Source organism: Lipotes vexillifer, unplaced genomic scaffold (assembly GCF_000442215.2).
Source record: "Lipotes vexillifer unplaced genomic scaffold, Lipotes_vexillifer_v1.1 scaffold8, whole genome shotgun sequence".
Classification (NCBI taxonomy): Eukaryota; Metazoa; Chordata; class Mammalia; order Artiodactyla; family Lipotidae; genus Lipotes; species Lipotes vexillifer.
Genome location: NW_006781519.1, coordinates 4,900,538 through 4,972,626, shown reverse-complemented (window position 1 = coordinate 4,972,626; position 72,089 = coordinate 4,900,538).

The window sequence follows — 72,089 nt, the reverse complement described above, 5'->3', positions numbered from 1 at the left end:
CACTTACTCCACGTAGTTAGTGTCAGAACTGAAATGTAGTCTATGCCACTGGGGATGAAAGAGAACAATGCAGTAATGGTGAATAAATGACATATACATTTATCAAAGCCCATATAATTTTACACCTGTTTATGAAGAGTAATCAGTAAGGAATGCAAATTTTAAAATTATAGAGGAGGTCAGGATATCCCATGATGAAATGCAGAATATGGCAAAATAACCTAACTTTATTATACATAGATGGTACCACCACATTAAGGGGAATGGAGGAAAATGTGCTGACCTATATAACCATGGAAATGAGTGGAAACTATAATGTTTAAGGAAAAAAAGTGTACATAAGCACTGTACTGTAGTTGACAAAATGGCTTCACTCAGGGATATGGGTTAACAGTTGTGATGCTGCTATAAATGTATTCTGGAAATAACAATTAATTAAATGGATAGCAACTGGTGGGAACCAAATTTCTCCTTGTTAGAGTGGATTTATAGATAACCAAGAGGTGGAGACTATAATGATCCATGTGGTAATAGAGTTGGAAACATCAGTATGAACTCATGTGTAACTTAATATAGATACAGATGATTATATACAGAAATATATATATATATATGTGTGTGTGTGTGTGTGTGTGTGTGTGTATGAACAGGTTAGCTTACACACATATATATTCTTTTGCTTTTGCAGCTGAAGGAGCCTAGAAGAAGTGATACTCCAATAGCAAAGATCATGCTTAGTGCCAAGATCTTGGTTTCTAATATCATTCTCCAATAAAAGGACCAAGGATCCTTGGAGAATTGGCTGATTCTATGACTGGAGAAGGAAAAATACAAGATGAGTCTGGAGCATCTTGCAGGGCCAAAAAGTAAAGATGAGCTTAATAGGAAAAAAAGAAACACATTAATGGGAACATACCAAAGGGACAGACAAGCTAATTGAAAGAGTTTTCAATCACCAATGATGGAACAAGTTGAATAACACAACAAAGTATTATTAGATTGTAACTTAAGGTATAAAAGAAGTCTCCATGATTCCAAACTAATATAAATAAATGATTGAATAAATTAATAAATGGAGGAGATGAGACAAATCTTCCACACAGATAAATTCTAAATAAAGTATTCTGATGATCCACCCTAAATGAGGAGAATATATCTACTTACTCCTTAAAAGTGGGCTATGCATAATGACTTCTTTCTGAAGAATACAGTATGGAAGGGGATAGAGACTAAAGTGGAGAAAACTAACAAATACTACTTCAGCCAGATGATCAAGATCAACATCAACAGTCATAAACTATGTTGATAGTATCTACCTTTGATACAATATGTGATAACAATGACATTTTATCTCTGTTATCTCCCTCCCAAACACATTATTCCAATGTAATCATAAGGAAAACATCAGACAAATTCCAATTGAGGGAAAGCCTATAAAATGTATGATCAGTACTCTTAAAATTGTCAATGTTATCAAAACAAGAAACATCTGGAAATAATCACAGCTAAAAGAAGCCTAAGGAGAGATGATAATTAAGTGTAATTGGTATCCTAGATGGGATCCTGGAAGTAAAGAAAAAGGATATTAGGAAAAAGATGAAGAAATCTAAATAAAGTAATAATGTATCAACAGAGATTCATTAATTGTGATAAATAAGATGTTAATAATGAGGGAAAATGAATTTGGAGAATATGGATCCTCTCTGCATTACTTTCACAAATTTCTTGTAAATCTAAACTTTGCTAAAATACGTTTATTTAAAAAATATTTAACAAAGAATTTAATGGAGGGCATCATGGTTTTAAAAAATAAAAAAAAAACAGAGAATTCTGTAGGAAAATATATAGATATAGATATCTAAATATATAGATATGAAAATATATTTTTAATAAAACCAAGGAAATGATGGAATGATAAATATGAAGTTATGAAAGTGTTTATCTCTTTTGCAGGAATCAAAGAGATGTTAAGGGAGGCTTATAGCTAGATGAAAGATATTATTAGTATTTTACATCTCATGTTTGTAGTGAATTCACAGTTTTTCATTTTATCAAAACTAAATATGTACAGAGGTAGATGATACATACATACATATGTGCATACATACATATATACATAGATGTGAAATAAAAGAAAATCATACCACAGATCAATGATGAGAGAGCCGCATGAACAAGAAGCTATGATTAATTCTGCACAACTTACATCAATCAATAAATAAGTACAGTGAGATATTAGCCATGCATTGGATCTCCAGGGCAAAGGCTTATCTGTAAAGTGTACTATTTCTTAGGACTTGTCATGGACTATGGTAAAAAATAAATTGAGGAGAAAAAAGTATGATTGAAATATTGGAAGCATGAAAATATTAGGAAATGAAGAGACAAGTTTCAAAAGTGTGAGTGGAAGCAATGTAGGTTTTCCAGGTATGTATGGCGTCTAAGAATTTCTGATAAATTTGGGGCTATTAGTAAAAGGGTACTATAATAAAGAGAGATAAATTTGGAGTTACTAACAACCAGGTGGGAGGCAGTATAGAAGTAATTCTGGGAACTGAATTTGAGGGCATTTAATAGCTAGAGATCCTCGAGGAAAAAGGAGAACAGCAGTTGGATAATGCAAAAAAAAAAATTAACTCAATCATCACAACAGAATTTCTCCAAAAGAAAAAGCTTTTGTTTTTGCTGCTGTTGAAGAAAGTTAAGCCAGAGGAGCCAAATAACAGCTGGGTTGCTGTGTGAAAACACTGAATCAAGTGAGAGTCATAGCTCTCCTGAGATGGATCCAGGAATTTATGAGCCTGAAAATTAAAAAGAAAAACAAAAACATAATTTTAACCTTTCTATTCTCCCCACTCCTCCTTATCTTTTTGCCTAAATTGATGAATGTTGAGCAGTGGGGAGAGGGTTACCCTGATTAGTTCCTAAAAAGGAAGCCTAAGAGTCCTTAAGTGCCTGTGATACCACTGATCCAAAGTTGGATAAAGAAGGATGGAAGGATCAAAGTCTGTGAAAAAGATCTGAGATTTAAATATTATAATTTTGAACTCAATTCACTGGAAGCATGCCTTAAAATTTATTACTGCAGTAAAATCTGGAAATAATTCCATTTCAAGTCCTCTGTAATATACATCAGATCATAATGTTAGGTAGTTAGTCAGACATTAGCAGAAAGGAAGTGACAGTGGTAAAAAGACAAAGGGGTGTAGTCAAGTTACACCCCAACCATCTGGGGACCTTCCCCTTACCTCACCCAGAACGGGAGAAACTATGGTCAGGTGGTGTGCAACTATTCCTGATAAAGAGGGAGCAGGAGGGAACTTCCCTAGGCTGTGCATACCCAGACTAGACAGATGTATAACCTATAGTAAACCCAAACTCATTATACCATCATTATAATAAAATCTGCCTGCAGTTTTACTAAACATAGCCCCTCCCCCAACCGTGGGCATTTCTTAGCGAATCAAGGGTAAGAGCATGCACAATAATGAACTTGTTACATAACTCGGTACTGTCAATCAAATAACGATCCCATCACTCACCCTGCCTCCTCGCAGAACACTCCTTATAAATACCCTTAAACCTGTACAGGAGCACTTGTTTCACTTCTCAGAAACAGCCCGCTCTCCCTCTGAGAGTGTGTCTATGCTTTAATAAACTTTGCTTTGCATTTAAGCCCGAAGTAGTAGTCTGCGATTCTTTGCTTGTTATCACAAGGACTGAGATTGCTGGTCTGGGTCATCCGTTGCCCTCCTCCGTTGAAGCTATTTGACACAACGAAAGCCAACCCGGTAATATCTTTGGTGCTGTGACTCAGATAGATAAAGGTATGCTTTAGCCACCCACCTTGCAGCTTCCTCCTGCTTTCGACCATTGCATGACAATTACCCACCTGGCTTTATCGCCTCTGTCTTACATGCCTCTGCTCCTTGCTTAATAGGCCTGAGAAAGGGCTGCTGTGTGTGTGCCGGTGCTAACCTGAGACACCCAAATGATGTTCCCCGGAGATCTATACCCATTATTTTCCTATCCACACCTCTCCTCTCTGGCCTTTCACTTGTGTCCTTCGCCACTGCTGGCAGTGACATTGGACAAACTGCCAACTTCAGACTCTGTTAAATATTTACACCTCTCTTGTCAAACCACCCTCCTTGACAAGCTTCCTTGAATTATGGCTATTGAGAAGCCTTCAAACCTCTCTCCAGCTCAACTTACTTGGATCTCCTAATCATTTTTTCAATCACTGGCTAGAACCGAGATCAACTGTGGGACTCTGGGAGGTTTTTCCACTTTCTTTTCTGGGCCCTTCTTTCCTCTTTTGAGACACAAAGGAGTTTTCTTCTGTTGACAGATCAGTCTGGCAGCCACCCAAAAAACCCAATCTGTTGTATTTATGAGGCCTCTCAGCAGTTGCATGTGCCCCAACCTTGAGGAGAGGCCCCTTTTTGGCCAGACCAGTCTTATTTGAGATCCCCTCATTTTTCTCTTGTGGTCTTAAACATCGGTTTTGCATAGTCCCTACGGGGAACCAACTCTTCCTCCACTTGGCCACCCAGAACAATTCCCATCACTACCCAGACCTTGCTAACTTCCAGCCTGTCAGGAATATCCAGGGACTTGCCTTTACGGTCCTGATCACCCACATAGGAGCCCTAGCCCACTGTCAATGGCAAAGGAGGAATAACCATGTTATTATGAGATTGAGGAGCCAGAGATTGCAAACAAACTTCTCATTAAGGTGTGGGAATTTCTACTGGTGACAGCCTCAACACTGTGTATTCCTTCCACCAGATAAATTGCTCATCCAGGTGAGAGAATCTCTATAGGTGGCACAACCATTGGCACATGGTCTGTTACTCTCCCTGAATGTTGTGTGTCCTCACTGCCAGTAAGGCAGGGGAATCTCTATTGGTGACACTGCCTTTGGGGCCAGAGGGAACAGGCAATAGTCCTGGAGGTCTATGGCCAGGGCCCTCCACTGGTACCAGGAAGAGGGGACACCCTCTTCTGCAGGCGGTCAGGGATATTAGGATGCTGAGACTCCCCTGACCTCAGTGTTGTGTATTCTTTCTTTACAGATCGGTAACCAAACCTCTGGACTCCCACCACCTGACACTCCCTTAGACTGCATCCTCAATACCTGGTTGGCCTTTGACCCTGACACCATAAAGAAAAAGAATAATCTTTATCTGCAACATCACTTGGCCCCAGTATAAGCTGGGGGACCAAGAAGAGTGGCTCTTAAATGGTAGCATTAACTATAATACCATCCTTCAACTATCTATTCTGTAAACGACAAGGAAAATGGAAAGAGATTCCCTATGTTCAAGCCTTTTTATCTCACAGAGAGAGGGAAGACCTCTTAAAGACTTGTAAAATTGACTCTGCTGTGCTGGCCCTGATGGGACAGTCCTCATCCTCTCCTAGAGAGGATCCATCTAAGCGGGGCAATGCCAAAAGGGAACCTGAGCCAGATAAGAGCCAAAAGGAGAAAATCTTTAAAGCTGGGGATAGCACTAAAACCATCCCATCCTCCATCTGTACCCTTTTGTTACTGACAGCCCCCTTACTGTTTTACCCGGGAGATCTGACTCTCACAAGGCCTCCATCTAAAATTTGCCCTTTGGTGGAGGCAATGGGCAAATTCGGACCAAAACTTATTCAGAAGCCTTTCACTCTTCTAGAGTTGGAACAGACCAAAGAGGAACTAGGTAAATGTTCTTGTGATCCTACCACTACATTGACAACGTCCAGCACTTAATCTTGGCTTTTGATTTATTCTGGAATGATGTCATGATAATCTTGGGGCAAATTCTATCAGATACTGAGAAGGAAAAAGTCCTGAAGGAGGCCCACAACTTTGCGGACAGACTCCACTTATCCAGCTCAAAATACCCTGTGGGGGAAACCGCCATTTGCCATATGGGCCCTCATTGCGATTACAATTACCCCAATGAGCAATGGGAAAAGGAACATATTATAATCTGTATAAAAGCTGGACTCAAAGCAAGCAGAAGGAAACCCATTTAATTACTCAAAGGTTTTGGCCATCAGCCAGGAACACAGTGAAGACCCTACATCCTTCCTGGAAAGACTCAAGGAGGCAATAATTAAATATACCAACCTAGACCTGGACTCCCTTGAAGGAAAAAACATTTTAAAAGATAGGTTCCATAAAAAAAAAATAAAAAAAATAGGTTCCTTATCCAGTCCATACTGGACATCAAGAGGAAACTCCGAAAGCTTACACAGGAGTCCAATATTAATCTAGATGAGCTACAGCCACCACTGCCTTTTATAACCTGGACCAGGAGGAGGATGCCAAGACTCGGGAGAGGGAAAAGAGGACAGAAAATAGGCAGACCCAATTATTGGCAGCCCTATGGGAACAACCCCCATCCAGAGAAACCCTGATCCATCCCAACAGAAGCCAAGATTGATGCTGGGTCTGCAGAAAGCCTGGCCGCTTGGTGAGGGGATGCCCAAACAAGGGCAAGTCTCCTAAGATGCCCTGTCCAAAATGCCAAAAATGTGGCCATTGTGGAGCCAACTGCCCCCTGGGCCAAAGGGCCCAGGGGCCAGTGTCAGCCCTTCGGATGGCCCTGGATTTATAAGACCCTCTGCTCCAGATGGCTGCCTTGTTTAACGTCAGTATTAAGGGACTGGAGCCGAGGGTGAACCTGGATGTGGCAGGTCGAACCATGTCTTTCTTATTGGATAAGGGGCTGCCTATTCTGTCCTAGTTTTCTTCTCTGGACCCTTCTCCTCCAACTCTTGTCAGGTTATAGGAGTCTCAGGTAAACTTACTACTAGTCCTTTTACTGTCCCTTTGTGTTGTTACTGTGAAGGATATACCTTCTCTCATTCCTTCCAGGTCATACCTGAATGCCCCTTTCTGCTATTAGGTAGGGACATCATGAACAAGCTGGGAACCAGACTGGTACTTGGGGGAACCACCCCGGTAACGCCCCTCTAGTTTTTGGTCTTAGAGACACAGCCCCCTCTGAGTACTGTCACACCAGCCTTAGCTGAGTTAACAGTAGACCCCCAGGTCTGGCCAGATGGAATGCTGGGAAGAGCTATAACCATCTCCCAGTGCTTAAAGGATCCAACCTCTTTTCCCAATCAGAAACAATATCCAATTCATCCAGAAGCCCGAAGGGGACTGCAGCCTCTCATATCCAAATTTTTACAACACTGGCTACTTATTTCCTACAGTTCTCCCTGCAACACCACTAACTTACCTGTTAAGAAGTCAAACGGAGAATATAGACTGGTCCAAGACTTAAGAGCTATCAATGAGGCAGTTGTCCCACTCCATCCAGTAGTCCCCAACCCGTACAACTTGTTGGAGACTATCTCAGGCACAGCCTTCTGGTTTATTGCATTAGACCTAAAAGATACCTTCTTTTCCATACCTCTGGACCCCCGGTCCTACTACCTCTTTGCTTTTGAGTGGCATGAGGAAGGGAATAGAGGACAACAACTCACCTGGACCATCCTACCCCAAGGATTCTGAGACAGTCCCCACCTTTTTGGCCAGGCCCTGTCCAAGGACCTCCAAGATCTACACCTGGAGGAAAGGACTGTCATCCAGTATGTGGATGACCTTCTTATTTGTTCCCCAGACCACAAGAGAGCCTTAACTCATGTTATGCAACCCCTCAGTTTTTTTTTTTGCCAAACGAGGCTATAAAGTCTCTAAGTCCAAGGTCCAATTGGCACAGCAGGAAGTCAAATATCTGAGAGTAATCCTCTCCCCAGGGGAATGAAGTATCTCCCCTGATAGAATACAAGGGATTTTAGATCTGCCAGAACCAACTACCCTAAAACAGCCTTTTTAGGCCCCACAGTGTATTGCAGACTATGGATTCCTAACTATAGACTAAAAGCACAACCTGTTTATGAGGCCCTGAAAGGGAAATCTGACTCTAAACCTCTGCTCTGGGGCCCTAGAAACCCAAGCTTTCCAACAGCTAAAGACATTACTATCTCAGGACACAGCCTTGGGAATCCCAAGAACTGATTGACCTTTCCAACTATTTGTGGAAGGAAAACAAAGGGTGGTTTTAAGAGTCTTAACTTAGGAACTTCTCCCTGTCTGGAGACCTGTAAGATATCTGTCAGAGACTGGACCCAGTGGTCACTGGATGGCCCAGTTGTCTTAGGGTAGTTGCTGCTTTGGCCTTATTGGAGGAAGAAGCCTCCAAGCTTATGTTGGGTCAACCCCTGACTGTATATACCTCCCATCAGGTTACCTTTCTTTTGGAAGGGAAAGACCATTTCTGGCTCACAGATAACAAGATCCTCAAATATCAGACATGACTGTTGGAGAATCCAGACCTATGTGCCATGGTCTGCTCCTGTTTAAATACAGCTACCCTGCTGCCCCTACCTGAAGAAAGTCTACCAGTTCACCAATGTGAAGATATATGTCATTCCTTGTTGCCCCAACCATATCTAACTGATATTCCACTACAAAACCCTGAGGAGGTTTGGTTCACTGATGGAAGTAGTTTTATTTCTGAAGGATGTAGAAGGGCAGGGTATGTGATGGTCTCCTTGACACAGGTTATTGAGGCCTGGACTCTTCCCCCAAGGATCTCAGCCCAATTGGCAGAAATAATTGCTTTAACCCAAGGCTTATCCCTGAGTGAAAATAAGGCCTTTAATGTATATACTGACGCTAAATATGCTTTTTTGGTTCTGCATGCTCATACTGCTATCTGGAAGGAACTTGGCTACCTGCTGGCCAGAAACAGCCCAACTGAGTATGGACCTCAAATTCTCTCCCTCTTGGAGGCAGTCCTCAAGCCTTCCCAGGTAACAGTGATTCATTGCAGAAGTCACCAGAAGTGTGACGATGAAATACCAAAAGGAAATCGGCTAGCCAATCAGGCTGCCCAACAGGCAGCACTTCAACCCTTTGTGATAGAGGGAACCTTAGTTCATTCACTTAGTTCTCTCCCTTCCCCATCTTACCTGCCTGAGGAGATCAAATAAATCATGGGTAGCACCTTTACCCAGACAGATGGTACCAGAGAGAGGGCTTAACTCACCTGCCCCAATCGATCCAATGGAAAATTATTAAATCTTTGCATGAGACCTGTCACCTAGGGAGAGATGCCTTATACCAGTTGGTTTCTCCTATCTTCTCTGGGAAGGGACTTTACAATGTAGTTAATAAGGTAACCTCATCATGCCCTACTTGTCTGACTAACAATCCTTAGGGAACTAAGCCACCCCCGTTGGTCCTTCTGGGCCAGAGACATGGAACATATCCAGGGGAAGTCTATAAATAGACTTTACAATAGTTTCTCCCTACCAAGGATATTAGTACATTTTGGTGTTTGTGGACACCTTTACCGGCCAGGTGGAAGCTTTCCCCACTAGGACAGAAAAAGCTTCAGAGGTAGACCAAAATCTTTTAACTGAAATCATCCCTAGATTTGGCCTCCCATCGTCTCTTCAGAGTAATAATGGTCCTGCCTTTGTTTCCCACATTACTCAGCAGATATCCAAGGTTCTAGATATTGAGTTCTAGATATTCGTTCTTCCTGGAGATCCCAGTCCTCAGGAAAGGTAGAAAGAGCCACTGACACTTAAAGAATACCTTCAGAAAAATAACCCAAGAGACTTCCCTCAGTTGGAAGGAAGCCTTCCCTATTGCTCTTTTAAGGATCAGAACAGAGTCCCAAAGGCCTTAACCTTAGCCCTTATGAAACGCTCTATGGTAGGCCTTCCTTATGAGGGGACCCACCTTGGGTTGGTTAAATGATTCCTTTTGTAACTATACCCTCAACTTTAATCAGACTAGCCTGGGGTGGGATCTCTGGTCAGAAGAGAATGAATGCAATGTACATGAAGGTAATTTCACTTTGTATTGGGCAAACTCAAGGAAGACTGCAACTAAAAATATATATTAATGAGGACCATATCCCCATAAACAGCTCAGCCCTGGGAACTGAATATGTAGGGATTGGTGTGACAACTGGACACCTACTTAACCTAACCTCCCTGCAAGCTCCTTCTCCAAAATATAATATAATACAGTTAATATTCGGAAATTTGTTATGTCAATAACCCCATCACACTCATAATCAGTCAGAACCTGGATTCTCCCCTCTGTGTATAGACGATTACTTCCTCGGTGTTTGGCCTTCTGAATATAATCCTAATCCATGGGACCCTAGCTTTTTTCTGAAGGAAAACTACAAATAAGTCAAGGCCTGGCTTTTGGGACCCACAACGGCGGTATCCTTGAGGGGCACTGGATTTTCATTTCTATGTGGTACCCGGTATATCTAGATCTTCCCACACTTCAGAGGGGCACCTGCATGATCGTTGCTGCTGTCCTGGAGGCAATCATTATGACTACAAAATATTTCATTTCCTCAGGAAGTCATTCCTCAAAGAAGACTTGAAACTTGTCCAAAAGAGACAAAAACTGATTGGGAGGGACATGCTCATGATAACCCAATTCTTGATTGGCCTGAAGTGATCCACAGTGTCTTTAAAGGAATTTTTTGTTTGTTGGTATAACCCTCTTAGAGAGGTGCATTCTCAATCTTACCATAATGGTCCAGGAATCCTGGAAGGCTATGGTAGCTGCCATTGAGGAACAAGTCAGTCCTAGATTTTCCGGCTGAGGTGGTTTTACAAAATAGGAGGGACCTTGATGTTATAACAGCTGAGGCTGGGGGTATCTGTGTCCTGCTAAATGAAATGTGCTGTTTCTATTTTAATACCTCTAGCCAGGTTGAAGAAAACCTTCTTGTTTTAAAGAAAAACATCAAACTTATAGAAGATCTAAAAGAGAGAGCAGGACAGGGCCTTAGCTGGCTTTCTATCCTCCTCCCCTCTATGGAGACCCAGAAATGGACATGGTTATTGCTCTTGTTGGGACCATTAGTCCTGATAGCCTTTGTTTTGTTGTTAGACCCTTTTATCATTAACCTGCTTGTTTGACTCGTTTCAGAATGCATACAGGCTGTTCGATTCCAAATGGTTCTGTGAGGTGGCTACCAGCCCATTCAGCCTGGCCCTGAGACTGAGATATACATGAGACCCCTTGATGGTCATCACTCCTGCCCACCTCCGAGCTGAAAGAGATCAAGAGGAAGGGCCCAATAAAATCTCCACCCCTTACCAGAAGGAAGCAGCCAGAGCAGTCATCACTCATGTCCCAAAGAATTGGGTGCCACATCCTTAACAGGGGTGTGTTAGGTAGTCAGTCAGACATTAGCAGCAAGGTGACAGTGGCAAAAAGACAAGAGGGGAATAATCAAGTCACACCCCAAGCATGAGGGGACCCTCCCCTGACATTAGTAGCGAGAAGTTGACAGTGGTGAAAAGACAAGTGGGGAGTAGTCAAGTTATACCCCAACCATCTGGGGACCCTCCCCTGACCCCACCTAGAATGGGCAAAACTATAGTTAGGTGGTGAACAACTTTTCCTGATAAAGAGGGAGCACAGTAACACAAGGGAACTTCCCCAGGATGTGCACACTCAGACCAGACAGGTGTATAATCTATAGTAAACCAAAACTTATTATACCATCATTATAATAAAACCTGCACATGGTTTTGCACACCTTCCTGGGTGGGCATTTCTTAGTGAATCAAGGGTAAGGGCATGTGCAATAATGAACTTGTTACATAACTCAGGACTGTCAATCAAATAATGATCCCTTGTCACCCCACCTCCTCTCAGAATGCTCCTTATAAACACCCTTAAGCCTGTACAGGAGTGCTGGTTTCACTTCACAGAAACAGCCCGTTCTCCCTGGGAGAGTGTAACTATGCTTTAATAAACTTTTCTTTGTGCTTAAACCCCAAGTGATAGGCTGCGATTCTTTGCTTGCTATCACAAGGACTGAGATTGCTTGTCTGGGTCTTCTACTGACCTCTTCATTTGAAGTTATTTAACGCAATTCATGCCAACCTGGTAACAATAATTATAGCAAAAGAGTAAAAGAAAGAAGAGTAACCTTTCTAGCAAAAGACTAGAAAGGATAAAAAGGTGCAGAGAGCTAATTCTGCATATTGAGTCAAAATTATAATTTTATCTCTAAGTGCTAGATACATAATAGTAGCTTACTAAATATTCATTAAATCATTCAATCTTTGGAGTTTTAGTCACAGAGCTAAACAAAGAAAGAATTGTTTGCTCTTATATTTGCTCTACATTTAAGAATAAGAGTTTTGTTTTTTTTTGTTGTTGCTGTTGTTGATATATATATATATTTTTACTTCTCACTCCTGTCCCTTCCCGCAGCTTCTACCTACTAAGGCAGACAATTTAACACGAGAGCCCACATCCTAATTACTAGTTTAAATGATCATATCTCCTTCGGCAGAATACCCATAACTTCTTTTAACTAGAATGTCTATGTTATAACTTCAGATTGGCAGTTTAATTGCCTAAATTAACCCTTATTAATTTAAAGTGTGGATGTGCCCTAAACATAACAGTTGTCTCTTTATTCAGAACAGATACTCTTCATTAAATTGAGGTACTTTTAGACAAAACTTGCTGATGTAGCTATTAAGTATGACTAAGAAATTCCTCAAATTTTTACATAGGAAATTCCACATATGGAAGTAAAAGAAATTCCCCTTCAATCCCCCCTTCTTGTCACTTGCCTATAGTCAATACTGCACAGACTTTAGAATTGTTTATTTTGTCATAATTTATTAAAGATGGTTACATCATGGTATTTGCTGGAAGAAGTGTTCTTTTTAAAATCCTATTATGCCCTAGGCTCTTGGGCCACCTAGAAGCCATGAGTCAGAGAGACTTCCCGTCTGTGCTTTGACTAAGGAAGCCCTAAGAGAAATTCAGAGGGATGACTAAATCTAGATTTAGTGGCTATACATGCAGACAGAAGTTGGCTTGTAAGTTTTATATTAGGACAGAAGGCTGAGACGTGCTTACTTAAAATCTGCCATATTTTAATCTTCAGAAGCTCTGAAGAGTTAAAAAATTTGACAGCAGTTCTATAATCTTTAGCATGGACCCAAGACCTAGAAGTGCTCTCCAAAGTCGCCTTTCCTTTTGGCTTTTTCTAGACAAACTATAAATTTAGCATGGAAGGATCATGGCAAAAAGGTGCCAATTGGTCTAACAAAATCATATGTCATGTTTCACGGTAGCTCTGGTTTCAAGAATGTACAGATAATTTTCCTCTGAAGGAAAAATGAAAAAATTTCCTTGTCTCTGCTTCCCTCAAAGGAAAGGCATAACCTATGTAAACTGACAGATTCAGAAAACAGGAATAATAAACAACATACTTCTTTTTCAATAACCTCATTAGTTTTTCTTAGTTGGCCATTGTATTAATTTAATATAACAGTTTAATGAACTATCAAAAATGCAATAGCTTAAAACAAGACCTGTTTTGCGCACAGTTCAGTAAGTCAGAATTTCAGACACAACATATCTTTGTTCTTTGCTCAGGGTCTCACAAGGCTGAAATCAAGATGTTGGCAGAGATGTAATCCTTACTTGAATTTTGGAGAAAAATCTGTCTCTAGTATCATTCAGGTTGTTGGTGGAATTGTTTCCTGTGGCCGTAGAACTGAAGTCCCCATTTGGTTGCTGGCTGTTGGCTAGAGGAAGACTCTCAGTTCCTAGAGACTACTCTCAGGTTCCTGTATGTGGGCCCTCCACCTTCAAAGGCAGCAATGATGTGTTGAATCTTCATGCTTTCCATCTCTCTGGCTTTTATTTCTGCTACCAGCTAGAGAAAACTTATTTTTTTCCTTTTAAAGGGCTCATGTGATTAGATTAGGTCTTTAGATTAACTCAAAGTCAATAATTAGTAAACGTAGTTGCATCTGCAAATGTCCTTTGCCATGTAAATTAATGTAATCATGAGCATGTTATCACATTCACAGTCCAGGAGATTTGAGTGGAGGTTGTTAGGAAGTCATTTTGGATTTCTGCTTACCACAACCATCTACATTAGTTCTGGATGACTGCCATTAGAAAAGATTTACTTGTTGCATAGCTAATTGTAATCACTTCTTCATTTGTCAAGCAATATATACTGTCAAAAATGAAACACTGTTTGGCACACATTCTTAGAGTTTTTTTTTTTTTTTTTAATATCCAGAGTGTGGTGAATAATTTTCAAAGCTCTTTTTGTCTGACAAACAAACTGTACACATATCACATCCAAATACTATCTCTGCTCTAATTTTAGCTTCTTAACTCCTTTATTGCTTTACACACTGTACTATGATATTTAAAATGAGTTACTGATAATCTATTTTAGTGAAAAATCTGTTTAAAAGGAAGTAAAAATGCAGACATATTTTTTTTTGTAAAACTATCATCAGTAGTATGATAAAATTTATGTATAAATATTTTGATTTTTTAATTTAATTTAATTTAATTTTTTATACAGCAGGTTCTTATTAGTTATCTATTATATATATATATAATTAGTGTATATATGTAAAGCCCAATCTCCCAATTCATCCCACCACCACAAACGCCCCACCACTTTACCCCCTTGGTGTCCATACATTTGTTCTCTACATCTGTGTCTCTATTTCTGCCCTGCAAACTGTTCCATCTGTAACATTTTTCTAGGTTCCCCATATATGCGTTAATATACGATACTTGTTTTTCTCTTTCTGACTTACTTCACTCTGTATGACAGTCTCTAGATCCATCCATGTCTCTACAAATGACCCAATTTCATTCCATTTATGGCTGAGTAATATTCCATCATATATATATATATATATATATATATCACATCTTCTTTATCCATTTGTCTCTCAATGGGCATTTAGGTTGCTTCCATGACCTGGCTATTGTAAATAGTGCTGCAATGAATATTGGGGTGCATGTGTCTTTTTGAATTATGGTTTTCTCTGGGTATATGTCCAGTACTGGGATTTTGGGGTCATATGCTAATTCTATTTTTAGTTTTCTAAGGAAACTCCATACTGTTCTCCATAGTGGCTGTATCAATTTACGTTCCCACCAAGAGTGCAAGAGGGTTCCCTTTTCTCCACACCCTCTCCAGCATTTGTTGTTTGTAGATTTTCTGATGATGCCCCTTCTAACTGGTGTGAGGTGATACCTCATTGTAGTTTTGATTTGCATTTCTCTAACAATTAGTGATGTTGAGCAGCTTTTCATGTGTTTCTTGGCCTTCTGTATGTCTTCTTTGGAGTAATGTCTATTTAAGTCTTCTGTTCATTTTTTGATTTTTTTTTTTTTAATATTGAGCTGTGTGAGCTGTTTATATATTTTGGAGATTAATTCTTTGTCTGTTGATTCATTTGCAAATATTTTCTCCTATTCTGAGTGTTGTCTTTTCATCTTGTTTGTAGTTTCCTTTGCTTTGCAAAAGCTTTTAAGTTTCATTAGGTCCCATTTGCTTATTTTTTGTTTTTATTTTCATTACTCTAGGAGGTGGATCAAAAAAGATCTTGTTGAGATTTATGTCAAAGAGTGTTCTTCCTATGTTTTCCTCTAAGAGTTTTATAGTGTTTGGTCTTATATTTAGGTCTTTAATCCATTTTTAGTTTGTGTGTGTGTGTGTGTGTGTGTGTATGGTGTTAGGGAGTGTTCTAATTTCATTCTTCTGTATATAGCCGTCCACTTTTCCTAGCACCACTTATTGAAGAGACTGTCTTTTCTCCATTGTATATTCTTGCCTCCTTTCTCATAGATTAGTTGACCATAGGTGAATATTTTAATTTTAATGTATTTAGTTCATAAGAATGTTAGTACATGTGTGAAATGTACTTTTGTGTTTTTTGAGTTGAAAAAATTAATGCAAAATCTTTCCAATATAAATTCTTTCTTGAAGATGTCAGTCATAAAATTGGAAGATACATTGTTAGTTCTACAGTATCCATTGACTGTTGTTCCTGGCCTTTCCAACACCACCAAAATGAAAGACATACAATTAGCTCTAGGTTAACCAAATAAAATTTTGTGACCTACAGAATTTACAGTGGTGAAAAATAATAATAGTGAAAGTACTATGAATTTGTACTTTGTACACAAACTGAAAGTACTATGAATCACCAAGAAAATGTGCCCATGTATATTTGGGACAAACTTTTGCTAAAAATTATTCATTGTTTATATGGAATTCAAATTTAACTGTGTCCTGTATTTTACCTGGCAACCTTAAATGAAAAGACTCAGCAAAAATATGTTAGCAATGTCACATATTATCTTTCCTCCTTAATTTTATTCTACTCCAAACATATACCTTGAAACCTGCAAAGTTTTATAATGGTGCAAATAGGTGAGTTCATGAGAATATCAATCATTGCAATTGTAGTTTTAATTTCCTGCAAAACAGAAAATATACTGAATGGAAAAAGTAATTGTGAAGTACAGAATTTAGAGAGAATGGTCTCCTTTATGTTCAGTAAACAGTGCAACCTAAAACACCTACAAACTATAACGGGAATATTTGATTCAATCAATTTACAGTATTTGGTTATTTTATATTTAAAAAAAATATATTTAGTAAAATGGTGAACTTTTCCTGCAAAACTCACATTACTCATCATAGCCCCAAACTATACTGTGAATAATGTTAATCCCTTTCCATATTTATTATCCCTTCAACCAGCTTGAAATATCTTGAAGATGAAGGTATATTAAACATCCTTGCATTTCTCCATACTCAATCTTCAAATGTCAGGGCCAGTCTATATAGTCTGGCAACAGAGCCTGAGCTATTAACCACTGCTATATAATATCTCATATAACAATGGTGGACCACAATTTCAACCCAATTTGATCTTACTATTACATGTATCTCTGTTCTTAAATTAGCTGAACCAGTTTGGGGATGGCTGGTTGTGCCATTGCATCTATTTAAAGCAGTGTATGGTAGAACATGAACCATTGCCTACTAGGATATTATGCTTAACTTTAAATATTTTTAAGGGCCATTGTGATTCTTTTTAATGGTACTTTGAATAGTTTTGCTTTGCTGTTTATTGTTTGTTTACTATGTCATTTCTGAAAAAGTAATATTTTGGAGAACTTAGACACAGTCATGAGAATCTGAAGCTGAAGAGCTATACTAGTTTGATACTAACTATAGCTTTAGCTTGAACTATGATACTGACACATTTTTCCTCCTGTTTGAATTAAATGAGTCATTTGAATAGTTTAGTTCTTTGCGTAGTTTTTAAAAAGACCATTTCACAAGAAAAAAATAATATTTAAATTTAGTGGGTAAGTATGTATTCCCTTTGAGAGCATTTTCAATAGGGTTTTATGACATAAAAAGTAATTACATAAAACTATTAACAAATTATTGAATAGGAAGTACAGTATATTTCCCAAAAGGAATAATTCCTTTGAGCCCTATTTTATTCTACGGAATTCCTTGTGAGATCTATGTTTCACAGAAAACTAAGTTTTGTTGCATGGCTTCAACATACCATGATAAATATCTTTTTTAAAATGAAATTTCAACCAGATTCTTAAAACAGTAAATGTTTTGCTATCTCTTACTCTATTACTCAGCATTTCTAATGATTATTCTGAAGAAGTATAAAAGCCCCAAAACTTCCTAACTCAAATAATAAATATAAATATGCATTCTTAGTGTATATTTTTGTAAGTTTTATTTTAAATATTTCAGAATGGTTGTATATACTCACTTCTTCATTTCTTGTCCTAAAATTATCTCTTAAACCCACTCCAATCCACCTCTTAATCCAACCACTTCACTGAAATTGCTCTTGTGAAGACTACCAATCATCTTAACATTGCTAATACCAGTGGCTCAGTCCTCATCCTACCAAATTATTAGCAGCATTTAACACAATTGTTATACTTTCCTTATTTGGTTTCCAAGACACAACTCACTCTTCATGTTCCTCTTACCCGATTGTTGCTCCACAGAATTCCATGCTGATATTTGTACTCTTCAGTGCCATAATGCTCAGTCTGTGGACTCCTTTCATTCTTTATATGCATTAATATCCTCAGAAATGTTATCTAGCATCATGCATTTATATAACGTCTGTATACTGACAATGCCCAAATTTTTATATTCATATTCACTACTGACTTATTTTGTAGACTCTTTTACACTCAAATATTGTTTATTTTCCACTTAATTTTGCATAAATAGAAGCTTCATGAGGACAAGGTTCTCTGTTTTGTTTTCTAATACATCCAAACTCTTGACTAGAAGAATACCTAGAATAGAGTAGTGGCTTGATAAATAGTTGATAATGGAAGAATGAATGAATGAACAATTGTATGTACATACATATCTGTATACATACACATATATGAGGGAAGAGAGAGGGAGAGAAGCATCCCAAAAATATTTGATTAGAACACCTAATTTCTTTGTCATGTACACAATTTTCTCTTGAGTGTGATGTCATCAAGATGATGACATAGGTAGTTCCCAACTTCAATCCCTCTCACAAGAACACCAATTAGCAACCATCCATAGACAAGACACCATTGTGAAAATCCCAGAACTCAGGAATGAGGCTGAAGCACCTCCTGGACCACAAAGACTGAGAAAAAACACATTATAAAGGTAAGAGGAGTGACTATATTTTGACCACAGTATCCCTTCCCTAGGCTGGCACAGCACTGCACCAAGAGGGAACCCCTCGTCCTATGGTTTCTCTAGTGGGAAAGAAACCCAAGGTGGAAATCCAGCTCCATTAGAGTTAAAGAACATTTCCCAGGAAGCCCACTCAAGTCACACCACACAGGGACCATAGGAGGAATCTGGGGACTCAACCACTGGGAATCAAATTGAGATGGAGAATGGGGGTGGAGCTTACAGCAATCAGAGCACAGATCTTGACAGACAACATTTCTGCTTGCAATGGCACCCCAACAGAGATGTCAGGAAGTGGTTCTGGCATCTGCAGAGTCAAGTCTGTGGTCCCAATTGGCCAGGTAACCTGGTTGACAGTTCAGCCTGAGATTTGGGTCCCAAGCCAAAGAGCTGTACTAAGCATGGAGTCCATTTTATGGCCCAGCCTAGGGAGGAAAGCAAAATTGCAGCCTCACTCAACTGTTGAATATAGTCTCCAGTTCTGCTCAAAAAAGAAGATAAACCAGGGAACCAGGGAAGCTATAGAACCCATCCTACAGTCCTTCCTGGGCAGGGTGCTAAACCAGTAATGCTACCCAAATATTAAGTACAGCCTTTGGGCATGCATAATGAGGAAACTCAAACAGTGATATGGGGTAGCCTCAGAGCCCACCTATGGTACTACCCAGGAATTGAGCCCAGCCTACAGCCCAGCCTGACTCCAGAGCACAGTCTGTAGTCCCACCAAATAGCAGGATACAACTGGAAGCCACTTCTGACCAGACAGCCGGCCCAGTGAATTTTCATATCAGTGGAGTAAAGCCAGCAGCCAATCTGATCATGAAGCCCAGACTGCAAGCTTTCCCAACTTTGGGGTACAGCCTGTAGCACCACCCAATAGCAGAACACAGCCTAAAGCCATATCTGATGTGAAGCTCTGCCTGTGGCCCCTTCTGAATATAGAATCTAGCCAGTGGCACCATCTGTTCAGGGTGCATAGATTGAACTTCATAGAACCATGAGCAACTGTGAAGCACAACCTATATCACTGCCTAATCCTGGACTGTGCAAGTGGCACCACCCTGCCAGGAAAAATATCTTGTGATATCGCCTGACCAGAGGTGATTGTAGAGCCCAGCTAGTGACCCCACCAGACCATGAGCATAACCAGCAACCCCACACAATCAGGGAACACACTCAGTGACTCCAATTTAATCTGGAGCCCAACCTGCAGGATTGCTCAATGTGGAGCACAGCCAATGGCACTGCCCCTGACCTTAGAGCCCATGCAGTGATCTCATGCAATGAAAGACCATAATAGAAAGACTTCCCTGTTTTTGGACTCTACTAGAAGATTTATCCAGTACCCCAAGCTGTGATGACAGGTAAAGGTCTTTCCCTGCCAAAGTAAACCTGTCAAGTTTGGAAGAGAAGACTGCTTTCTAAAATGCCCATATACCAATGCAAAAAATGAAGGATCATGAAAAATTAGGTACACATGAAACCACCAGAGAAAACTAACAAATTTCCAATAACTGAACCTAAAGAAATTGAGATCTATGAATTTTTGGCAAATAATTCAAAATAATCCTCTTAAAGTAGTTTAGTGAACTATAAGAACACACATACAGCTAAACAAAATTATAAAAACAATGTATTAAAAATGAGAAATTCAACAAAGAAATAAAAATCATCCAGGAAAATCACAAACAAATATAAATCCTAGAGTGTAAGTATATAGTAACTTAATTGGAGAATTCAATAGAGAGCATCAATAACAGATTTGACCAAGAAGAAGACAGAATTTGTGAACTAGAAGATCAGTCATTTGAAATTATTCAGTCTGAGAAGCAAAAAGAAAAAAGAAAAACAAAAGAATGGAGAGTGAAGAAAGCCTATGAGAATGATGAAATACCATCAAAAGAAACAAAATATGTATTATAGGAATCCAAGAAGGAGAAGAGAAAGAAATGGGAAAAAAAAGTCTTTTAAAGCAATAATAGTTGAAATTTCCCAAACTTAAGGAGAGAAATGTACATCCAGATTCATGAGGTCTGTTTTGGGGTTGAACCCAAAAATGGCTACACCAAGACACAAAGTTAAATTGTCATATATAAAAGACAAAGAGAGATTTTTGAAAGCAGCAAGAGGAAAATGACTCATTACATACAAAGGAGCTCCCATTAAACTATAAAAGGATTTCTGAACAGAACATTGCAGGGTAGGAGAGAATGAGATGACAATATTAAAAATAGTGGGGAAAAAAGACTATCAACCAATAATATTATACCCAGCAAGGCTGCCCTTCAGAAATGAAGGAGAGAGAAAAACTTTCCCAAACAAACAAAAGCTGGAGAGTTCATTACCACTAGAACTGCTTCCTAAGAAATGCTAACAGGCATTTCAAGCTGAAATAAAAGGATGTCAGGGTTTCCCTGTTGGCACAGTGGTTGAGAGTCCACCTGCTGATGCAGGGGACGTGGGTTTGTGCCCCGGTCTGGGAGGATCCCACATGCCACAGAGCAGCTGGGCCTGTGAGCCATGGCCACTTAACCTGTGCACCCGGAGACTGTGCTCCGCAACGGGAGAGGCCACAACAGTGAGAGACCCACATACAGCAAAATAAACAAATAAATAAAATAAGAAGGATGGCAATCACATTCTTATAAACATATGAATATGTAAAACTCACTTGTAACGGCTCATATATAGTCAAAATCATATTCAATAAAACTGTAATGTTAGTGTGTAATTCACTTATAGCCCTAGCTTGAGTTAAAAATAACCTTATTAAAAATAATCCTAATTACAACTTTTTATTTGGTATACATTTTTTAAAAGATGTAAATACAACTCAATAGCAAAAAACAAATAAACAAATGAAACCCATACAACCTGATTAAAACATGGGCAGATCTGAATAGATATTTTTCCAAAAGAGATCTACAGATGGTCAATAGATACATGAAAAGATGCTCTATGTCGTTAATCATCAGAGTAATATAAATGAAACCCACAATGAGATATTACTTTACACCCATTAGAATAGCTATTACTAAAAGTCTAGAAATAATAAGTGTTGGTGAGGAAGTGGAGAAACGGGAACACTTGTGGACTGTTGATGGGAATGTAAATTGATGCATCCATTGTGGAAAACAATATGGATGTTCCTAAAAAAATTAAAAATAGAACTATCATATGATCAAGCAATTCCACTTCTGATTATTTAACTGAAGAAAATAAAAACACTAGCTCAATAAGATATATGGACCTCTATGTTTATTGAAGCATTATTTACAATAGCCAAAGTATGAAACAAGTGTCCATTAATGGATGAATGGATAAAGAAGTGTGGAATATTATTCAGCCATAAACAAAGAAAGAAATCTTACTATTTGTGATAACATGGATGGACCTTGAGGGTGTTATGCTAAGTGAAATAAGTCAGACAGAGAACCAATACTATATGATCTCTCTTATATGTGATATATAAAACAATAATAAAACACAGAACAAAAACAAGCTCATAGATACAGAGGACAAATTGATGGTTGCCAGAGGCAGGGAATTTAGAGGTGGGAGAAATGGGTGAAAGATCAAAGTTTAAAAAAAAATACTTAAAATTATTTAGTGACAAATTTAACAAAGTATGTGCAATATATGTGTATGGAAAGTACAAACTATTGTTGAGAAAAATTAAATAAGATCTAAATAAATAGAGAGATATATAGTGTTCATGAATTGGAAGGTACAGTATTGAGAAAGAACAAAATTTTATGTACTGTCTAACCAGTGGGGATTTTACCTTTTTTTTTTCTCTTTAATTACTCAGCCTGGAGGGAGAACCTGGTAATGGTCATTGCTACAGGTAAAGAAAACACCAGAAGTCCTGTAGTTTAGTCTTGAGGATAAAACTTGGGATCTTGTGGTAGTGATGGTGTGGCAGCAACTTGACCACAAGCACTAAAAACTCTGAGGGAATAAAATTTTTCTAACTGGAAGAGCTGTGATTCCAAGAGAGTAATGAAAATATCCATTGTTTGGCTCTGAACACAACTGTCATTGCAGAAATTATCTGGCAGAGCAGGAAAAATAAAGCCCCACTTTTCAAGCTACAGGATTAAAAAGGGAAGCTACTTTTTAAAAAATTAATTTATTTTATTTTTGGCTGCATTGGGTCTTTGTTACTGCTTGCAGGCTCTTCTCTGGTTGTGGCGAGCAGGGGTTACTCTTCATTGCAATGCACAGGCTTCTCATTGTGGTGGCTTCTCTTGTTGTGGAGCATGGGCTCTAAACAAGCAGGCTTCAGTAGTTGTGGCTTGGGGTCTCTAAAGCACAGGCTCAGTAGTTGTGGTGCACAGGTATAGTTGCTCCACAGCATGTGGGATCTTCCTGGATCAGGGTTCAAACCTGTGTCCCCTCCATTGGCAGGCAGATTCTTAACCACTGTGCCACAAGGGAAGCCCAGGGAAGCCACTCCTGAGAAAACTCCAAAGTAGTGGGGAGATCAAGGAGAGGGAGGAGCTCAGGAAAATAACCCTATAAAGTTGTTTATGAACCTCTCTCACTCCCAAGCTGTCCTTGCATGGATTTGATCTGAAACATTATGCAAAAAGAGTTTGAGAAGTGAGCTAAGAAATAGACCACAGCCCAGATGTGCCGCTAGGTGGAGCACATGGAGGACAGATCTGAAAAGCACTGCAGTGGCTCTGAAAACAAAACTGACATTAAAACCACACCAATGGAAAGTTAGATTGAACTTTCTGCATGAAGCCAACTAGGCCAATTGCCTACTAAAATAAAAATATTACATTGTCTCTAAGATTTAAGACAATATTCAAAACTTCCAGAATACAATAAAAAATACTTGGCATACAAATAATGAAGGAAAAATCTCAACTTATAGGAAAAAGACAATCGACAGATGCCAATGTCAGTATGGCATAGATGTTGGAATTACTTAAATTATTTATTAGATATTATAAAAATCTTTCAACAAGTAAGGATGAACACTTGTGAAATGAATGGAAAGGCAGAATGATTCAGCAAAGAAATAAAAGATATAAAGAAGAACTAAAGAGAAATTTTCAAACTGAAAAATACAATTACAAAAAACAAACTTACCCTGGATAGGCTCAATACCAGAATAGAGGTGACAAAGGAAAGAATTAGTGAACTTAAAGATAGATAAATACAAATTATTCAATTTGAATAACAACAAGAAGAAAAGATCAAAAAATAAATAAATAAATAACCAGAGCCTCAGAGACCTGTGGGACAATAATAAAGGGCACTATTTGTGTCACTGAAGACTCAGAAGGAGAGGAGAAAGAGGTGAATGCAGAAAAATATCTGAAGAAATAATGGTTGAAGACTTCTCAAATTTGGTAAATGTTATAAACCTACAGATTCAAGAAGCTCAGTGAACCCCAACAGGATGAACTCAAACATCATAAAACAACTTCTGAAAACTAAAAACAGAGAAAAAAAGGTTGAAATCTCTCAGAAAAAAAGCAATGGATTATTTAGAAGGGAATAATGATCCAAATGACTGTGAATTTCTCATCAAAAACCATGGAGGCCAGAATGAAGTGGACCATCTTGTAACTAGAATTTATAAAGCTCTCATACAACTCAATGATAAGAAGACAATCCAAAAAAAAAAAAAAGAAGGAAACAAAAGAGATTTGAATATATGCTTCCAGAAAAGCAAAAATCACAGGAAAATATGCTTGACATGAAAAGATATTGTTAATGCAAATTAAAACTATAACGAGATACTACAACATACCATTTGTAATGGCTGGTATTAAAAAAAGACTGACAATATCAAGTGTTAGCAATGATGAGGAGGAACTTGAACTCTCATACATTGCTTTTGAAACTGTGAAATGGTACAACCACTTTGGGAAACAGATTTACAGTTTCTTAAAATGTTAACCATACACTTAATTCTTAGTATTACTGTAATATAACAACTTAAATCTACTTTCTAAGACAAGGGTTGGTAAAATATGGTTTATGAGCCAAATCTGGCCCATAGCTGATTTTAGTATGGTCCATGAGCTAAAAAATAGTTCTTAAATTTTTAAAAGGTTATTAAAAAAGCAATGAAGAATATGCTTATAGACTATATGTAACCTGCAGGGCCTATTGTATTTACTATGTGGTCCTTTATAGAAAATATTTTTCAACCTTGTTGAAAGTCAGTGGCTTTCAAACGTTTGAGATCATAATAAACAGTAATACATTATATGTCTATCCCAATACCTCCATCTGTCTTTCTATTTATATACATATAAAAAATTACATTAATTTTTGTTGGATACACTTTTTTGAAAGATGTAAATTGTCATATCAATAGCTTAAAAGATGTGGGGGAGAGACAAAAGTGTAAAGTTTTTGTATGCTATCTAAAATAAGCTGTTATCAGCTTAAAATAGGATTAAATAATTATTAGATATTTTATGTACACCTCATTTTAAACACAAAGGAAAAACCTGTAGTAGATACACAAAAGATTATGATAAAGGATTCAAAGCATATGGTCACAAAGAGTCATCAAATCAAAAAGTCAGCAGCACAGAAAGCAAGAACAATGAATCTACAATACAGTCAGAAAAAAAAATTAGCAAAATGTCAATAGTAAGTGCTTACTTATCAACAATTACTTTATGTGCAAATTGATAGAATTATCCTATCAAAAGATGAGGCATGTCTGAATAGACAAAAAAATAATATCCAATATATGCTGCTTATAAGAGAATCACTTTAGCTCTAAGGAAAGGCATAGACTGAGAGTGAAAGGATGGAAGAATATATTTCAAGCAAATGATAACCCAAAGAAAGCAAGAGTAGCTATCCTTCATTCAGAAAAAAATATAGTTTAAGCCAAAAATGGTAACAAAAGATACATAAGGTCATTAAACACTAATAAAGAGGTTAATTCATCAACAATTTATAACAATCTTAAATATATACACACCCAACATCTATCTAAACATATGTTTGAAGTGAGTAATAGGCAACAAGACAATAATACTTGAGGGCTTTAATACCCCAAACTCAAGAGTAAATATATCCAAATGGAGAATCAATAATGAAATGAGGAATTTGAACAACACTGTAGACCAAATAGACCATACAGCTGTATACAGTATATTCCATCAAATAACATCACAGTACATATTCTTCCTAATCCAACATGAAAAATTTTCTGGGATATATTATACTTTAGCCATGAAACAAGACTCAACAAATTCAAGAATATGCAAATTATGCCAAATTTTTTTTTTTTTTCAGAACACAAATTTATAAAACTAGAAATCAATAACAGGAGGAAAGCTGGACACATCACAAATACATCAAAATTAAATGTCACACTCTTGAAAAACTGATGGATCAAAGAAGAAATCAATGGGAAAAAATACGTTGAAGCAAACAAAAATGGAAACACAATATAACAAAATTTATGGGATGCAACAAAAGCAGTTCTAAGAGGAAAGTTTGTAGTGATAAATTCATATTTAAGAAAACAGAGAGATCTTAAGTAAACAACCCAGCTTTACATATGAAGGAAATTGGAAAAGAAGAACAAACTAAACCCAAAGCTAGAAGAAAGAGGGAAATAATAAAGCTTAGAACAGAAATACATGAAATAGAGAATAAGAAAACAATGGAAAAATTAACAAAGCTAAGAGTTTTTGGGGTATTTTTTAAGGTAAAGTGGCAAAACTTTAGTGAGACTAACAAAGAAAGGAGAGAGACAACCCAGAGAAATAAACTTGTACAGGAAAGAGGAGACATTACAACTGAACCACAGAAAGAAAAAGCATCATAATAGACTACTATGAACAATTATACACCAACAAATTGATACATTCCTAGAAAAATACAATCTATCAAGACCAAATCATGAAGAAATAGAAAATCGGAACAGACCAATTACAAGTAAGGAGATTGAATAAGTAATATAAAGTCTCCCAACAAGTCCAGGAACCAACAGTTTCACTGGTAAATTCTGCCAAACATTTACATAAGAATTAACACCATTCCTTCTCAAACTCTTCCAAAAAATAAAAGAGGAAGGAACATCTCCAAACTCATTTTGTGAGACCAACATTACCCTGATACCAAAGCCAGGTAAGGACACTATAAGAAAAGAAAAAGAAAACTACCAGCCAAGACCCTTGATGAATATAGATGCAAAAATTCTCAATAAATTACTAGAAAATACAAAAATCAGTTTTGTTTCTGTAAACTAAAAAAGAATCTGAAAAAAATATTTAAATCTCACTCACAATAGCATTAAAAATACTTGAATAATTAGGAATAAGTTTAACCAAGGAGGTGAAAGATTTGTATACTGAAAACTAAGACATTAACAAAAGAAACTGATGAAAATAAGTAAATTAACAGGCATCTTACGTTAATGGATTGGAAGAATTAATATTGTTAAAATGCCCATACTAACCAAAGCCATGTACAGATTCAATGCAATCCCTATCAAAATACCAAGGGCATTTTTTACAAAAGTAGAGAAAACAATCCTAGAATTTCTATGGAATCATAAAAGAACTGAAGAGCCAAAACAATCCAGAGAATGAATATCAAAGATGGAGGCATCATACTTTCTGATTTCAAAGTATATTACAAAGTTATAGTAATCAAAATAGTATGGTATTTGCATAAAAACAGACATGTAGGGCTTCCCTGGTGGTGCAGTGGTTGACAGTCCGCCTGCCAATGCAGGGGACACGGGTTCATGCCCCAGTCTGGGAAGATCCCACATGCCATGGAGCAGCTAGGCTCATGAGCCATGGCCGCTGAGACTGCGCATCCTGAGCCTGTGCTCCGCAATAGGAGAGGCCACAACAGTGAGAGGCCCGTGAACCCCCAAAAAACCAGACATGTAGTCCAGTGAAACAGAACTGAAAGCCCAGAAATAAAACCATGCATATAAGGTCAGAAAGGGAACCCAGAATACTCAAAGGGGAAAATATATTTTCTTCAATTAAAGGTACTGCAACTACTGTATATTTACATGCAGAATAATCAAATGGGATCCATATCTTACACCATTCACAAAAAATAACTCAAAATGGGTTAAAGACTTAAATGAAGACCTAAAACCATAAAAGTCCTAGAAGAAAACATAGAGAAAAAACACCTTGAGATGGATCTTGGCATTCATTCTATGGATAAGACACCGAACACACAAGCAACAAAAGAAAAAATGAACAAGTAGTTCTACATCAAACTAAAGAGCTTTTTCATAGTAAAACAAATGATCAAGAAAATGAAAAGGCAACCTATAGAATGGGAGAAAAAATTATAAATCATGTATCAGACAAAGGTTAATATGGAAAATAGATAAGGAAATCATATAATTCAATAGCAAAACCCCAAATAATCTGAATAAAATATGGGCAAAGAACCTGAATACAAATTTTTCCAAATAAGATAGTCTAGTGGTCAAAAGGTATATTAAAAGGTTCTGAACATCTCTAATCATCAAGGAAATTAATATGAGACATCACCTCACACCTGTTAGAATGGCTACTATAAATAGATTAGAAGTAATAAGTGAGGTGAGGATTTGGAGTTAAGAAAACCCTGTACACTGTTGGTGGGAATGCAAATTGGTACAGCCACTGTGCAAAACAGTATGGAAATTCCTTATAACATTAAAAATAGAACTACCTTATGATCCAGCAATTCCACTTATGGGTATATATCTGAAGGAAATGAAATCACTATCTCAGAGAGATATCTGTGCTCCAATGTTCAGTGTAGCATTATTCACAATAGTCAATACATGGAAACAATGTGTCTATTGATGTACTGATGGATGAATAGACACAACACACACACACACACACACACACACACCACTGGAATACTATTCAGCTATTAAAGAAAAAGGAAATACTGCCACTTGTGGCAATTGGATAAACCTTGAGATCATTATGCTTAGTAAAATAAGTCAGATAGAGAAATATAAATGCTGTAGGATATCATTCTTATGTGGAGTATAAAAAATCTAACTTATAGAACCAGAGAGCAGATTGGTGGTTGCCAGGGTGGGAGCCAGGGATTGTGGGAGAAATGTGTGAAGCTGGTCAAAGGGTAGAAACTTCCAGTTATATGATGAATAAATTTGGAGGATGTAATGTACACCATGGTGACTATAGTTTACAATACAATATTGTATATTTGAAAGCTGCTAAGAGAGATCTTAGAAACTTCTCACCAAAATAACAATAATACTAATATTAATAATAACTGTAACTATGTGAGGTGATGGATGTCTTAACTAACCTTACTGTGGTAAACATTTCACAATATGTACATATATTACTTTGTACATTGTACATCATTACTTTGTATATGTTAAACTTACACAATGTTATATATCAATTATATCATAATATAGTTGGTAATAAAACCAATTTACTTTTCAACAATATCTTGTTCTTTTCAACATTTAGGTATCCTCCAAAAGAATATGAAATTATAGATTTTTTAAGTATAAAAGAACCTCTGCATTTGAAAAATATATGAATCAGTTATGTAAAATTCTGATAAAATTAACAGTACAAGTTTCATATGTATTTTTTAAGGTACATTTAATTGTGTAAAAGATTCACTCAAATTTTGAAGAAGAGATAATCTTATCTTAATGATTGCTCTGATAACATTCTTTTCCTACTAGAAACAGAGATTTTAGGAGCTGAATGAGAAAAAGAAATCTATGTAAGAGCCTTCTGGTGGTCTATGTAGAAAGGAAGAGAAAGAAGCTTCTTATAGCTGGTGCCTTTCAGAATTTAAGTAGAGTCCTGTTTTTGAACACTGAATTTGACTCCCTGTTGTCAGCATTAAAAATACATACAGAATACAAATAGCATTGCATTCTTTAAAGTGCAGAGGGTGAAGGGCTCTTGTTAGTTGGAGTTCTTCCAGAAGACAATTCTATCTCAAACAGAGTTTGGTTCTTATGAGAGGTTAACTTCTCAGCATGAATATGACACTACAGAGCTAATCATCAGTTTTCCTCTCTCCTGAAGGAGCTTTCATCCACAGCTGAACTTTTTTCTTTTTCTTTCAAACTACATTCAGTTGTAGTCCCTGCAGGAAAGGCAGATCCCTGTTGATTGTCCTAGCTCAAGGAAAAGAGTTTAATCTTTACTTATAACATTTGTTAAGTACCCATAGGAAGCAGAGGGGTCAAGGTTTAGCTAAGACCTGGGGCCTATCCAAGGTATATAGAAATAAGGCAAACTTTGCATCCTTGAGAAACTTATATTCTAAAGTATGGATCCAATGCTCTTTGAAATTGCAACTATTGGGAATTAAAAACTCAGAGAAACAGCATCTGAGAAATGAATTCATGGCATTGCATTAAATTGGTCTACTGATTAGAATCCTAGTACCATAGGCACTTACATGGAAGCATACTAAGCCCAGGTTGCAGCAATTCTGAGTTTGTATTCTTCCAGTCTTGCAAAGGAGTGGTTCTCAGCCTTGACTACACATTAGTATCATCAGGGGAGCTTTAAAAATTGTTAATAGACTTTAGTTTCACAAATCAAAATCTCTGGGACTCAGGTATAAGTGGTTTTTCTTTCTTTAAACTCACCAATGTGCATCCAAGTTAGAGAACAAGTATTATAAATAATAACTGCCTCATAGATTGGAACCACATTATACAGTTTAGACAATATATAACAGGTGACTCAGTCACGTCGGTAGTCAAATAATTATAATCATAACAATTTCTTGAACAGTAATTAGTTCATGACCTCTTTGGTTACTTTATGAATGAGTTTATAATTGATCACCTGAGAGATTCATAAAACTCAGCCATAACAACAAAGTAGATCCAGTCACCAAATTCAAAATTTGTGAAAGAACCTTACAAACCTTCTTAAAGAAAGAGTAATATGTCTTTCTCTAGGCATGCTAAAAAGTACTAGGGTGAGAAGAGTGATTTCATTTCTGTTCTCAAATACTTTAAGTGATCTTTCATCCATCAATAGACCATCTGTATCTGAACTTCCAGGCATGTTTATTAAACATAAAGATTCTTTAGACCTACTGAATTAGAATCTCTGGGATAGGCCAAAATTTTCTATTTTTCATAGTCTGCCAGATAATTCTAATTTACACTAAAATGATAGGCTTAGTTTATTCACAACAATAACAAAACAAGTAAATAGGGGAAATTCAAAATCCCTAAAGCCTGCTCTAATAAAAATCACACAAAATCAGTCATTTTAGGAGGTCCAAAACAAATTTTAAACGATTAACTCCAAAAGGAATAATGCCACTTGAGCTGGCCTTTTTCCTAGAAATTTACAGGGGAAAATAAGTAACAAAGATTCAATACTTAAAGTAACTTCACTGTGAATTTTCATTTCTATCAGTAAGAATAGAGTTGTACATAAATGCCAATTTTAATGGAACTAATAACGACTTCAATATACAGTTTTCTTTGAAAATTTTTGGCATTGGAATAGTTGGAAAAAGTAAATTATGCAAATTTCAGTAGGGTTGAAAGCACTTTATATCTGTTCCTGCCAATTAAGTGCAAATCCAATAGGATTGCCTGACATTTTTAAAAAGCATATTTCAAATAATAAATGGATCAGTACAAGAAGGGAAATTATACTAGTTAACATATATGAATCCAATACAGGTGAACCTAAATATATAAAGTAAATACTAACAGATATAAAGGGAGAAACTGACAATAATATAATAGTAGTAGGGAAATTTAATACCCCATTCTGAGGACCTCAGACTTTTGATTGGATTATTTAACCCATTTACGTTTTTTAATTGAGGAAAATTTCCCATAAAATTCACCACTTTAAAATCTACAATTCAGGGACTTCCCTGGTTGTCTAGTGGTTAAGAATCCACCTTCCAATGCAGAGGATGTGGATTCAATTCCTGGTTGGGGAAGTAAGATCTCACACACCATAGGGCAACTAAGCCCACATGCTCTAGAGCCTGTGCACCACAACTAGAGAACCCACACACTGCAACTACTGAGCCCATGCACTCTGGAGCCCGTGTGTCACAACTGGAGAGAAGCCCACATGCTGCAAGGAGGATCCCGTGTGCTGCAACTAAGACCCGACACAGCCAAAATTTATAAATAAATAAATTAATTAATTAAATAAATAAATAAATAAATAAATAAAATTTAGGCCTAGAATTCCCTGGCAGTCCAGTGGTTAGGGCTCCATGCTTCCACTGAAGGGGCCACAGGTTCGATCCCTGGTGGGGGAACTACTAAGATCCTGCAAGCCATGCTGTGTGGCCAAAAAGTATATATATTTATAAAATAAAATCTACAATTCAGTGGCTTTAGGTACATTTACAATGTTGTGCAATCATTACTACTATCTAGTTCCAGACTATTTTCATTACTCCAAAAGGAAACCTCATTCCCATTAAGGAGTCATTCCTCATTCTCTACTCCCCTCAGCCACTGGCAACCACTAATGTGCTTTCTAAGAATCCATATTTGTTGCTATTAGTCTGTTGAAAATACAGGGATGCAAAATTAGATAGTTCCTTTTCCCTCAGAGGACTTGCTTGTGTATCTATAAGAATCAAAAGGATTCTATAGCCATTTGGTCAATTCAATCCATTTATAGTTTTCCGAGCTTAATAAGTGTCAGTTTTTGAGCTTCTCTTCTTTGATATGAGGTTAAGGGCTAGTCTCTGCCTGCAGTGCTGATGTGTGTGATCTTTGTTAGTTCATATTTCAGATATGGAGTATTTTTCCTCTTCTTCAGCCTCTATCCCACAAGTCCAACAACATTTCAAAACCTATTTTAATGCATAATTTATTTTTTTTGGAAGGTAGCCATCTAAAATATCTAGCTCACTATATTTTAGGGAAACAAAAGTCCTCCCACTTTAATATTTATTAATCTGATACTTTTCTCTATCTCTTTAGTTATCATCTTAGTCTGAGCTATCATAACCTCTTGACTGGAAGACATATCAATAAACCTCTAAATAGGTTACATTGGGCTTTTCTGGTGGTGCAGTGGTCAAGAATCTGCCTGCCAATGCAGAGGACATTGGTTCGCTCCCTGGTCCGGGAAGATCACACATGCCGTAGAGCAAGTAACTGCACCACAACTACTAAGCCTGTGCTCTAGAGCCTGTGAGCCACAACTACCGAGCCTGAGCACCACATCTACTGAAGCCCACGAGCCTGGAGCCCGTGCTCTGCAACAAAAGCCACTGCAATGAGAAACTTGTGCACAGCAATGAAGAGTAGCCCCACTCGCCACAACTAGAGAAAGCCCACGCACAGCAACGAAGACCCAAGGCAGCCAACAATAAAATAAATTAATTAAAAAAAAAAGAAATTTGTACAATTTAAAATAAATAAATAAATAGGTTACATCTCATACATTCTTGTGCCTTTTAAATGAACAATTCATACTGTAGGCAAAGTGATCTTTTCAAAATGTAAACCTTAAAATGTCATCCCATTCTGTTGTTTTTTACCAGACTTAGAATTTAGCTAACTTTTATAATGTTCCCAGACTACTTCTGTAGCCTAAGTTTGTAACTTTTTGCTTTATTTGTAGTCTTCTTTCATTTTCTCATACATGTCCCTTTCCTTTCTGTGTTTGCTAATCTATCTAGCTGGGATGACCTTTCCTTTCCATCTTTGTCAAATTAATGCTGACACATTCTTCAGGTGTCAGCTAACTTTCACTTTTGTATGAAAACCTTTATTGACAACTTGGGATTATGTCCCCTATTATTTAATCTCACAGGACAAATTATTTTCCCTTTACAACAATTACCTAGTGTGCTCATCCATTTGTCTGTGTCATAATTTAAAAATTATTTCTCTTACAAGAATGTATTTTCTATGAGAAAACTGGAGTGTGTCTATTACTCTCTAATGTATTCCTGGCACCTACAAATTTGGTTGCCACACTCAAAATATGTGTTGTATGTGTATGTGTGTGCATATATATTAAAATTTTAAATGAATACAAGTGTGTGAAAAGTTTGAAGTTAATGTGTTCTGAAGATAAACATACACAACAAACATATACTTGTAACTAAATACACATCCAAAAATAATCAGCCTAATCACTATTTGGTATAGGTCATGCTATATGGTAACCCTAACAATATATTTTACTGTATTATCTTTTCAGATGAAATATTGAATCAATTAATGACTGCTTTCCTTTACTCTGATTTTAATTCTATTTATCTAATATGTTTTAAATTTTCTCAATTTAATGTAGCTTTCAATATGTTCTAAAGGGCATATGGTATCACTAAAGGCTTTATTTTAAAGACCATCAGATATTTTTTCCAGATTTTCTAGTATCATCAAAATTTTTATTTTGCTCTTGATACAGCAATTATTCCCCACTGATTACATTCCATTTTCTTCCTATTCCTCTTTCACCCCACCCACTTCATCCTGTAATTAATCTAAAAAGTTCAATTTCTGATAGAGTGATACGTTCTTAGATTATATTTCCCCACATTAAACTTATTGGCAAAGCCCTTTTAATTTCAGACTACTTTTTGTTATGTGATTTAATCACAAGTAAATCTAACTGTGAATAAATGGAAAACATGTTCTCCCTTACTTATAAGAAGTGAAATTTTAAAATGACTCAGGAATATACCCTTTAGAAAAGATTAAACAATTTGCCAGAGCTAAAACTTGTCTGTAAATTATAATCAAATTTCAGTGCTGTGTTTGAAATGTGCAATTACATATTTCAGAAAATATTTAGCATTTTGTCTCATCATAATTATTTCTCAGATTGAATGGAATGAAGGAGTGGAATGTATCTGTTGCTAAATGCATATTTATTTTTAGACAGTGTGCAAGACTGAAAAATCTATAAAACCAACACTTCTTTAACATATTTCTAGCTTTACTGGAAAAGCAAAAATAATTTTTAAAATTATTTTGATTTAGCATTCACACCATTCATTATGAAAAAAGTATATATTTGAGAAGTATTAGAATAGTATATGAAGTGATTGGCTCAGTGATAGACCGTGATATGGATATCATGTCCTCTCTTTGTAAACTGAGATTTTCAATAAATATATTAAAAGAGTGTTTTTGGAATGAAAACATATATGAAGATGAAACAGTGGCAGCCTGCAAGTATTTATAATAATAAATGTAAAGAAATTACTCCAGTATCTCATTAAACAGCTTAAATAGAACAAATAGCTTTAGTAGAGGAAACGAGCAAGGGAGAAAAACAAATAAGCAAGCAAACATCAAAGTTGTGATATTCCTTTAAAGGACTGAATCAAGCCTATGGGGCAGTAAGGCTAGCCCTTTAGGACTAAATCAAGCACACACATAGGAGCCATCAGGATTTCTTTATATGTTATAAATTGTTGTCTACAAATTATTACACCTAAAATTGGAGGGAGGGCCAGTAACTATTTGTGAAGAAAACTTTACTGGGGAAAGAAAAGTGGGCCATATAATAGCGAGTTGAATGCACATAAATGCACATTCTACATATATTCTGTACTATTCTAATTAAGCGGTAATTTCTTAAATGGAAGGTCCATTCTGTATTTTCACAGCTATACTATGATGATCATAGTTATTCCTTCCCAACCTGTTATCTCAACCATACTATTGAAGCTCTGTGAGAACTGGAAACAAGATATATAATTTTTTAAGGAGCAAATGACTTAATTTATAGAACTATATCTAAAACACCACACTTTTGCACCGATTACCTCAAATAGAGTACTTAGTTATCATTAGAAGTTGAATCTTGTTTTTTTCTGCATTTCTGCATTCATCTATCTATATCTATCTATATAAATATATTTCCATTACATTAGAAGAATTCATTGAAACAAAATTCCTTTATTTCACAAACAATAGTGGAAATAAACCAGATGCATCTGTGTGTGATCACTTTTTGCCTTTTAGAAACTTCTAGGTGAGATTCTTCTTTGTCTTAAGGTATGCAAAGATTTGCCTCGTCAGTGTTATTTTATCTCATGTTTGTTCAATATCTTAATAAACAGGCTAGAGAAAGGTAGTTATTTCCTTCTGGCCCTTTTTTGTATATTTACAATATCAAATGCTTAATTAAATTATAATTGTAAAAGTGGCAGCATGCATTTTATAAGAATTTAATTGCCATTTCCAGAAACTGTTCTCTATATGTGATTTGCACATAAGCTAATCACTCTCATGAGTATCTGTAATCACAGTCATCAGTCTTGGAGCCATGCTTCTCTTTCCATTTAGGAGCATTCAGTGACTTTCTAATGTTACTAAATTCTTGAATTTAAAACAAGGTGTTAATTGAAACAGTCTGGAAACACTCATTCAGTTGATGCAGGTTCACTGACATACTGTTGTTGCCACTCTCCCACTAGGGATTATGTAAAGTAGAATTTTGTTACATGAAAAACAATTCTTTCCAACAAAATAGGTTGGATCCATGGAACGTTTTTCAGATTTCTGCAAAGAAAAGGAGGTAGGGAGACTATATGCTAGTTAAAGAACATGTAAACTTTGTTTCTGAGAATTAATGGTTTTGAAGACTTTGTTGTTGTTTTAGGGTATAAAATTTGAATTAGTGTTACCCCCATTCAGTCAACAACAACAACAAAAAAAGAAAACCCACAAATATGGGAGACTGCAAATAAGAAAAGGGTTTATTTGCGGTTTTAAGAATTGCAATTTAGGAGACACAGATTTGAGTAAAACCAAAGTGTCAAGGGAAGAAGAAGAGTCAGGAGATTCTAAAGGTAAAATCCATGAGACTGTTCTCTTACATGAGAAAGGAAATATTTGTTTTTAAGAGATGGCTGTTACATGCAGTTTTAGGGTAACTGTGCTATAAGGAGATAGGTTATCAAGAGTTATTTTAGGGTTAGGGCCCTATAAATATCTTGAGTTTCTGGCAGATGTTCTGGATACCTTCATTAGAACAACAGATTCCAGAAAGTCAGATTCCATCCAGGCTGAGACGTGCATAAGTCATACTTTCTCAATGGCCTCCCGGCTCCGCTTTAGAGAGCTCTCTTAGCAAAAACCACTGGATTTTGATTTTCCTTCCACAATTCAGAAACTTAGAAAACTCAATAAGTGGGTGCCAATTTTACACTCTGAAAGATCCAGGATAAGCAATAGAAGACAGAACTTTTAAACAACCCAGTTAATAGGCACAAGGAAAAAATCAGTTTTCAAAGTAATACGATAACCAAAAATTGGAAAGGTATTTTACACTTATTCCAAGCTCTCTCTTTACAGTGTTAAAAATATTTTGACACTTGTTCAAATGGTAAAGAGGACTTTATTCAGGACTATTGCAATACCTGTGAAGATTGGTGGGGTAGGGGATGTTGGTCTGTTGGTGGATGGAAATTAATAAAAGGACAGCAAGGGTAGGGGGATTCTTGCTAAAGTGACTTAATAGGATTCTTGCTTAAGGCAGGTCAGTATGATCAAATATCTGAGAGTGGGTGATGAGGAATTTTTTCAGATATCTAAGATAATCAGATAACAAGGGTGAGGTATTCTTGGTAAACTGACTTAGCAGGATTCTTGCTAAAATTGGGCTATGCAGGCCAAAGAAAGGAAGGGGACCAAGATTGAGATCTAGTCAGAGAGGGCTCAGGGAAGACTGACTAAAGTTTGGTTAAGGAGTCTGTCAATAGAAAGGGAAAACAAAGGCACAGAGTGGATGTGCAGCTTGCAGAAGATTGGGAAGCAACCGAATTGCAGATTCGAGTCGCTTAAAATCCCTTATTAGAGTAAATTCAGGCCCAAGTATTCTCTATTTCTAGTCTTCTATCCTAGGCCACTACCAGAGTGCAATGAAATTTGATGTCTCCTTTCTTGGATTCTGTATTCATACTCTAATCTAGTAGAGCCTGGAGTCAACTATGTAAGTATCTGAAATTCTGGTCTGGCTACACTTTCTTTCCTGATCCACTCAGTTCTCTCAGGGGGTTGCAACTTTTAAATTGCCTACATTCTAGGTATATCAGTCATAACTATAGCTGTCCTCTTTGAGTCTCCATTCAAAGAGACACATTTTGTTCCCCTTGTCACTGATAAACTTAATTTTATCATTTTCATTAGATTTCTTTCTTTTGTTTTTTTTATTATTAAATGAATCAGTGCCTCATTAACATTAACACTGATGACCTTCTTTCACCTTTATATGTGTTTCTAAATGTATAAAGCAGAAACTAACATACCATTGTATAGCAATTATACTCCAATAAAGATGTTTTAAAAATAAATAAATAAATAAATAAACAAATAAAATTATAGAGATACTTTGGATTAAGAGCACTTCTTTATTATTAAGAGGTTTTCATATTGCCCCCTTTATTTCCTCAGTTTTATTGCTATTCATTCATAAGATTCTGCAAGTACATGAATGAATAATCCAGAATATGCCAGAGGGATAGCTATACCTTATAGAGTTTGGAACTTTCTTTCATGTACTACTAACAATGCTTATTCCAAGTTACCTTGGGTTATTTACAATGTTGGACTGAAATAACTCAAGATCCCTTTCTGAGAAAGAACCATTCTGTCACAGTCGAGTTATGTAGAAATGGTACATTTTCAAACAATTAAGAAAAGGTGGTGGCACCTGACTGTTTTTTGTTTTTTGTTTTTCTTTTTTGTTTTTTTTCTACTAGTCTTCTAGGAAGGGGTCGTAATGAGGATATAATCTGTAAATATCAGGTGCTTGGCTGTTTCTGGTAGCATACATCAACTTGGAATGGCAGACAAGAGTCCCTGTTGTTAGTAAAGTGTGTGATGTATTTCATTATGCCATTACTGGTAAAGATTGTGTGTTCCTGCTGGCACTCCAGAGACCTGGTAGCACAAGTGGTACTTTTCTGGAATGGGAGGAAAAATATATCAAGAAGGCATTTGGGAATCTAAGAAGCAGATGGTGTTGTGTATGCAAAACAAATGATGAAGAATGTATTAATTTTGGGGTACTACAAAAATTAAATGTCATCTTTAAAAAATGCTAGGGAAGGTGTAGACCCAGAAGACACTCTATATGGCACTGAATGGCACTTTTTAAATTTTGGTACTTATTTTTTATACAGCATGCTTTTATTAGTTATCCATTTTATACATATTAGTGTATATATGTCAATTCCAATCTCCTAATTCATCACACCAATTTGATGGTGATCAGAAACTGGTACCTAGGCACAGTTTTATGGGAGAAATGCAGAAAGGTAATAGATGAGTGTGCCTTGTCATACTCATCAATTGTAAACTAAAGAGAATTCAGGGCTATGTATATGACTTTATTTTAAAATCATCCATCTCCAATGCATGAGACTAAAAAGGAATTTAGACTATAAACTTTTGATTTTTTTAATAAATTATTTTGATTGTTTTTAGAAAACATAGGCTCTTGTTTTATTTTATTGTTATCTTTACATCAGGTGAGAAATCAGGAAGATAAGGAAAAAATAACTTATTTAAAGAAACAAAACAAAACAAAGTCCCCTTTGTCTTTATTTGAACCTTGGTGACACCTCCCCCCAAAAAATGGCTTATTTCAATGAAGAAAGAAACACGTGTACTTTTTTGTTTTGTTTGTTTGTCTTGGTATCTTCTTTATAGAACAAAGTGTTTATTGACTAAATAATCACTTTTCATATTAAATACTCAACATGTTGTAATTGATTCCTAAACACTCCCTCTCATACCTATCAGTACCTCCACTGCCACCACTACCATAGAACCGTCTGGTAAATTTTTGCACCTGATTTTCCTTCTCTTTTGGTATTATAAAAATGTAAGTCAAAGTCTTCAGTTTCCTTGTCAGAGTTTCCGCTCATAGAAAAATGTCCTTATACATCATGCTTATCACAATACCTGATATGTAGGAGGAACAAAACAAATGTTTCTTTTTCTGAACAAAATGATTGGATAGAGGGATGTGAAAATAATTAATTGCCTAAGCATTACTATTTCAACTTTTTATAGATTTCCTCTGAAACACATGACTAAGGCTCTAACCAAGAACAAATTTAGTTAACTGATCTAAAAATAGTTTTCCAATCATCACAAAGAAATCAAAGACCATTTTGTAGTAGAGTAGAAATAACTGCACTTTGTATCTGCACAGAAAATACATATTAAATCTACTTCTGTACAGAAAGTACATATTAGGGATTCCCTGGTGGTGCAGTGGTTGAGAGTCTGCCTGCCGATGCAGGGGACACGGGTTCGTGCCCCAGTCCGGGAGGATCCCACATGACACGGAGCGGCTGTGCCCATGAGTAATGGTCGCTGGACCTGCACGTCTGGAGCCTGTGCTCCGCGACGGGAGAGACGACAAGAGTGAGAGGCCCAGGTACTGAAAAAAAAAAAAATGTACATATTAAATCTACTTCAACCTCCAGGATACCAAATGGCTAATTTTATAAAAAAAGAATAATAATTTTTGATTATATTGCAAAACTATTATAACTGTAAGACAAAAAAATGCAATTTTAAACTTGCAATTGTATTAAGTTGTTTTAATCAGAAATTATTAACAATAGAAGTGAATTCGTGGGGAGTAATAATTGGGTATGAAATGTTGCATTCACTTTTTTCTAGTTTTTTACATACATGCACCTCATTCCCTTAATACATGGCTTTTGTTTTTCTTTATTTTTACATCTTTATTGGAGTATAATTGCTTTACAATGGTGTGTTAGTTTCTGCTTTCTAACAAAGTGAATCAGTTATACATATACATATGTTCCCATATCTCTTCACTCTTGTGTCACCCTCGCTCCCATCCTCCCTATCCCACCCCTCCAGGCGGTCACAAAGCACCAAGATGATCTCCCTGTGCTATGCGGCTGCTTCCCAATAGCTATCTACCCTACGTTTGGTAGTGTACATATGTCCATGCCTCTCTCTCGCTATGTCACAGCTTACCCTTCCCACTCCCCATATCCTCAAGTCCATTCTCTAGTAAGTCTGTGTCTTTATTCCCGTCTTACACCTAGGTTCTTCATGACATTTTTTTTCTTAAATTCCATATATATGTGTTAGCATACGGTATTTGTCTTTCTCTTTCTGAATTACTTCACTCTGTATGACAGACTCTAGGTCCATACACCTCATTACCAATAGCTCAATTTTGTTTCTTTTTATGGCTGAGTAATATTCCATTGTATACATGTGCCACATCTTCTTTATTCATTCATCCGATGATGGACACTTAGGTTGTTTCCATCTCTGGGTTATTGTAAATAGAGATGCAATGAACATTTTGATACGTGACTCTTTGAACTATGGTTTTCTCAGGGTATATACCCAGTAGTGGGGTTGCTGGGTCATATGGTAGTTCTATTTTTAGATTTTTAAGGACCCTCCATACTGTTTTCCTTAGTGGCTCTATTAATGTACATTCCAACCAGCAGTGCAAGAGTGTGCCCTTTTCTCCACAACCTCTCCAGCATTTTTTGTTGCTAGATTTTTTGATAATGGCCATTCTGACTAATGTGAGATGATATCTCATTGTAGTTTTCATTTGCATTTCTCTAATGATTAATGATGCTGAACATTCTTTCATGTGTTTGTTGGCAGTCTGTATATCTTCTTTGGAGAAATGTCTATTTAGGTCTTTTGGCCATTTTTGGATTGGGTTGTTTGGTTTTTTTGTTACTGAGCTGCTTATAAATTTTGGCAATTAATCCTTTGTCAGTTGCTTCATTTTCAGATATTTTCTCCCATTCTGAGGTTTGTCTTTTGGTCCTGTTTGTGGTTTCCTTTTCTGTGAAAAACCTTTGAAGTTTCATTAGTTCCCATTTGCTTATTTTTGTTTTTACTTCCATTTCTCTAGGAAGTGGGTCAAAAAGGAACGTGCTGTGCTTTATGTCATAGAGTGATCTGCCTATGTTTTCCTCTAAGAGTTTGATAGTTTCTACCCTTCCATTTAGGTCTTTAATACATTTTGAGCTTATTTTTGTGTATCATGTTAGAGAGTGATCTAATCTCATACTTTTACATGTACCTGTCCACTTTGCCCAGCACCATTTAATGAAGAGGCTGTCCTTTCTCCACTGTACATTCCTGCCTCCTTTATCAAATATAAGGTGACCATATGTGTCTGGGTTTATCTCTGGCTCTCTATCCTGTTCCATTTACCTATTTTTCTGGTTTTGTGCCAGTACCATACTGTCTTTATTACTGTAGCTTTGTAGTATAGTCTGAAGTCAGGGAGCCTGATTCCTCCAGTTCTGTTTTTTGTTCTCAAGACTGCTTTGGCTATTCGGGGTTTTTTTTGTGTTTCCATACAAATTGTGAAATTTTTTGTTCTAGTTCTGTAAAAAAAATGCCAGTGGTAGTTTGATAGGGATTGCATTGAATCTGTAGATTGCTTTGGGTAGTAGAGTCATTTTCACAATGTTGATTCTTCCAATCCAAGAACATGGTATATCTCTCCATCTATTTTTATCATCTTGAATTTTTTTCATGAGTGCCTTATAATTTTCTGCATACAGGTCTTTTCTCTGCTTAGGTAGGTTTATTCCTAGATATTTTATTCTTTTGTTGCAATGGTAAAAGGGAGTGTTTTCTTGATTTCACTTTCAGATTTTTCATCGTTAGTGTATAGGAATGCCAGATATTTCTGTGCATTAATTTTGTATCCTGCTACTTTACTAAATTCATTGATTAGCTGTAGTAGTTTTCTGGTAGCATCTTTAGAATACTCTATGTGTAGTACCATGTCATCTGCAAACAGTGACAGCTTTACTTCTTCTTTTCCGATTTGGATTCCTTTTATTTCCTTTACTTCTCTGATTGCTGTGGCTAAAACTTCCAAAACTATGTTGAATAAGAGTGGTGAAAGTGGGAAACCTTGTCTTGTTCCTGATCTTAGTGGAAATGCTTTCAGTTTTTCACCATTGAGGATGATGTTGGCTGTGGGTTTCTCATATATAGCCTTTACTATGTTGAGGAAAGTTCCCTCTATGCCTACTTTCTGCAGGGTTTTTATCATAAATGGGTGTTGAATTTTGTCAAAAGCTTTCTCTGCATCTATTGAGATGATCATATATTTTTTCTCCTTCAATTTGTTACTATGGTGTGTCACGTTCATTGATTTGCATATATTGAAGAATCCTTTCATTCCTGGAATAAACCCAAATTGAACATGGTGTATGATCCTTTTAATGTGCTGTTGGATTCTGTTTGCTAGTATATTGTTGAGGATTTTTGCATCGATATTCATAAGTGATATTGGCCTGTAGTTTCCTTTCTTTTTGACATCCTTGTCTGGTTTTGGTATCAAGGTGATGGTGGCCTCATAGATGGAATTTGGGAGTATTCCTCCCTCTGCTGTACTTTGGGAGAGTTTGAGAAGGAGAGGTGTTAACTTTTCTCTAAATGTTTGATAGCATTTGCCTGTGAAGCCATCTGGTCCTGTGCTTTTGTTTGTTGGAAGATTTGTTTGTTGGAACAGTTTCTGTTTCAGTGCTTGTGATTGGTCTGTTCATATTTTCTATTTCTTCCTTATTCAGTCTTGGAACGTTGTGCATTTCTAAGAATTTGTCCATTTCTTCCAGCTTGTCCATTTTATTGGCATAGAGTTGCTTGTAGTAATATCTCATGATCTTTTTTATTTCTACAGTGTCAGTTGTTACTTCTCCTTTTTCATTTCTAATTCTATTGATTTGAGTCTTCTCCCTTTTTTTCTTGATGAATCCAGCTAATAGCTTTTCACTTTTGTTTATCTTCTCAAAGAACCAGCTTCTAGTTTTATTGATCTTTGCTATCATTTCCTTCAGTTCTTTTTCAATTATTTCTGATATGATTTTTATGATTTCTATACTTCTGCTAATTTTAGGGGTTTTTTTGTTCTTCTTTCTCTAATTGCTTTAGGTGCAAGGTTAGGTTGCTTATTTGAGATGTTTCATGTTTCTTAATGTAGGATTGTATTGCTCTAAAATTCCCTCTTAGAACTGCTTTTGCTGCATCCCATAGGTTTTGGGTAGTCGTGTCTCCATTGTCATTTGTTTCTAGGTATTTTTTTTAATTCCCTCTTTGATTTCTTCAGTGATCACTTCATTATTAAGTAGTGTATTGTTTAGCCTCCATGTGTTTGTATTTTTTACAGATCTTTTCCTGTAATTGATATCTAGTCTCATAGCATTGTTGTCAGAAAAGATTCTTGATACAAATTCAATTTTCTTAAATTTACCAAGGCTTGATTTATGACCCAAGATAAGATCTATCCTGGAGAATGTTCCATGAGTACTTGAGAAAAATCTTTTTTCTGTTGTTTTGAATGGAATGTCCTATAAATATCAATTAAGTCCATCTTGTTTAATGTATCATTTAAAGCTTGTGTTTCCTTATTTATTTTCATTTTGGATGATCTGTCCATTGGTGAAAGTGTGGTGATAAAGTCCACTAATATGAATGTGTTATTGTCGATTTCCCCTCTTATGGCTGTTAGTATTTGCCTTATGTATTGAGGTGCTCCTAGGTTGGGTGCATATATATTTACAATTGTTATATCTTCTTGGATCGATCCCTTGATCATTATGTAGTGTCCTTCTTTGTCTCTTCTAATAGTCTTTATTCTGAAGTTTATTTTGTCTGATAAGAGAATTGCTACTCCAGCTTTCTTTTGGTTTCCGTTTGCATGACATAACTTTTTCCATCCCCTTACTTTCAGTCTGTATGTGTCTTTATGTCTGAAGTGGGTCTCTTGTACATAGCATATATATGGATCTTGTTTTTGGATCCATTCAGCCAATCTGTGTCTTTTGGTGGGAGCATTTAGTCCATTTGCATTTAAGGTAATTATTGCTATGTATGTTCCTATTCCCATTTTCTTAATTGTTTTGTGTTTGTTATTGTAGGTCTTTTCCTTCTTTTGTGTTTCTTGCCTGTAGAAGTTCCTTTAGTATTTGTTATAAAGCTGGTTTGCTGGTGTTGAACTCTCTCAGCTTTTGCTTGTCTGTAAAGGTTTTAATTTCTCCATCAAATCTGAATGAGATCCTTGCTGGGTAGAGTAATCTTGCTTGCAGGTTTTTCTCCTTCATCAGTTTAAATATGTCTTGCCAGTACCTTCTGGCTTGTAGAGTTTCTGCTGAGAGATCAGCTGTTAACCTTATTGGGATTCCCTTGTGTGTTATTTGTTGTTATTCCCTTGTTGATTTTAATATGTTTTCTTTGTACTTAATTTTTGATAGTTTGATTAATATGTGTCTTGGCGTGTTTCTCCTTGGATTTATCCTGTATGGGACTCTCTGTGCTTCCTGGACTTGATTAACTATTTCCTTTCCCATATTAGGTAAGATTTCAACTGTAATCTCTTCACATATTTTCTCAGTCCATTTCTTTTTCTCTTCTTCTTCTGGAACCCCTATAATTTGAATGTTGGTGCATTTAATGTTGTCCCAGAGATCTCTGTGACTGTCCTCAGTTCTTTGCATTCCTTTGTTTTTTATTCTGCTCTGCAGTATTTATTTCCACTATTTTATCTTCCAGGTTGCTTATCCTTTCTTCTGCCCAAGTTATTCTGCTAATGATCCCATCAAAAGTATTTTTAATTTCATTTATTTTGTTGTTCATCATTGCTTGTTTCATCTTTATTTCTTCTAGGTCCTTGTTAAATGTTTCTTGCATTTTACCTATTCTATTTCCATGATTTTGGATCATCTTCTCTATCATTATTCTGAATTATTTTTCAGGTAGACTGCCTATTTACTCTTCATTTGTTAGGTCTGATGGGTTTTTATCTTGCTACTTCAACTGCTGTGTGTTTTCCTGTCTTCTAATTTTGCTTACCTTAGTGTGTTTGGGGTCTGCTTTTTGCAGGCTACAGTTTCATAGTTCCCGTTGTTTTTGATGTCTGTCTCCAGTGGCTAAGGTTGGTTCAGTGGGTTGTGTAGGCTTCCTGACGGAGGGGACTAGTGGCTGTGTTGTGGTGTATGAGGCTAGATCTTGTCTCTCTAGTGGGCAGGTCCACGTCTGGTGGTGTGTTTTGGGGTGTCTGTGGATTTATTTTGATTTTAGGCAGCCTCTCTGTTAATGGGTGGGTTTGTGCTCCTGCTGTGCTTGTTGTTTGGCATAGGGTGTCCTGCACTGTAGCTTGCTGGTCGTTGAGTGAAGCTGGCTGCTGGTGTTGAGATGGAGCTCTCTGGGAGATTTCCGCCATTTGATATTATGTGGAGCTGGGAGGTCTCTTGTGGAGCAGTGTCCTGAAGTTGGCTCTCCCACCTCAGAGGCATAACACTGTCTCCTGGCTGCAGCACCAAGAGCTTTTCATCCACATGGCTTAGAAAAAAAGGGAGAAAAAGTAGAGGGAGGGAGGATGGAAGCAAGGATGGAGGGAAGGAAGGAAAAAAAAGAAAGAAAGAAGATAAAGTAAAATAAAATAAAGTAAGTTAAAATATAATAAATTTATTAAAATAAAAAATAATTATTAAGAAAAATTTTTTTTAAAAAACAACAAAACACGGACAGATAGGACCCTAGGACAAATGGTTGAAGCAAATCTACACAGACAAAATGTCACACAGAAGTATACACATACACACTCACAAACAGAGGAAAAGGGGAAAAAATCATAAATCTTGTTCTCAAAGTCCTCCTCCTCAATTTGGGATGATTGGTTGTCTAAAGGAGGGAAGGAAGGAAAGAAAGAAAGAAAGAAGATAAAATAAAATAAAGTAAGATAAAATATAATAAAGTTATTAAAATAAAAAATAATTGTTAAAATAAATTAAAAAAAAAAACACGGACAGAGCAAACCCTAGGACAAATGGTGGAAGCAAAGATATACAGACAAAATCTCACAAGAAACATACACTTACGCATTCACAAAAAGAGGAAGAGTGGAAAAAATCATAATTCTTGCTCTCAAAATCCACCTCCTCAATTTGAGATGATTCGTTGTCTATTCATGTATTCCACAGATGCAGGGTACATCAAGTTGATTGTGGATCTTTAATCCACTGCTTCTGAGTCTGCTGGGAGAGATTTCCCTTTCTCTTCTTTGTTCTTACAGCTCCCTGGGCTCTGCTTTGGATTTGGCACTGCTTCTGCATGTAGGTCGCCAGAGGGCGTCTGTTCTTCGCTCAGACTGGGCGGGTTTAAAGGAGCAGCTGCTTTGGGGACTCTGGCTCACTCAGGCCGAAGGAAGGGAGGGGCTCGGAGTGTGGGGCAAGCCTGAGGCGACAGAGGCCGGCGTGACATTGCACCAGCCTGAGGTGCTATGTGCTCTCCAGGGGAAGTTGTCCCTGGACCCCGGGACCCTGGCAGTGGTGGGCTGCCCAGGGTCCCCGGAAGGTGGATGTGGATAGTGACCTGTGCTCGCACACAAGCTTCTTGGTTTCAGCAGCAGCAGCCTTAGCATCTCTGGGGTCCACGCTTTTAGCTGCGGCTCGCGCCCGTCTCTGGAGCTCCTTTAAGCAGCACTCTTAATCCCCTCTCCTCGCACCCCAGAAAACAAAGAGGGAAGAAAAAGTCTCTTGCCTCTTTGGCAGGTCCAGACTTTTCTCCAGACACCCTCCCGGCTAGCCGTGGTGCACTAACCCCTTCAGGCTGTGTTCACGCAGCCAACACCAGTCCTCTCCCTGCTCTCCGACTAAAGCCGGAGTCTCAGCTCCCAGCCCCGCCCGCCCTGGTGGGTGAGCAGACAAGCCTCTCGGGCTGGTGTGTGCTAGTCGGTACTGATCCTCTCTGCGGGTATCTCTCTGCTTTGCCCTCCGCACCCCTGTTGCTGCGCTCTCCTCCGTGGCTCTGAAGCTTCCCCCCTCTGCCACCTGCAGTCTCAGCCAGAGAAGGGGCTTCCTATTGTGTGGAAACCTTTCCTCCTTCACAGCTCCCTCCCACTGGTGCAGGTCCCTTCCCTATCCTTTTGTCTCTGTTTATTCTTTTTTCTTTTGCCCTACCCGGGTACATGGGGAGTTTCTTGCCTTTTGGGAGGTCTGAGGTCTTCTGCCAGCGTTCAGTAGGTGTTCTGTAGGAGTTGTTCCACGTGTAGATGTATTTCTGTTGTATTTGTGGGGAGGAAGGTGATCTCCGTGTCTTACTCTTCTGCCATCTTCTTGGAACTCCCCTATACGGCTTCTTTTGACCTATATCATTTATTTTTAAAAGGTTTAAACAAACATGCATGAAATGAGATTTTTTTTTTTTTTGCCTGGAGTTTTTACATCAAAAGAGTGTGTGTAGGAGGTTCAGATATAGAAAGAAAGAATGTTGACTGTACATAGAAAGGAGTCTGGAAATATTTAGTAGTATCTTGGGGCTGAAACAATAATATCAATAGTTTTCTGGTTTTTATTTGCAAAGATCTTTGAACAAATACAATAGAAGGATATTTAGCAAAAAAGATAGCCACTTTCTAACTTTCATATGAACAACTACTTATCTAGGTATAAAAATGTACAATATTCAACTAACATTAGAATGAGCCCAGAGAAAACATTGTCTGAAAGCAGCAGTATTATACACCATAAACTTTTGACAGTTCTGCTCCAGTATTTTCTGTTCTCACATAGAGCCAGTTCTTGGGATTGAAAACCTGATTTATGAGGTCAGAGTGGTTAGACCACTTATTTGGAAGAGAGTGTGATAAAATACGTTTTCTTTTTCTCCATTGCCCAACTGAACTGGCAACCCAAGTAATATGCACTTATACTCTAGATTTACTCAAGTATGTAATACAAGTGTTATTTCTTGGGGTCATATTAAATACAAAATGTAATCCAAGCTCAGCTTCATTGGTCACCGTAATTAGTGATTCTATGAAAAAAATTCTCTCTAAGCATTTCTTGATGTTTTTCTAACTATGGGACACAGAAAAATTGCTTGAGAAATTGGAAAACAGGAAAAAATATTATAAATCTCCTGTGAGAAGTAAAGCTTTGGAATTAACATAAAAATGTTACAGTTTCTATGGTATCCACTAACATAAAATTGAAGGCAAGAAGAGACAACACTGACTTGCTGAATCAATGTTAAGTTTAATATTTCTAGGGACACAGAACACACAGGAAGGAAGCAGTCATAATCTATTCAGTCATTCTTTCTTGTTACTGTTGGTATGTTATAAATGTGTACTTGTTGCCTTGTATGTTGCTAAGAGTGAATAATTTTTGAAAAGAAAATAAATGTATGTGCATAATTTACTTTATACAAGTCTTATAAGTGAATCTCCAAGAAATAAGATTTGGAAGCAAAGTAAGTCTTTAAATTGGCAATTTTGACAAATGATTCCACATAGTGCTATTAACCTTGCCAGTGGATTTGAATTTTCAGTTATTTTAATATTACCCAATAATATTTGCTGATGTTTTCCAGTGTTTGAATATTTTCAATAGGCCACAGTTCCTTGTAAATGCTTTATCAGAAGAGATGCCAAGAGAAGATATGAGTGTTGTTGTAGGATACTTTATAAAAATATCAGAAACTTGTTAAATTTAAATTAGAAATAGCTATGTTAATATCAATTACAAAACCAAAATCAGGGCAAACAAACAAAATCTGAAGCAACATCAACGTTAATCACTAACTGGAGGATATTTCAAATGCATTCTTAACAATTCAACCAATGTCAATGCAGAATGAAATAAAATTTTCTGTCTGGAATGTTTGCAATGTTACAAAAATCAAGTATATAAAACAGAGCAATGCATGCTTTGTATATTTTAAAATTTAATATTATGAATTACTTTTAAATATTAAATGTTTTCTGTATGATTTTTGACATTTTGAATGTCAAAATTTTTTATTTGGCATTTATTTAGTATTAAAATATGAAAAAAGAAGAAACATTATAATGTCTATATTAGGAAGATATTTTTACATGTTATTGAGCGTGTATAATATTTTCATATTACATTGGCTCATGATAATAGTAACACATGCATTTATATTTTTATCTTTTTCTATGAAAAGTGTGTCGGGAACTTTTACTGTAACTCTATCATAGGAAAAAAAATGACTCCCTGTTTATTATTAAGATCAATAATTATTATTTAAAAACATGTAAGTAAAATGTTATAAAAAATACATAACTCATGAGAGATTGGTTCAAGATAGCTGAGTAAAAGGACATGCAGTCACCCCTTCTTGCAAGAGCACTGGAATTACAACTAACTGTTGAAAAACCATCTGCAGGAAGATGTTAGAACACACCAAAAAAGATACCCTACATCCAAAGACAAAGCAGAAGCCACAGTGAGAAGGTAGGAGGGGCATAATCGCGATAAAATCAAATCCCATAACAGCCGGGTGGGCGACCCACAAACTGGAGAGTAATTATACCACAAAAGTTCTCCCACTGGACTGAAGGTTCTGAGCCCCATGCCAACCTTCCCAGCCTGGGGATCTGGCAACAGGAGGAGGAATCCCCAGAGAATATGGCTTTGAAGGCCAGTGAGATTTGATTACAGGACTTCCACAGGACTGGGGAAAACAGAGGCTCCACTCTTGGAGGGTACACACAAAGTCTTGTGCACACCAGGACCCAGGGGGAGGGAGCAGTAACCTTGATCTCTGGTGGCCTCATCCTGCAGCAGCTTAAAGCAGGATTTCGGTTTCTGGCCAGAAACTGAGGTCAGGCTGTGGCAGTGAGAGTGCCGAATCCTAGCCACCAGACCATCAGGGACCAGTGGCCAGTGACAAGGCCCTGGCCCATCAGCTGTGTAGAAAAGAATTTCCATATAGAGATGGAAAGTAATGAAGCAAGTAAAGTGTTTATTAGGAAGAAAAAGCATACAGTATGTGTGGATAGACACACAGGTGGGCAAAGAGAGAGATTTACACCCTCATGATAGATTGAATCACATTTATGGGGCATTTCTTCAGGGTTTCCTTTGGCCAGTCATCTTGCTTTTCATGGTTCTGAAGCCGTATATAGTATATCTCAGGGTCCTCCCATGTGTGCATGTGCATCTCTTAGCCAAGATGGATTCTAGAGAAGAGGAATATAGGTAGTTGACATCACTTACTATGGGGTGGCACCTCCTCATTTTTTGACCTCCAAGGAGCCTTTCTGTGCATGTGAAGTTGAGAAGGCCTCCTTGACTTCAAGAATGAGGAATATGTGGTTTTTATCTCTTATCTGGGGAGGGCCCAGCCTCCTCCATCATCCTGCTTTTATGGAGTTTCTGCTATTATGGATTTTCTGTCCACAGGGGAGAAATTGTTCAGCCTGGGGCCCATCTATCTCCTGCCTAAACCTCATAAGAGACTGGACTAGACCTACCTGCTAGCACTGGAATGTCTCTTGCAGAGGCAGGGGGGTGGCTGTGGCTCACTGAAGGGACAAGGACAGTGGCAACGGCAGTTCTGAGAATTACTCATTGACCTCCCAGAGGCCACCATTAACCACAGCAAACAGCCTGTAGGTTCCAGTGCTGGGTTGCCTCAGGCCAAACAACTGATAGATAGGGAACATAGCCCCACCCATCAGCAGACAAGAGGATTAAAGTTTTACTGGTGGGCCCTGCCCATGAGAGTGACAAGAACCAGCCCTACAAACCACCAGCCACTCCCATCAAGAAGCTTGCACAAGCCTCTTAGATAGCCTCATCCACCAGAGGGCAGACAGCAGAAGCAATAAGAGCTACAATCCTGTGGCCTGCAGAACAAAAACCACAATCAGGGAAAGTTAGACAAAATGAAAAGGCAGAAGATTATGTCCCAGATGAAGGAACAAGATAAAACCCCAGAAAAACAACTAAATGAAGTGGAGATAGGCAACCTTCTCCAAAAATAATTCAGAATAATGATAGTGAAGATGATCCAGGATCTTGGCAAAGAATGGAGGCAAGGATTGAGAAGATTCAAGAAATGTTTAACAAAGACCTAGAAGAACTAAAAACAAACAAACAGAGATGAACAGCACAATAACTGGAATGAAAAATACACTAGAAGGAATCAATAACAGAATAACTGAGGCAGAAGAACAGATAAGGAAGCTGGAAGCCAGAATACTGGAAATCATTGCTGCAGAGCAGAATAAAGAAAAAAAATGAAAAGAAATGAAGACAGCCTAAGAGACCTCTGGGACAACATTAAACATACCAACATTCGCATCATAGGGGTCCCAGAAGAAGAAGAAGAGAGAGCGAAGGGACCCGAGAAAATATTTGAAGAGATAATATAAATAGCTGAAAACTTCTCTAACATGGGAAACGAAACAGTCACCCAAGTCCAGGATATGCAGAGAGTCCCAGGCAGGATAAACTCAAGGAGGAACACTCTGAGATACATAGTATCAAACTGACAAAAAAATACATAACTCATGATTTTAAGAATTCCCAGGAATTCTGATTTCTCCTTCCTAAGCCTCAAAAATTTATTTGGAATCTGGAAATATTCACTTACAGTCATTTTCTTGCCTTCCACATAAACATCCATCCTTAATGTTTTACTATCTTACATAACATGCAAAAGATAACTGAAAATCACTATAATTTTCAAATGTGGATTCCCGCTTTTGAACCAAGAGAGGTTCTTTGGCCTCAATCAGTATAATTTATCCAAATTAACAGTTCTAATGGAAGAGAGGCAAATATTTATTAAGCCACTACTGAATGCTAAGTGCTGTGCCAGGTATTTTCTATATGTTATTCCAATAATCCTCACAAAAATTCAAAAGTTATAGGTATCATTACCCATTATTTAACTAACCAAAAGCTTTACAAAACTAACTACAATTTAGGCATGGTTTTCTTGGAAATTTTGATCTTGTATATTATAAAATATTTCTTATGTTTTCATTCATATCCTGATGCCTTTCTCCCACCATGGCAATACTGCTGTGGATTCTTATTTAATTTGCAATCATAGTATAAACTTTAACTTCTCTATATACTTTCTGAATCCCTGAATTATTACCATAATTTTTCAAAGATAATACACTTTTGATCCCTCTGAAAGAGGAAGATAAGGAATACTTTATTTTCAGCTCACAGATGGAATATGAGAAGAATACAACCTCATCTAACAAAGAAATGGAAGTTTGTGTTACACATTCCAAATTCAAAAACTTTTTTAAAAATGGTGGAAAGAAAGTTCACAGAACTATCAGTTCTAACATCTTGTTGATAATAGAAAATATAAATAAAAGGAAACTGTACATATGGTGAAGACTCAGTAAAAAGAAATGAGAATCTAAAGGAAAAATGAACTCAGGAAATTAAACTATGAGGATGAATTCTTAATATCCTTTGTTTTAGTGTTTTGGAGTAGTCATGAATGTACCGTGCTTGGTATATATAGCTCTGTCTACTTTCCAGGAGAGGACTGTTGGGCTACTTGAACTTGTGTCATGTTCTCATAATCTATGTGACAGCATGAAGGGGGCAGGGGGATCAGGAGCCAAAGTTCATTTAATAAGTTACTATAGGTATGAATATGAGTCTGTGCATTGAGAAATAAAATTAGGCTGATTTACAATGTGCTAAAAGCATGTTTTTCAATGAGAAACATTTTAGCAACTACAGGTGGCGTGGACAATTATAACTTACATTCTCAGAAACTGAAGACATCTGAATATCCTGAAGAGTGCCTAAAAATAGAGTAATGCATATAAATTATAGCTCAATTATTGGAGTATTTAGCTGGAGAAGGTAATGGAAGAGGAAAGGTAAGAAAGAAGGAAAAAAAATAGATGAGATACATTTGATTTCATTACCAATTAAAAACACCTGTGCAGAATACAACCAGGTCAAAAAAAATGTATTGACATCTCCACATAATCTCCCTTAAATCCTGCCCCCTCATTAGTACTCCCTCCATTCTCTCAAATATAATAACTATGCTCACTTGTATATGAATCACTTCCTTGTTTTTCTTCCTTATTTTTCTAAGCATGTACTTCTAAACATAATAGTGTAGCTTTAGTTTGCCTGTTGCTTGAAATTTATATAACTGGATTCAATGATGCAGAATACATTTTTTGTGACTAGATTATTTTGCTTAAAGTTACATTGTTAAGATTCAAACATGTTGTTGCATTAACTATTATTCAATCATTTTAATTGTTCTGTAACACTTCATTGTAGAAATATACCACAATTAGTTTATCCCTTTTCTTGATGATGGGCTTTTGGGTCATTTCCAGTTTGGATGTATTAAGGATAGCAGTATTTTGAACACTTTTGTATGTTCCTCTTGGTACACACATTTCAATTGGGTATATACTTAGAAGTGGAATTTCTAGCTCATGGGGAATATACAATTTACCTTCAGTAGATAATATCTTTTTCTGCAAATTGTATGTATTCACAATTCCACATCTTCCCCCAAATTTTAGTCATTGTGGTGTGTGTGTGTTAGTTTCTCATTGTCATTTAAATTAGCTTTTTCCTTATTAGTAGCAGGATGCATATGTTCATTGGCCACTTGGATAGTGCAATGGTTAATTTATGTGTCAAATTGAATAATTCATGGTGCCCAGATATTTCTTCCAACATTATTCTAGATGTTTCTGTGATGATATTTTTTAGATTAGATTAACATTTAAATCAGTAGACTTTGAGTAACACAGATTACCCTTTATAATGTGGATGAGCCTCATCCAATCAGCTGGTGGCTTTAATAGAAAAATATTGAAAACTCCAGAAGGAGATAATTCTGTCATTAGACTGTGTTTGGACTTAAATCGCAGCATCAACTCTTGCTTGGGTCTTCAGCTTGCCAGCTTACCTGGCAGATCTTGGATTAGTCAGCCCCTACAACTCTACAATTGTGTGAGCAAATCCCTTAAAAAAAATCATTTTCTCTTTCTATTTCCACCTCTCTCATATAGATGATAGATAGATAGATAGATAGAGGATTGATAGATAGGGAGAGAGAGAGAATATATATACAATATATACATATACTCTATTAGTTCTGTGGTTTTGTTCCTCTGGAGAACCCTGAGCAATTCAGATAGCTTCTTTTGAAAATATCTATTCTATGTACTTACCTTTTTACTTTTGGGCTGTTTGTCTTTTTTGTTTTTGAATTATAAGTATTTATAAAGCATCTTTTCAATTATTTATATTACAAATATCTTCTCCCACTCTTTGACATCTCTTCATTCTCTTAATGAATATCTTCTTATTTTTATTTAAGGACACTATATAAACCTTGTCTTTTATGATTAGTTCATTTTATGTATTGTTTAAAAAAATCTAACCTACCCCAAGGTTATTTAAATATTATGCTATATTATCTTCTAGATAATATTAAGGAATAATTCAAGGATAATTAAAATTTAACAATTGATTCTAATAATTTACCTTTTGTACACTTTATGTACAAAACCATATCATTTGAAAACAGTATCTGTTTTTTTCTCAATTTTAACGTTATATATTATATATTTAATAATATATATTTAATAAATAATTTTATTATTATATATTTAATTAGATATATGTGTGTGTGTGTGTGTGTGTGTGTATATATATATATATATATATATATATATATATATCTGTACTGGCAATACTTCCAAGTAAAATGGGTAATAAAATTTGTGATTTCAGGCATCCTTGTCTTATTCCTGCCCTCTATGGGAAACCTTTAAACATTTTATTAATATGCAAATAGTGTATTAAAATATTAGTTGTAGATATTTTAAACCAAATTAATAGTTTCCTTTGATTTTTTTTTTTGCTAAGTGTTTTTATCATGAATTCATGAAAATTTTTCTTTGCATCTATTAGATAAAACTGATGAACTTCTAATGTGATGAATTATATTCATAGAATTTTATATTTGTATTTCCCCAACATTTTCTTTTAAAAAATTTTCAAACGTACAGAAAGCTGAAAGAATTTTATCATAAACAACCTTAATGCACTACCTACATTCCTCAATTAATATTTTACTAAAATTGCTAGTCATGTAACTATCCTTCTATCCATCTCTATAGACATTCATCAATCTACTTTATTTGTGCTTCATTTTAAAGACATCACTTCACTTATGGCCAAATATTTCAGCACACTTATAATTACATAGAGTTCAATAAATACTTATTATTTATTTATTATTTTCATTTGTGGACAGTGCCATACGTAATAAAATACACAAATTTTAAGTACACTACTTATGAGTTCTGGTCCATGCAGAAATCTATTAAAATACAGAAATTACAATTACACCAGATAGGTCCTTCTTGATTCTTCCCAGCCAATTTCCACCCCTACTCTCTTTGAGAGAATAGTTTTCAATTTATTTCACTCCTTGAAAATTGTAAATATATTTATCTTTAAGTAGTATTTTATGAATCCAATACATAGACCTCCCTTTAGGGATCTGTTTGAATAGTCTCTACTCTTTTTGTTTTTATTCATGTTGCTAAACACCTGATTATTTTAGATTGTCTTGATATTATTGTATTTCAAAACTGTAGAATTGTTTTGAGTTTCAGAATGGTCATATATTTTTCCAAAGAGGATTTAAGTTTGCTTCTGTTAGGTACATGTGTCACTAGCCTTCTGGGAATATCTCAATACAAAATCAGTGTTTCCCATGAATAAAAGGTCAATTCAGTTTCTCCTTTTGACCAACACACTTAAGATTGCCAGACTGGCTCATGGCAAAACTGGCAGAAATACTGTGCCACCCCTAGCTATCCTATACATGTTTATATGAGGGTGTATTGGGAAGCAAAGTGTTTTAAGAAGACAGTAGTAAGATTAGGAAGCATGAATTCTAGTACTGCATCTACCAGCATGCAATGGATCCTGAGCAATCATTACTTCCCTCTGATTTAGTACTAATATGTTGGTAAAATGAGCATGACAATTTACTTTCTGTCTTATTGAGTTAATATGACATATAAATGAACTAACTGATGGAAATATAATTGTCAAATTACTACATTTATTTACATATAAATATAAAGTATTAATAGTATATGTAGGAAATGTTCACTTTTATTTTGTCTAAAGAAATAATTGTGGTTGAAGTCAAGGATGAGAAGATGATTAAATTGTTAGCAATTTAGATTATTTTATATTACTTTAATCCATACTAAAAAAATATGATGGAATAACATTTATGATAGAATAACATTTTGGAATATCAACTATAAATTAGTTTTAAAAGCAATATGTAAATCCAAAATGTCAATACAATGTACATCATACCCAATTAAATTATTTTAATCAAACCGCACTGGAAAAATTTTCCCCTTCCTTTGCCCTCTCCAATTGCAAATTTAAATTACTCATCAATAAAGCATAGCCTTTAGAAGTATGAACTCTGGAATTTAAACCTTGGATCTGTAATTTGTTAATCATGTGACTTATCCATTTATATAACTTCTCTTTACAGCTCATCTGTAAAATGGGAATAATAATAGTATTTGTTCCACCAGATTATTGTGAAGATTAATTACAAAATCTAATGAAGGTATTTAGAACATTGCCTAGAGTATATTAATAGTTCCATAAATGCTAACTATTTTGTTATTACAACTTATCTTGCTTAAAATTCTTTCCTTTGCTCAAGTAAAATCTTTCAAAAATATCAAATTCCATTTATTCTCAAGTTTCAGCACCTTGCTGGGCTTAAACTTTGTTAAAATGCTAAAGAACATTTATTAAATGTTATGACCTTTTTATACCACAATTGTGTTTGTCCTTTGTCACTCTGCTGAAAATTTTGTAAATCAACAGGGAAGTGGTCTAAAGATTCTATGGTGAATGTTAAGTAAAGAACAAATAAAAACTAAAAACTGGGAGTGAGTCTTGATTAAATAAGGTGTGAGAAAACATTTTCACCTTTACCATTATGTTTATCATATATTTTATTTTTAACAATTTATTTTATTTTTCTCTAGTTGGACAATTAATGATATGTACCTAAAACTGATGTTTATAAAAACGATTACAACAGTCTTGTGATTATTTCTCTCTTAAATTAACGTCATTCTGTTTTATAGAAAATAAATTTGCCATTAGACTCTAATTGCTATTTTAAGAATCATGAGATTCTTTAAAATTATGTAGTTAAAAGTTCTGGGCTTCCCTGGTGTCACAGTGGTTGAGAATCTGCCTGCCAATGCAGGGGACACGGGTTCGAGCCCTGGCCTGGGAAGATCCCACATGCCATGGAGCAACTAAGCCCATGAGCCACAACTACTGAGCCTGCACGTCTGGAGCTTGTGCTCCACAACAAGAGAGGCCACGCCAGTGAGAGGTCCATGCACCGTGATTAAGAGTGGCCCCCACTCGCCACAACTAGGGAAAGCCCACACATAGAAACGAAGAACCAACACAGTACCACCCCAAAAAAGAAAAAAAGTTCTATAATTATCATTTGGCAAACACAAAATTTAGTCAACAATGTTTTTTGAAAGTGGATTTCTTTAATGGGAATATTTAAAGGCATGAGCAAGATATAAATAGTCACAGTGAAGGCAAAAATAAAACATAAGGTTGGATTACAAGATTATGGTAGATATCTAAAGATGTATGTGGTGAAAGAGCATAATATAATCTGCTGAATTCACCTACTCTTTCTAAAATTATCTCAGTTATTTAAACAAAACACGTTTGTTATAATCTATATATTATTTACTATAATCTATATAGATGTGTTCTTAACTGGAGAGATTTGAGATTTGTCCCAAGGGTCTTTTGGCAACATCTAGAGCCTTTCTAGTTGTCACAAAATGATGAAAGTGCTACTAGTATCTAACGGGAGAGGAGAGAGATGTTGCTGAATGCACAGTGACAATGACAAACTGCCCCTCCCTCAACACACACACTCAACAAAGGATTGGATTAAAAAGCAACTAGTACTGAAAGAAACTGTGTTTTAACATATTATGCAGTCTTTCCTCATAACATTATGTCACAGCTTTTAGGTAGCTGTTTGTAAAACATGATATGTACCCTGGCAAAGCACTTGTTTTGCATATGCAAACTTATATGATCATATAAGCATTCAAATGTTTTAAAAGAAATGGGGTTATACCTTAAGTATTATTCTATAATATTTTTAAGTTATGAAAATAACTGATACTTACAATAAAAATTCAAGGAACAAAAATGGTATTATATAATGAAAATTTAATTTCTCCACAAATCCATATAATTCCATTCCTTCAAAGAAATAACCCTCTATAGCTTCCTGTTTACTCCTCTAGAAATTGTTCATTTATAGACACATACATACATTTTTATACTGTTGATTGCATACAAAAATATTCATTACTTCTGGCTTTTTCCTATGAAATCAGAGAAAGCTGGCTTCACCTCTGTCTCCAGGTGTGCCTTATAATAATCAAGACATGGAATATGGCATTTCCCTGGTCACTATTAAAGATCCAGGAATGGGCACTTGATCTCATTTGGCCCAATCAGAATGCAGGAATACACTTTTAATCTCTTGTAAAAGGAAACACTTTTGCTCTTATTAGATTTGAAGAAAGAAGCATGATGCCACACTCAGTGCTGCTAGGCATTTTATGACTGTTTGGGAGCTGGCATTAAGAAAGTGGTGAAGAGTTCTAGTTCTGTGGAAAATGCCATTGGTAATTTGATAAGGATTTTACTGTATCTGTTCATTGCTTTGGGTAGTATAGTCATTTTCACAATGTTGACTCTTCCTATCCAAGAACGTGGTATATCTCTCCATCTGTTTGTATCATCTTTAATTCCTTTCATCAGTGTCATACAGTTTTCTGCATATAGGTCTTTTGTCTCCTTTGTCTCCTTAGGTAGGTTCACTCCTAGGTATTTTATTCTTTTTGTTGCAGTGGTAAGTGGAAGGGTTTTCTTAATTTCTCTTTCAGATTTTTCATCATTAGTGTATAGGAATGCAAGAGACTTCTGTGCTTTAATTTTGTATCCTGCTACTTTACCAAATTCATTAGCTCTAGTAGATATGGAAACACAAAAGATCCCGAATACCCAAAGCAATCTTGAGAATGAAAACTGGATCTAGAGAAATCAGGCTCCTTAGCTTCATATTACCCTACAAAACTACAGTAATCAAGACAGTATGGTACTGACACAAAAACAGAAATAGAGATCAATGAAACAGGATAGAAAACCCAGAGATAAACCGATGCACATATGGTCACCTTATTTTTGATAAAGGAGGCAAGAATATACAATGGAGAAAAGACAGCCTCTTCAATAAGTGGTGCTGGGAAAAATGGACAGCTACATGTAAAAGAATGAAATTAGAACACTCCCTAGCACCATACACAAAAATAAACTCAAAATGAATTAAATACCTAAATGTAAGGCCAGACATTATAAACCTCTTAGGGGAAAACACAGACAGAACAGTCTATGATATAAATCACAGCAAGATCTTTTTGACCCACCTCCTAGAGAAATGGAAATAAAAACAAAAATAAACAAATGGGACCTAATGAAACTTCAAAGCTTTTGCACAGCAAAGGAAACTATAAACAAACAAAAAGACAACCCTCAGAATGCGAGAAAATATTTGCAAATGAAGCCACAAAAAAGGATTAATCTCCAAATTTGCAAGCAGCTCATGCAGCTCAATATCAAAAATACAAACAACCTAATCCAAAAATGGGCAGAAGACCTAAATAGACATTTCTCCAAAGAGGATATAGAGATTGCCAACAAACACATGAAAGGATGCTTAACATCACTAATCATTAGAGAAATGCAAATCACAGCTACAATGAGGTATCTCTTCACACCAGTCAGAATGGCCATCATCAAAAAATCTACAAACAATAAATTCTGGAGAGGGTGTGGAGAAAAGGGAACCCTCTTGCACTGTTGGAGGGAATATAAATTGATACAGCCACTATGGAGAACAATATGGAGCTTCCTTAAAAAAACTGAAAATGGAACTACCATACCACCCAGCAATCCCACTACTGGGCATATACCCTGAGTAAACCATAATTCAAAAAGAGTCATGTACCACAATATTCATTGCAGCTCTATTTACAATAGCCAGGACATGGAAGCAACCAAAGTCTCGATCAACAGATGAATGGATAAAGAAGATGTGGCACATATATACAGTGGAATATTACTCAGCCATAAAAAGAAAAAATTGAGTTATTTATAGTGAGGAGAATGGGACAAGAGTCTGTCATACAGAGTGAAGTAAGTCTGAAAGAGAAACAAATACCATATGCTAACACATATATATGGAATCTATAAAAAAATATCAAGAAGTTTCTGAAGAATCTAGATGCATGACAGGAATAAAGATGCAGACTTAGAGACTGGACTTGAGGACACAGGGAGGGGGAAGTGTAAGCTGGGACAAAGAGAGAGAGTGGCATGGACATATATACACTACCAAATGTGAAATAGATAGCTAGTGGGAAGCAGCTGCATAGCACAGGGAGATCAGCTTGGTACTTAGTGACTACCTAGAGGGGTGGGATAGGGAGCATGAAAGGGAGACGCAACAGGGAGGGGATATGGTGATATATGTATACATGTAGCTGATTCACTTTGTTATACAGCAGAAACTAACACAACATTGTAAAGCAATTATACTCCAATAAAGATGTTAAAAAAATATTTAAAAAAAGAAAGTGGTGAAATGAATGGACTCTTGATCTAGACTTCCTGTTTGTGAATACCAGGTTGCTTACCAGCTGTGTAAATTTGGACAAATTATATAACCTTTCTGAACTTTAGTTTCCTTTTGTACAACATGGATATAATAATGGTAGTTATTGGCAATACTGAGCTATTGATTCAACTAAATTGAAGTCCACATGACCTCTGGATATCTTGTCATGTGATATAATAAATGACCTTATTATTTAATTGGAATTAATATTTCTATATATTATAGCCCAAAGTATACATATATATCCATTTATTTTTTACTTAAATGAAAGCATTCTACAAATATGTTTCATGTCTCATCTTTTTCCCAAAATATTTTATCTTAGATCTCTTTTTGATCACTTACATGCATATTAACCTCATTCCACTGCTTACTATTACATTGTATGGTTATATAAAATACATTTATATTATTTTTCTATTATTGAATAAGAAAATGTCACAAGCTTAGCAGCTTAAAAAAAATATTATTTCAAATTTTCTGCAGTTCAGGAGTCCAAGCAGAGATCGACCAGCTTCTCTCCTCAGTCTCAAAAATCTGAAATTGAAATCAAGGTGCCAGCAGAAACTGTGATCCAATCTGACGTTTGAAATCTTCCAAGCTCAGAGTTGTTGTTGCTGTTTTTTTTTTTTTGTTTTTTTCAGGTTGACACTTATTAAGACATTACTTTTTAAAATTGTAATTGCTGTATATAAAGTGTAGAAAAATTTAAATACAGCAAAATTATTTTTTTAATGAAAAAACTAAAAGAACATTTTCCCACAACCCAGAAAACACAGATGATAACATTTTAGTGGATCTCTCTCTCTCTCTCTCTCTCTCTCTCTCTCTCTCTCTATATATATATATATATATATATATACATGTAGGTATATATACCTGTATCATCTGTATCTATATATAAAATCATTTTATATATGTATGTACTTCCATTAAAATACGATCACATTTATATATGACTTTGCAATATGTTTTTTTCCTTAACAACCTCTACCTTTCCAAAGCAATAAAATTATATCCCGTCTATTATTCAGTCTACTTTCAAATCATTCCAATTATCTAAGACATGTCCTTTATAATTTGTTTGCCTAAACCAGTGTTTACTCTAGAAACAAAGGCGGAATCTGGTTATATCTCGTAAATGTCTTTTAATCTAAAACATTCCCTTTCTCTGGACACAGATTTATTGTAATGACCGGCCAGCTGTCCTGCAGAACATCATTTTTTTGATTTTTCTTATTGCTTCCTAATGGTGCTCTTTATAAGGGTACTCAATCTTCTAAGCTGGAATTTTGCCCCAAAGACTTGATAATTTTAAGGTACACAGTTATGTATGGAATACATCATAGATGAGTAGTATAGTTCATTTCATATCAAATCAAGAGATATATAATATTTGAATGTCTCTCCATAATTATGAGAAAAATTAAACAAGAAATTATGGTGATAGTAGTGAGAATTTTAATCTTTTTATACCCAACATTATTTCATAACTTTTCTCAAAATAAAGTAAAAGGAAATACATTGAACTGTCTGGTATCCACCACCTAGATTGAACAATTAGTATTTTGTTAACAGCATTTTATATGTATACATGCAAAAAATATTTTTTGCTAAACCATACAAAAGTAAGTTGAAAATATCACAAGCTTTATGCCTAAAAATTCAGAGCACATCACCAAAAATTAATGACATCTTTTTATAGCCATAATATTTTTACCTTAAGGAAATTGGCAATTATTCTCTATTATTGTCTAATAGTTATCCAAACCTAAATGTTCTCAATTATCTTCAAAGATCTTTTGTAGTTTTTTTATTTAACATAAAATGCACATACCATTGAATTCATTAAAGTATAGAATATCATTATTTTTAGTACATTCACAAGATTTGTAAGATAATCATCACTATCTAAATCCAAAACATTTTCATCGCCCTCCACAAGTAGCTACATAACTATTTACAGTCACTCCCCATTTTCCCCTGGCCACAGCCCCTGGCCTCCACTAATTTACATATTCTATATATAGATTTGCCTTGTCTGGACATTTTTTATTAATCAAATTATGCTCTATGTGGTCTTTTATGTTTCATTTTTTCCCTTAGCATAATGTTGCAAGGTTCATCCATGTTGTACCATATATCAGTACTTCAGTCCTTTTTACGGCTTGATAATATGCCATTGTATATTTATGTCACCTTATGTCTATCCATTCATCTATGAAAACAATTTTTTTTTTTTACTTTTTGGCTACTGTAATAATGTTGTTATGAACATTTATGTACAAGTTTTGGTGTAGGCATATGCTTGCAATTCTTTTTGATATATACCTATGAGTGGAGTTTCTATGTCAAATAGTCTACGGTAACTTTCTTAAAGAATTGACAAACTGTACTCTACAGTGCCTTCATTATTTTATCTTTCCACCAACAATGTTATGAGAGTGCTAAATTTTCCACATCCTTGTCAATATTTGTTATTGACATTTAAAAATTATTATTATTATGGTCATCCCATTGGGTGTGAAGTATAATCTCATTATGGTTTTCATTTGAATTTCTCCAAGGATTAACAATGTTGAGCATATTTCCTGTGCTAATTGGACATTTTTATGTCTTTTTTGGGGGAATATTTATTTAAATTATTTGTCCATTTAAATTAAATTATTTGTCTTTTTATTGTTAAAAATTACATATTGTGGATATTTTACTTGTCAGATGTACAATTTGCAAATATTTTCTCCCATTCTGTGATTAGTTTTTCACTTTGTCAATAACATTCTTTGGATCACAAAGGCTTCAGTTTCAATGAAGTCCAGGTTATCTATTCTTTTATCACTTGTACTTTGGTTGTCATATCTAAGAAGATTTTGCAGAACCCAAAGTCATGAAAATTTACATCTTATGCTTTCATTGACAAGTTTTATAGTTTTATCATTTATATGTAACTCTTTGATTAACTCTGGAGTAATTCTTTCTAAGTTGTAAGGAAGGAGTTCAAGAGCACTTGTTGAAAATATTATTCTTATACATTGAATTATCTTGCCATTCTTGTCAAAAATCAATTGCCTGTAGAATTCTGGATTTATTTCTAGAATCTCAATTTTACTCCATTTATGCCCATTTATGTCCCTTCCTTTGCAATACTGAACTGCCTTGATTAGGGTACCTTTGTAGGAAAATTTGATATTGGGAAATGTGGGACCTCCAAATTTGTTTCTTGTACAGGATTATTTTGACAATTCTGGTTTCTGGGTTCCTTGAATTTCCATATTGATTTTAGCATTAGCTTGTCAATTTGTACAAAAATGCTGTTGGAATTTGAATAAGCTTTGCATTGAATCTGTAAACTGCCTTGGGAAGTATTGCCATCTGAACAATATTAAGTATCCCAATCCATTAACACAGAGATATCTTTCTGTTTATTTAACCTTTAATTTCTTTCAATGATGTTTTACAGTTTTCAGTGTATACATTTCAGAGATCTGCTAATTTTTAAATTTTGTTATTATGTACTTTATTCTTTTTGGTGCTGTTGTAAATTAAATTGCTTCACAATTTCATATTTGATTGTTAATTGCTAGAGTATTGATTCCTTCACACTTTTGGAACTTGTTTATTAGCTCTAGTAGTGGATTCCTTAGGACTTTACACATACAAGATCATGCCATCTGCAAAGATAGAGTTTCACTCTTTGTTTTTAACCTAGATGCACTTTATTTCATTTTCTTGCCTAATTGATTCACCTAGGGTTTTCAGTAAAAATGATGAGAGTGGATATCTTTGTCTTGTTCTTGATCTTAAGGGTTGGAAATGTTTAGTCTTTCACTATTAAGTATGTTACCTGTAAATTTTTCATAGATACACTCTATTAAATTAAGGAAGTTCCCTTCTATTCCTAGTTTCTTTCATTCTTTTTTTTTTTTTTTTTTTTTGTGGTACGCGGGCCTCTCACTGTTATGGCCTCTCCCGTTGTGCAGCACAGGCTCCAGATGTGCAGGAACAGCAGCCATGGCTCATGGACCCAGCCACTCCATGGCATATGGGATCCTCCCGGACCAGGGCATGAACCCATGTCCCCTGCATCGGCAGGCGGACTCTCAACCACTGCACCACCAGGGAAGCCCTATTCCTAGTTTCTTGAGGTTTTTTTTTTTTTTTTTTTTATCATGACAGTGTGTTGGAATTGATCAAAATATTTTTTTCTGTGTTTACTGAAATAATCATGTGGATTTTCTTCTTTTTATTCTATTAACATGCTGAATTATTTTGACTGATTTTCTTACAGTAAACCCATCTGGGATAATCCTGGGATAAATCATCCTAGTTTGTAGGCTGCTGGAATTGGTTGGCTTGTATATTTCTGAATATTTTTATGTCAGTATTCATAAGGGATTTGTGATGTTTTTTCAGTTTCATATCAGAGAGGTTAATACTGGCCTCATAGAATGGTTTAGGAAATGATCACTCTTCTACTTTTGGGATAATTTTCTGAAGAATTCTTGTAAATTCTAAAATGATTGGTGGAATGCACCAGTGAAGCCATTTGGTCCTGGGCTCCTTTCTTTGCAGGAAGTGTTCTGATTACTTATTCAATCTCTTGTTTTAGGTAGGTCCAGATTTTCTATTTCTTTTAGAGTAACTTTTGGTCATTTGTGTTTGTATTTTTCTAAGAATTTGTTTATTTCATGCAAGTTATCAAATTTGTTTATATACAATTGTTTACTTATAATTATGCATATGTTATAATATATGTTTTTATTTTTGTAAGGGCTGTATGAAAGTCTTATTTTCCTTCTTGACTTTAATAATTTGTCTTCTCTGTTTTTCTTAGTCATTGTAGCTAAGGTTTTATCAGTTTTGTGGGTTTTTTCAGTTTTTAAAAGAGCTAACTTGGGGCTTTCCTGGTGGCCCAATGGTTGAGAGTCCGCCTGCCGATGCTAGGGGATACAGGTTTGTGCCCAGGCCCGGGAAGATCCCACATGCTGCGGAGCTGCTGGGCCCGTGACCCATGGCCACTGAGCCTGTGCTCCACAATAGGAGAGGCCACAACAGTGAGAGGCCCACATACAGCAAAAAAAAATAATTAATTAAAATTAAAATTAAATTAAAAATAAATAAAAGATCTAACTTGGTTTAACAACTTTTTCTCTATTAATTTTTAATTCTGTATTTCATTTTTTCTGCTATAATATTTATTATTTTCTTCCTTCTGCTTGCTTTGAGTTTAGTTTACTCTTCTTTTCCAAATTTCTTAAGATGGTAGTTTATGTTATTGTTTTGAGATCTTTCTTCCTTTTTATATAGAAGTGTATATATATGTAGTTACTTCTAGCACTTTTCTCACTGCTTCACATAAGTTTGAACACATTTTATTTTTATTTCCATTAATCTAAAAATATTTCCCAGTTTCATTTTGTTTTCTTTTTAGATCCATTGTTTATTTATTAGTAAGTTATTTATTTTCTACATATTTGTGAATTTACAAATTTTCTTCTGTAGTTTTAAAATGTCTATTTTGATTCAATTTTTCATTGTAGAATATATTTTGTATGATTTTAATTATTTTACATTTATTCCAACTTGTTTGATGGCTTACCATATGGTCTATCCTGCAAAATGTTTCATACACACTTGAATACAATATATTCTGTTGTTTTGGGAGGAATATTGTATAAATATCTGGTCTATTGGTTTCATGTGTTTTTCAAGTCCTCTATTTTATTTGCATCTTTTGTCTATTTTTTCTATCTATTATTGAAGTCTCCAATTATTATTGTTCATTTAACCTTTTAGCCTTTCAATTATTTCAATGCTATTACCTTTGCTTTATATACATTGGGACTCTATTATTGCATGTTTGTCTTTTTATAATTGTTACATTTTTTTCATGGATTGAAAAATTGTAAAGTATTTTTGTTTTCCTTTAGCAATAATTTTTGTCTTAAAGTTTATTTTGTCTGATAGCCACTCCAACTTATTTTGTTTTAGTAATTTATTTTTATTTTTTATTTTTTGTGGTACGCAGACCTCTCACTGCTGTGGCCTCTTCCGTTGTGGAACACAGGCTCTGGACGCACAGGCTCAGTGGCTATGGCTCATGGGCCTAGCTGCTCCGCTTCATGTGGGACCTTCCTGGGCATGAACCCATATCCCCTGCATTGGCAGGGGGACTCTCAACCTCTGTGCCACCAGGGAAGCCCCAACTTTCTTATTATTGTGTTTTCATTTCTTTTTTTGACTCTTTATTATTTTTGTTTAAAATAGGCATTTTAAATAATATAATGTGGTAACCCTTGATATCAGTTTATTACTCTCCCCAGGATTTGTTATTGGTGATGTTTGTTATAGTTGTTGTTTTTTGTTTAGTTATCCACAACTAATTCTATGAAGACTATTCTCTGTCGTTTGTCATCACTGACCTATAAGCTGAGTTATGTTAGTGATCACCTAACAATTGGGTAGAGATTTTCTTAGCCACCAGGAACTAATAGATCCCCAAGTTTTTGCTAAGAGGGTCTGTGTGCATATTAGGACATGCCTTCAACACTCAGATGGGCAACTGAGATTTCAGCCTTATACTTTACTTCTTCCACATGCAGAGCCTAAACGTTTGGCAGACTTGAAAGCATAGAGCCTTCTCAGGTTTTTTTCGAAGCATGCATACAGCCTTGGACATGTGTATAGTGTTATGCATATGCTTGGTCTTCTAGATTCCAGAAATATGTTAGAACATTTCAAAGTCCCTGTGGAAACATCATGCTGCAAGTTTTAACTTTAAGTTTTCTAGGTTTTTTTTTTTTTTTTTTTTTTCTGCGGTATGCGGGCCTCTCACTGCTGTGGACTCTCCCGTCGCGAAGCACAGGCTCCGGACGCGCAGGCCCAGCGGCCATGGCTCACGGGCCCAGCCGCTCCGCGGCACGCGGGATCCTCCCAGACCAGGGCACGAACCCGCCTCCCCTGCATCGGCAGGTGGACTCTCAACCACTGCGCCACCAGGGAAGCCCTTAACTTTAAGTTTTTGATTTGAGTATTTGCCTCATTATTAATCTACCACCTCAGGTAGCCATGAACTTAAAAAATTGCCTGCAGTGGTTTTTGAACAAATGCTCCCAGAGAAAAGGTTTCTTGTGCTGGACAATCTCTGAATTAGGTCAAATGTATGTAACATTCCATCTCAGGTCTTCCAGGAAACTACCAGACAGACCAAACACTGACAGTTCTTTATGAAAGGGGCTTTGCAGGAGCTTCAGCACTATTTTGCTAATTTTGGTTTCTGTTAGGAAATGGGACTTCATCGTAAATATGGGCAGTTAATTTTCAATGTAACTACAGTGTTGGAGAGCAAGGGGTGCAGACAAGGAAAGTTAAAACACTACGAAGATCACTATTCTAATAAAATTTGGCCAATTTATATTGAATACATAGTCTCAGCATTGATGCAATTTTCGGGGTAATTCCCAGCATTCTGAAACATGTGGTTCTGGAAAGAATTGCCAGTTTATTTTTGAGGTTTTTACTCCAACATTTTCACTGATGTTCTCATCACTCATTGTTAGATGAATTTAATTTTCTGTGCTTGTAAGACTGTAATTCCTACTTTTTTATTGGCTATCAGCAAAAGGCTATTTTCAGCATCTAGTCATTCCTTGCCATATCAAATTCTCTACATCCTGGCCATTTGTTCCTACAAGTCAAACAAGAGTATCACTTTTATTTATTTTTTTAACATCTTTATTGGAGTATAATTTCTTTACAATGTTGTGTTAGTTTCTGCTCTATAACAAAGTGAATCAGCTATATGTATACAAATATCTCCATATGTCCTCCCTCTTGTGTCTCCCTCCCACCCACCCTATCTCACGCCTCTAGGTGATCACAAAGCACTGAGCTGATCTCCCTGTGCTATGCAGCTGCTTCTCACTAGCTATCTATTTTACATTTGGTAGTGTATATATGCCAATGTTACTCTCTCACTTCATCCCAGCTTACCCTTCTGCCTCCCCAGGTCCACAAGTCCATTCTCTACATCTGCATCTTAATTCCTGTCCTGCCCTTAGGTTCTTCAGAACCTTTTGTTTTTCTTTTAGATTCCCTATATATATGTTAGCATATGGTATTTGTTTTACTCTTTCTGACTTACTTCACTCTGTATGACAGACTCTAGTTCCATCCACCTCACTACAAATAACTCAGTTTCATTTCTTTTTATGGTTGAGTAACATTCCATTGTATATATGTGTCACATCTTCTTTATCCATTCATCTGTTGATGGACACTTAGGTTGCTTCCGTGTCCTGGCTATTGTAAATAGTGCTGCAATTAACATTGTGGCACAGGTAAGAGTATCACTCTTATGCTTCAAATCAATTATTTCAGGAAAAGCTCAGTCCCTTTTAAGGATTCAACTGATTAGGTGATGCCTTCTCAGGATAATCTTTATTTTGCTTAACTCTTAGTCAACTGATTATTAACCTAATAATGGGAGTAATATCCCATTGTATTCACATGTTCCAGAGACACTAAAAGAGAGGGAATTATATAGGTTATATGTATCAGGAAGTGGGAATATGTTGGGGTGGAATACTAGAATCCTGCCTACCAAAGAATTTAATGATATGTTGCTAATAGTGATTTAGGTTGCTTTAAGGATTTTAATATGCACCAACAGAACAGGAAAAACTCTTGAGGAGATATGTCTGTTTGTATATATCACGAATATAAATTGTATTTATGTTATTTATCTATTATACATTCCTAGATATGACATGGCTTCCCCAAAGAGGCATTTTAATTTTTATACATATTGGCTAAATATTCTGAAAAGATGTTGAACTGAATAATACTACTATCACAGATAATAACTCATATTTACTGAGTGCATATGTGGCAGGCAGTGTTCAAATAGCTTTTCATATGTTCTTATGCTTAATGCTTCAATGCTTAAAGTTTTGGTGTAAGAGTTGAGGTGAGAATCTAATTTTATACTTTTGTAAGTATCTCTATTCCCGCTATTAGTTTTTTGGTAAGTGAGAGGTGTTTTCTCTTGAGAAAGGACAATGAGAGGGAAATTTACCTCACTTTTAATGAAAAGAAGGACTTTATGCCTGTTTTCTGGACAGAAAACAGATTATTATTGAATGAACAGAGTTATTATTGAATAAACAGGGAAACATCATAAATCCTTTTCAATAACATTGAAGTCCACCCTAGCCACAGTAAGAAAAGCTCAGAAGCAGTGTTATTTAATCATGTTATACTCAACATCATGTGTACTACATGCACGTAGTAAGTAGAACTTGGTAATATTGGACAGTAAATTTTTTTTTCCTGGAATTAAATATACCTTAGATAGATTTCTATAGAGTATATAAAGCATAGATTCCTGTTTGAGGTATATTAGTTAACGATGTAACCAGTGTTTCCAAATTATGCCTCTTTTCTCAAAATAATGACCTGTACAAATATTTATTAAATCACACCTTTGTTACCCTTGAAGTGTCATTTTCATTTGACATAAGAACAATGTTTTCCTCAATACTAAATAAAATTAATTTATGAAAGATTCTATATTCTGAACCTCAGTGGAATTTACACATCATTAAAATAGAACTGGCTTTAATTCTTATGATTCTTATCATTATATATATATATATTTCCTTAGTTAAAAATTAATTATGCTGTTGAAGCACAGCAATGAGGTAGCAGTCTGAAGATAACCTTTTAAAATAATATATTTAAATTGAAATAGGATTATTTTGATATTTACATTTAGCCACTGTGGAGTCTCTCTTAATTCATTCAGGTAACTGAGCTATTATTTAGTATATTACAGTGACAAAAAAAAATGCAGAATTCCCTCTTTAGCTCTAACTTATAAAGATTTGGATATTGTCACTATTCTCCCTTCAGCAAGAAAAAGCCAAACAACTTGGAAGTCAATGACTTCACAAATAACTGAGTTCACATAGAAGACTGTCATCCTGAAATCTGGAGGGATGGGAGAGTACAAGGTATCACAGCTGATATCAGCTTACCTGGAGGAGAAGTAGTTAAAACTTTTAAGAGCACTTAAATTGCAACTTTTATAAATTACTGGAGACTGAATGTGGAAAAATCTGAAAGTGAGAAAATCCTGGGTATTCAGTATTGGGATCATCCACACACTTTCATGGCTTTTACTGTCGGTAACATCAGCAGATTCTCATGGTGAAGAGCTTAGAAAAATCTATTTGTGTTTCTGGTGGTGCGAGGAGAAATATAATCATTTTGAAATATGTCCAGAATGTTATCCATAACAAAGGCTTATTCTAAAAAGAAAAAGACTTCATCAGTGCCTCTTCCAAATTGTTTGAATAAATATTCAACTGGGTAACTGGGCAATTATTCAACTACAGACCCCTCTTACCTTACTGTCAAATCAAAGCCTAAAGCCATAACCTCACTGAAAGATTGAAATGCAATCATAAGATTATAGAATACTCCCTTTCCCCCATACCTTACTGCAATGTAAACAGGGTTCCCATATAATAATAATTAATTACAGGTGAAAGAATTGCAGTACACTGACAATATTTAAGAAGGAGTTTATAGGGAAATGCAAAATCAACAAGAGAGAACAACAAGGACATTAGAGAAAATTGAAGACTCTGGCACCTACATTTACAGGAAATATTAAACACAGCATAACTCCTAGACAGATTAACATAAAACATTACATTAAAAGCATATGTAAGTAAGTTTCTGTTACTCAATAAATTCTGTCCAGCTTTTTAAAAATTACAAATTATACTAACAGTTATAAGCAAAAAGAAAAAGCAAACATGTAAATCAGACTCAGATATAACACAGATTTTGGAATTTTCAGATAAGGAATTTAAAACCACTATGATTAATATATTAAGAGC